This window comes from Diadema antillarum, unplaced genomic scaffold (genome assembly GCF_040938485.1).
Source record: "Diadema antillarum isolate AM-2024a unplaced genomic scaffold, OU_Dant_1.0 seq00001197_RagTag, whole genome shotgun sequence".
Taxonomy (NCBI): Eukaryota; Metazoa; Echinodermata; class Echinoidea; order Diadematoida; family Diadematidae; genus Diadema; species Diadema antillarum.
The window spans coordinates 415,218-476,944 of NW_027271992.1; the positions used below are offsets into that span (position 1 = coordinate 415,218).

Consider the following 61,727-nt stretch of genomic DNA (forward strand, 5'->3'; position numbering starts at 1 on the left):
AAGACAAGATTCATCATCAGTGTACCTTGAAATACAATAAATTGATCTTCAGTGTCTGAATTAAACCCTGCGTTCAAAGCGAATAGACTTTTTTCATGAATGTCACACGTGTATTCTGAAAAATTCTGTGATTCAAAATGTTGACGATTTTTGTTTCACTTCGAAAGTATTGCACATTATTTGGGAGATATTTTAATCCAAACTAAAGTCGGAGAACTGTTTCTCTGTTGTTAAAGAATAGGTTTTATTTACCTAAGAATTACCTTAGAATAAATGTGGATTGATAGAATGCATCAATATCAGTTGAACATATCAGTGAAAGTTTGAGGGATATCGGACAATCCGTTCAAAAGTTATGAATTTTAACAGTTTCTGTGCAGTCACTGCTTGATGAGAAGACTTCAGATTGTGATGCTTATGTGTAGAACGATATAAAGAAAATATAAAGAAAACTTACCATATTTTCCCTTTCTATAGCATAGCGAAAGAGCATTTGACTTGCCTCTTTCAGAAGGCAAGGAGAGTAATATTACCCTTAACATACGCCAGTTAAAAGGGAATGTCTACTCCCCCCCCCCCCCCAAAAAGAGACATTTTGTGGATTTCTCTATATGTTTTCCTTCGTTATACGCAAGTGACATCATAAACTGTTAGTCTTTTCATCCAGCAATGACTGCGCGGAACTTATATAAATAAAATTATTACGAACTTTTAAATGGATTATCTCATTTTCCTTAAACTTTCACTGATGTATTTTACTGATTTTGCTGCATTTTTCTCAATCCACATGTATCTTAAGGTGAACTTGTCCTTTGATTGGTTTGAAGATAAAGCATGGTATGCAGATAATTTTCTCACTAAGATCATCATGAATGACATTATGATTGTTACTTCGATGTCATGTTGGTTTGTTTTGGTGTTTTTTAACGAAAACCACCCGTATGTAAAAGATGTCAGGATATTCTATTTCTCATGTATGTGCAATATCACGAATATCATACTGACTTCTCTCTCAGTCGTCTCTGAATCTAAAGCAGTCGATAAAACAATCCTTGTGAGAGATGAAGAGTAGAATGAAGTAGATAAATTTGTGCAACTGAAATGCAGAATGAATCAAGAGAAAGCCGCTGGTAGCCGAACATTCTTGAATTTTAATAAGTTGTAAGTTTGATGATATTTGAAAAATAAAAAAGAGAATATTTAAAAAATGAAATATTGATGATTATAAATTGGAAAAAAAATTATGATAGACTGTATGCGTATTGTATGATCATGTTGTGATACTGAGTCTGTGCACGTGAAATGAAAGGAAAGTATATCCTGAAATATGTGGTGACAGTATGTTTATTGCTCGACGAGAAAATACAGAAGCGTTAAAATAAATGACCCAAAAAAGATATACGTTTGTGTCATACCGAAAGTCGCTGTAGCGTAAGCACAAATCAAATCATAACACAGAGCAGCTTTTTGCAATCACAAAATCTTGCAAATCTGGTTTTTATCCCCTGCTAAAGGAATGGCACAGTTTGGTTCGAGATGGGGCTTGAGATTTCCAACGTCTTTTGACTATCAGGATGATGATGATTTTTTCTCTTTTTTTTTGAGATAATGAGAAACCTTGTGTGAAACATGAAAGAGCGTATAACTCTAAAAGGAAGTCAAAGTTTATTTGATGAAAATAGATTTTGAAAAGGCTGAGATAAACAAAACTAAAACGTGGGACCCATTCACCTTTTATTTGGATCGCTTTGATTTACTTTGTTTTGGATATATAACACCAATATATATATATATATATATATATATATATATATATATAACCAATTTTCACATATAAACATCACATATAAGTAAACGTTGAAGTCCTCTTGAATTATATGGTTTTTAAATTTCATAAAGTTGCTTCTAAGTACATAAATCTCACAAGAAAAAATAATAAAAGCTGAATTCTAAGCTCAACCAGTACCATACTATCCCTTTCATTCCTTCGCATCACAAACCATCACCATTGCTTTCTTTTGTTCTTCATCAATCGATAAGTTGGTACCATTCTATTTTGCTTTTTTGGTTTGCTGTTAACGTGACCAAAGAATTCCTTTATAAGAATAGTGTTTGTTGTGAACTGGAGGGCTTGAAGTGAACAACGAAATGTGGAATTGGCTGGAATAATAGGGCTGTGCATGAGGTAGAAAACATGCTACAGATTTAACCCGTTAGGTACCAGATATAACACGTTTTCTGTAGTCTGGCTTCCAGACCACCATGCCTGTATATTTTCTTTTTACAATATTAACGCCCTCTGACGACGAAGGAAGTATTAGGGTTGCGCTTCCACTAAAATAACTTGCTACAGATTTGAAGAAAACACACACACACACGCACATACACACACACAAACAAACAAACATACAAACAAAGGAGCAAAAGCCAAGTTTGTCAAAGTTGGCTCGGTAAGCCCCTAATGATGATACATGAGGAAGGTTTAAAAAAATTAGTCATTTGAGTCCGTTTTGTTCATATGAAATTACTTGCTTGTGTTGCAAAAATTTTCAAAAGTCTCTCAACTACCAAGTATTACACTCTGTAATCTCAGATGATAAAAGTTCTTGTTTCACTCTTAAATGGGCAAATTTCTTACATTTCTTCTAATATTTCAGATGTAATGAATATTTGTAAGCACTGCATCAGTTTCATGATTGCTTTGCTTTTTAGCACGAATACATCTCTTTCGCAGAAAAATAGATTTTAATTCCATAGATAGTAACAATAAAAGCAAAATCTTTTCAATGGAGACAATAGAAGACCGAAAAAGCTGTTAGAATATCATCTACGTCGCGCCGATTAGAATGTGCAGTAACAATGTCGACAACCCAGAAAAAGTAGTCGTCAGTTCGCTTCTTTGGTCACTAGTGGTTAGGTTTTTAGTATTTTCTGAGCAGAATCATATAAAATCTGATTTTGATTTTAAAGAACAATCTCCGATTCGTTCTGCCATGCATAAGACACGACATGAATCGTACGCATATATATTTTTTCAAACTCATACCTCTGAAACAGCTCTCATTGTGGTGACTTTGGGCAAAGTTTTATTTTCCACCGTACATCAATGTTTCGTCCACACTGGTCCATGTTATCAGTTCCCATCTGTCCCTGTCTTGTATCATTCATAATGTAGATCGGTCTCTCCGGTGACTTTTTTTTTTACCCGTAAAGAACACCAAGCTATCATTAATCATCCTCCACGCATCCTTCTACTCCTATCATGCCGCCATTTTCATGCAATTTCCAGGTAACCCATGCATAGAGTGCTTCAAAAGGAACTGCTCAAGAGGCGCCATATACTTCATACAATATTTGGTTTCGATCATCAAAGGTGACGTTTGCCATTGAGAGAGGGGATTTTAACATGTTCGAGTTATTATATTTTATGCAGTTGTGTAGGTCAGCTGTGTCACAAAACATCCTACAAAGTTTCGCAATTATTATTTAGAATAAAATGTAAGGAGATATAACTATTTTTGTCAATAAACAATAACTGTAGACGGTTTAGTCTAGAAATAATGTTTAAACATATTGTTTACATTTGTATATTAAACGATACTTAAAGGGACTGTAAAATACTGGTTGAGGTGAGGATTCAGATTTATGACATTTTGGGGGGTGAAATAATGTGAAACATCTTATGAAATATTAAAGAGCATGTAATTTCATGTAATTTGATGAAATTTGATGAAAATTGGCGTTGAAATGACTGAGATAGCAAAATAAGCGATCCTAATAAAATTGACAGGCCACGACTTTATTAGGATCTCTTTGTTTTTCCTTGTTTTTAGATATCTCAGTCATTTCAAAACCGATTTTCATCAGACAAACTTTTGATTCCCCTTAGAATGGTATGATCTTTAACATTTCATAGAGTGGTTTCTAAATATCTCCCCGAACGTTACAAGCTGAATTCTCCCCACAACCAGTACTGTACAGTCCCTTTAACATTGATTATAATGATCAAAATTTTTACATTGGTTATTGCTATCCCTAACTCATATTTTAGAACTATTTTGAAGCACTGAAGCTGGGTATTTGTTTCATCAGCAAGTAATTAATAATGCCTTTATGTCACTCTTCCTGGTTATTCAAATACCTCTCATATAGTTGATAGTTGTCACAACACTCACAAACACAATAACTACTCTTATAGGCAGAAACCAGTTAACGAAAAGTAAGTTGTGTCAATAGCTCGCTTTCATAGGTACTTTTGGTTGCTGTACAGTTGTTGTCCACGGGAAGTATACAAACCGAAGATTAATCATCCTTCACGCATCCTTCTATACTCTTTTCCCGACATTTCCGTGAAGTTTCCAGATAACCCATGCGTAGAGTACTACAAGAGGAGCTGCTCAAGGGGCACATATTATCCTTCATACAATATTTGGTTTCGATAATTAAGGCACTCTACTTGGTTATTCTAGTATCTCTCTCAGCTGCTATCAACACAACACTGATAAAATATTGCTTATTCTAATGGGTAGAAACCAGTAAGGACGCATAAAATGCCAAGTATAAGGCGTGGTGTTTCCAAGACAACCCTCAACACTTGAATCTCCTGTACAGTATCGAAGATTTCTGAAAATGCCTACGAATATGATTAATTGGAAAACAAGGGCATATTGTATACTTCACGGAATAATAGAGCCTACCATGGTTTGAACATTCAAAGCGAAATAAAAAAGTGACACTGTTATACAAGACTCTATTCTGGGTACACTGTTTTCGGGCTATGGAAGAGAAAGACTCCTAGGAATAAAAAAAAAAGAAAATCCTGTAATGACAGCGGTCTACGGTATGACCACGCCAGACGTCCAAATGTTGTTTACATAACACTAATTTCTACTCAGTACGTGATCGTGCTTTCATTGCCACGTTTGTTTTTCGGTAGCACGTTTGGTGAATTCATTACAGTCGATGGTTTCTTATCAATAATGTGAAAGGTTCACTGCATACCGGTAATCGCATACGTGGGTATTCAATACTTGCATGGTCGTCACTATATACACATCCACTGAGAAACGTTTCCAACTCGTTCTTGTTTCTTCAGCCATAGTGCCACAATTTTTCATTGACTGTAGGTGGTAGCAGGCTAAAGTGGTTCTTTCAACTATCATTATCATATGAATTTCAGACGGCACGAAAAATATGTTACTGGTTGATAGCGAAGATGAATAACCGCTCTGAAACAAGTAGTCGCTGGGATGTGCTAAGCATTTTCAATTCATTCGCGGTTTACTTTATCGTAAATCTAGTTTTGACTGTAATTTTCAGTACATTTGCTCTGGTGGTTATTCGCGCCCAACGCAGCTTGAATGACCCCACTCGACTACTTTATCAAATTCTCATGCGGCATACACTGTTTCTTGGTCTCATCTGGAATATATGGTCACCGTTGTGGTTCACCCTGAAAGACACAAAGTTCTGCAAAATCCAAAGCTATATATTTCCATTCCCTTACCGATCATCGATTGTTTCAGTCACGATATATCATTGTTTAGTGTCCTACAACAAATACTGTCTCATTTCTAAACCCCTGCGGTACCACTCCTTACCCCATGTCAGACATACCAAACGCACCCTTTGCATTCTCTACGCCTTTATCTATACCTACTCTGCCGTGTTTGTCCCAATCCCGGGGAATCCGTTCGTGCAGATTTTCGAAGAAAACTGCTACACTGGAAATCAGCCCTTCTTGCAGTCGTGGATCACGATCATACAGTCGTTATACGTAGCTATCCCAGTGTCCCTCGTCCTCGTAGTCACCACGGTCATCGACATCGCGCTGGTCGTTACTGCCCGAAGGCAATCGAGGCGAATCGCCAACGAAAAGATGCTACTCTGTTATAGATCATCGAATAAGCTGCTAGTGCAAGGCACTCTGAAGACTATTGCCCCTTGTAGCATGATCAGTGTTCTTGGCCATACAAATATATCTCACTTCGAAGGACGTGTTGCTGTTAAACAAGTGACACCTAAGTGTAATAAAACCTCGTCTGCGACAAGCAATAGAACATACGAGAAAACTGGAGTGTTTTCTCTGTCTACCGAAGACGAGAAAGGGCCGGGTAAAGTTACTGTCTGTACAAAGCTGCACCCGCAGGTTGCATTGACCAAAAGTGCAAGTCAAGTTTCGAGTGATATATACAAGAAGGAGGCCCGTGGAAGAAGTCAGTCTTTGGTGGTCGGATGTACTGAGACGGATCTAAACCTGGCAAGAAAAGACATCAGTCTATTTGGACATGATCAAAGAAAAAACATGAAAAAACGCCAAAAACCACTGAAACGTACTGGAAACGACACCACGACTGGATCTAAGGGGGTTGCATCCGTTATCATCCTGACGGGTTCCTTCTACATTTGCTGGATTCCTTTGCTTTTCTTCTATGTTATCGGAGACGTTGTTTCGGTTCCTTTCTTCGATGTCATCAGCTCTTCGTATTGCTGGCTACAGCCTCTGCTCTATCTCGTCACTTTTAGAGAAGCAAGACAGATGAGCATTTCCATGTTGAAGCGGGGATTTAGGAACAAGGCTGTGTCATCGCGTTTGGGTGGCTAAAGTATACAAGGTCACCTAAGAGAAGGGATTGTGATAACTATGAAGACCTACTTTAGTTAGTTTATTGTCTTGTGTATAAGGACAAAATCTGTAATATCAATGTACCCCCCTCCCCCCCAAAAAAAAAAAAAAATGTTAGCAAATTTCCATCAACATTTTTAATATTTGAAGGTGGCAGAGACCTACTAAGTGAAAAAAAAATGCTATAATAAGTGTCACAATGCTGATACACTGTCACTAAACTGCTGATCACCGCACCAAAATAGGCTCATTTTGTTTCCGGACATGCGCCTGGTAATCATAAAAGTACGATAGGAATGGTATCCCGTGTTTATAGAACAATCTCGTCGTGGCTCATATTAAAAGCAGTTTCAAACAATCTGATGAAAAGTTTTGCTTATTTGCATATTTTTGGGCCTTTTGTTGTGAATTGTCTTGTTGCTTGTTTGTTTGTTTTTTGGCACGAGCATTTTCGAAACTAATTTTACTTCACGCATTTTTCATCCCGTGAATTGAACACAATCTCAACTGATTTATGAACGTCACAGAACTTGCAACGGCAGTGTCGCAAGACATGGCCCGGCCCGCAATCATATTGGTTTGTGGTACATACATCGCTTGAAGACGGTTGAAGCCAGTATAGAAAAAAACACAAAATTGTATATTGTATTGATAATACATTGCACGATTACGTGTGCTTATGAAGGTTTGATCACGTGTCTTCGCGGGTCGAGTTCTAGCAGAAATCGTTTGACAGGCTCTCGATCTATATCGAGACGACACCGTATTCAGTGAAAATTGCAAAGATTCTCTTCATGTCTCTCTCGACCCACAGATGAGTAAATGTGTACCTAGCAACCATAGGATACTAGTAATAATGGCAGGGCCCTCTGGTAGAGCAGTGTCAACATTCAAGAGGCTACCCTGGATAAAGAAGACCTTATCATTGTTACATGTATGATTACTCTGTCGGCAATATATCTTACCATTATTTACCGCTGTTGTCTTGGGTACCATAGTCATTCATTTTCAAAACATGAAAGCAGTAGTTAAGTCAATCGTAGTGTCATAAGTAAAAAATTTATCATTCATATCTAAAATTTGTGTTGACATTCTAAATACTGTTGCATGGTAAACCTAAACAACTTTTGGGGTTTTTTTAGTTGTTGTCTATGCATTGACATTGTAGACCATTACATTCGGAGACACTAACGTTGGAGAAATGAGCTACAAAAGGCAGAAGACAAGATTTCACCTGAGCCAGCGCACTTAATACAATAAATATTGAATATATAAATTTAACTCATGCGCTCAAAGCGGATAGTCATTATGTTAAATGTTACAAGTGTATTGTGAGAAAATCTGCAATTGAAAGTATAGTATGGATGCAAAAAGTTCACTTCGAAAGCATTACATATAGCATGGAATACTGAATTCAAATCCAAGATTCTCTGCTGTTAAGCGTCTTAAAGAGGCTGCATGGTAAGAATATTGTATCATTTTCCCCGATTAGATTATCATCGGTAAAATATGTAACTTTGATGTCTTGTTGGACAGGGGTCAATGTGTGCTAATGTAGAGAACAAAGAAGAATAGAATTTAAAAATTTGAAGATATTCCCGTTCTCATTTATTTCCCATATCATATTGACTTCTCTCTTAGTCCGCTGTAAAGCTATGCAGTGGACAGAACACGCTTGAGAGGTAGAACAAATTTTAATGAAGCATTTCATTTTTGTATTTATCAAATTAAGATTAAGTGAAAAGATGGCCGCGGTCATCAAATGAATTTTACCGAATTGTATGAAGTAGGTGTGATAAAATTTGCTTGAAAAAAAAATATTTATATAATATAAGCGCATTGTGTGATCCTATAGTGATACTGAGTTTGTACAAATCGATGTGAAATCAGAAAATAGTAAGATCGTGACAATCTTATGTACAGACAGCAAGAAAATACATAGGCATTACCATAAAGAACCAATGTATAATACATTGTGTCATAGATAGATAAAGATGAAATAGAAATATAAATATCATGATGAAAAGAAGGATTTATAATCAAATAGACATTAAGTGTGGAGCAATAGAATTATGTTCAGATCGTGAAAAAAATGATGATCTCGTTTATTGAAATAAAGAGAAAGTGTGAAAGTCTCATTCAATGATTTAACGCACAAAATGCCTCTTCCTTATATATTATGTATGCATAGAAATATGAACATGAATAGTCAGTAATGAAATCGATCTCTCAAAAACGAAATTGAAATGGCTTTGAAATACTTTCCAAGCTCATCGCACTTGTTTGAATGAAAATATTTGAATATTCATACACAAACACGAAACTGTTAAAAGCACATCGAATAACTTCTTTTTGTTCAACCCCTTCGATTTCGACCAGTTATCATTTCAATTGACGTGATATCACCACAAGGAAGGATATTTGGAAAATTTTCAATCGAAAGTAAAGTTAATAAATATTCAAGGCAATTAAACAAGGTTATGTGATATTTGTCACATATTGTGTTTGTGTGGGTGTGTGTGTGTGTGTGTGTGTGCGTGTGTGTGTGTGTGTGTGTGTGTGTGTGCTTCTTCAGTGTGATAATACTAAGTCTATCGAGATGGTCAGATTAAGAGGGAGGATGTGGGAGTTGGGTATCTCCCTCCCAAACGATGAAGCTTATGCAGTTTTAGAAGTGAGATATAATTATTTGGTGCACAATTTTATGTTACTATCAACATTAGATATCTCCGCAAAAATTTGACCATATTGTAAGTTAACAGCCAGTCCTCTTGGACATATCATGTGCACCTCAGTTCATCGGGAAAGCATGGTAACACTAAAATGATAGATTCGGTAATCTCATTCATTGGTAACTAGTTCCCAGACGCATGGCTCTAATGAATGAAGAGAGCACAGTAAGGGTTGAAGTAAGCTTAGACGAGGAGTGAATTTTTCATTTTAAACCCTTTTCTGTGAAAAGACTTATAAAAAGACTTATAAAAGACTTATAAAAGGGATTGTATATACTTTTGGTCGAGGTGAGGATTCAGGTTTTTACTTTCTGCGAGGTGATTAGAAACCACTTATATTATGAAATACTATATAAAGAGCATACACCCACCTCTCATTACATAGGACCACTTTGCTTTGCATTGTTTTGGACCTGTCAGCTATTTCCAAACAGATCTCTTCAAACAAACTTTTTATTCCTTTGAGAATTTTATGCTCTTTATCATTTGTGGTTTCTTATTCCGATTTTCTGGGTTCTTCAAGAAGAAAAATGGATTTTGTCGTTGTTACTGTATCTTCTTTTTTGACAAAAATTGTTCCTTAGTTGGTCGCACACACAGTATACTATAGTTAAAGCAGGGGCAGAATTTGGAGTTGAGTAAATAGAAAGTAATTGAATTGATTTTCAAATCATCACTTGTATGCAATATAAATGTAGAAGCGTTTGCTTTGTAAGGAAAAGTGAAAGTTGTAGTCATAGAATATTGAATGCTATTCGTACTGATAAAAATGATATTAATACAGAATGTGGTCAATAGTCTTGGCAATATTATGCGGAACTTCTCAAACTCTGGACACTCTGGAAGAAGATCAAATACTTTTCCCGCAAGGATGTTTCATCATGCATTTCTCACTTAAGTGAAAGGTCGCTAAACAAAAACTAAACAAAATAAATTGGGGTGAAATACTATGCGTGTCGACGTAATGTGCATGACATTGTACTGGCATATTACGTTCTGTAATACAAGGACATTCTGCAGGGACATTCTTTAACAATGTATTGCAAAGATGACCTCGTAACTGTTGCATCTGTAAAGAAATTCAGACTCGAGATGAAAGTGAAAGTCTTTTGATACCGTTGGATCTCCTGCTCGAGAACAGACAACTTATATTCTCGAATGATTAAGTACTTCAGACCACCTCATAAAAGATCTATGCCAGGCACGTCGCTGACATCACTTTCGTTCAACCGAGACACATCCCCTAACGTATACTAGTATCATACAATCACATAAAAAGGTGGAGTGTACAGAACATTTGGCCGCGATCCTCCAAGACGAGTACACGTAATGAATACCAACAATTTATTTGTGATATTATCGAAATCTGTTCTCCGGTTCCATTCTTCTGTGCAGGAATTTTGAATAGTCTTATAAATGATTAGTTATTGCTATTTTCACCAAGGATGAATAGCTGAGTTATTTTTTTCTGCCATGCGCAGGAGAAAAACGGAAACTTGAGATACATTTTTCGTCGCACTCAAACAGAGCATTTATTCGCTTCTCTACATCAGAAAAATAGAGTACAATTGTGCTGGTTATCTGTTTTCTCATCTGCAGCATCGAAAAAGAAATGAGTAAGTATAATTTCCAATGCCTTTATTTCTATATGCGATATAATATTCAATATACAATAAATGCATTCATCTGAGTTTGTTCGTTAGATGTGTGTCGTTCCTTATGTGTACTTAGACAATTAGTTTTCACGCCATTCCTCGCTCTCCAGAAGAGTTATTAATGTAAACATAGATTTTGAATCATCCATGCTTTCACTCAACAGTTTAGATGCCGCACATGCAAATGCAAGGTTCCCTGATTTATGCAGGTCCCTAATTGATTTTATCTTTGTTGTATGCGGAAAGTTGTTGAGTAATGAACCTTGGGAGCGAACCTATATACCAACCCGAATACGACGATTTTCGGTATAATGTTTGAGAGAGTAGGACGTTATAAAAGTTATTTGATGTAATCTGGGGCTGTAACTCACAGAGCTTTGTCTGCTTGTTTGTTTTTAAATCACAGATGAGAATGTTCTTCTCAGTCTGTTTTCAATAAATTTTACTCTTTTATATTCAGAGATCAGGGCCCCGTCTTATAAAGCCTTCAAATCAATCACAAGTCCCCAAATCAATCGCAACTTGCATTGAAGCTCACATGAAACTTGTGATTGATTTCTATCACAAGTCTTTATAAGACAGGCAGCAGAAGAATCGTAGTTCTCCTCACTTGGCAATAAGTAGGACAACAAAATATTCATAATCATACTCACATATTCTTTTGAGTTATTTCTTAACTAATCCTATATATTATCATGATAAAATTCTTAAGTCTCTGTCTGAAATTATGGTTGAGATCCTTTCAAATACTGCCGGAGTAAATAACGCTGGCATGGAACTTCCTCAATCACGTTGAAACGAATTTCAAAAAATAGAATAAAAATGAAAAAGAGTATGCGTCAAGGAATTTGCAGCCTGTTGACGTGAAATTCTACACACAATAAAAGTAAAGGTATATTCGGGGAAACAAAGAGACTCAAATATGTGAATAGAGAAATACGTTGTAGCATTTCCTTCTTATAGAAAAACAAATGAATCCTTCTTTTTGCCTATAGTTGTTACTTCGTGATTGGTCAATTTTTGACCTTCCGTAATTATCATTTCGGTGTTGGTGGTGAGGCTCATTTTATAGTATTTCTTTTCATTAAAGCCATCACTGCTACTTTTATGTGTTTTTATGTCTCACCCTTGCACATATTTTCGATTTCAATGAAACAAAGAATTTATTTCATTTTTTTTTTCTTCAATCCCGACACATTTTGACATGACTCGATCTCAGAATGATGACGCCCGGCTGAAATGATGACACTTTGAATATGGCGTCAGTGTTTAGACATTCATAGAAAGCGTATACTACTCGCTTTCCGTCAAATCATGAAAGGATGGAATGACTTTTTTCTTTGCCATCAATTTGTACATGTCTTGATGAATGATTAGTAAAATGACAGAAATTCTCATTTTGAAAAATGAACTATTTCACTCATGCAGATATACAGTAGAGAAAACGAGGAAAAGGATAAAGCCCTTGAAATTGTAGGGAATGATATCATGGATATGGCATAAATTCTCGCTAACTTAAAGGGGCATTCCAGACGATTTTCATAATTTCATATCATGTAGTACATAAATCGACAACTCCATGTATAGATTTGTGGAATTTATTGTGGTTCTTGAGCAGAGAAACAATACTTTGAAATCCTTAAACATATCACACTGAACAAGGATAATGATATAGGAGGTTCACATATTTCAGAAATGTAGCAGTGTAATTCCATTACAATACCGCTTGCTTGCGAGTTCACTTGTGTATAATCTATGCATGCCTTCTTCTTTTGTTCTGCTTCCTTGAGCCCCAACTCATGCATTCTTATGACGACTCTGCCATGTCATCATCCTTGTTCTTTGCAATTTGTTCTAAATTTTGAAAATATTCTTATTATTCATCCCAATTATCACTAATTCTGAAACTCTGTCCTCAGTATGAATGATTTATAGTTGTTCAAATGTAAAAATCTGAAATTCATCCGGAGGTCTCCTTTAAGACCGCAGTACAAAATTCCCCCCTCCAAAAAAAGTGGATATTTCGTCATAAATGGCTAAAGAGAACTTTTAGAGAGTCACAAAAAGTCACCGGCTGCATGGCTAATTACAGATCCAATCCCAGAGCATGTACTAAATCTAAGCCTTCGCAAGGATTGATAGGTCATATCAAAATACGAAACTGATTTTACATTCATGAGGCAAAATTTTATGGTTTGGATGATAAATGTTTCGAAGTGTACAGATGTCAATCTTCAACAATGGGATTTTTAAATCCTTCACCATCTTCTGTTTAACGTAGTATATAGTATATTCAGAGAATTTAGGTTCAGAGAATGTGGACGTTTCATGAATAATATCATCAATTTTGAAAGTTCCGAAATTTTTAAATCACACATTTTCACAGAATGGTGACATTAAAGTTTTTCCCGGCCAATTTCCTCAAGTTGTTGCTCATTTTCATCTTTTGTGTATTTAAATTCGTATGTTTGAAGCGGTGCAGTGAGTTCGGTCCAACGATTTCACGTTGAATGGTTTCAAATTCGTTTTCAGGTACCCAAACCAGTGGTGACAACTACACAGTCGGATGTAAGTATTCGACTTCGTGTTTTGGCATGAATTTCCAAGTTAGTGCATTCAAATTAGTGTGATGGCACGTAAAAGCACTTTCGGTTTCGTTTTTTGAGCTAGTAATTTTCACAATGATCGTTCAATTTCGTAATGCACGTATACTTACGTTGATATACTAAGCAAGAGAGATTGTGACCAGCTATCATTGCGTTTTTTCTTAGATTTCATTGTCATGACAAGCATTTTTTTTTTTAATCCAGATTTTTTTTTCTATTTTGCTAAAAATGTTATGTGAACTTCAATATAAAATCCTCATTTCGTTATGTCATCACATGGTCTTCTTTATCTCTATTACATCTTTTTTTCATCCAGATCATCGTAATTGTGTTTTTATTCTTCATTTGACATCTTTATTCTAATCATGACAATCATACTGCTTTGTGATCTTCATTTTGCGTATTTATTTGCCTCATCATGACTTGTGACACACGTTTTAACATTAAATTTCAAACAGAGTGCAAGTAATATACTTTCAAGTAGAAATCGTACAGGTTTAATTTGAATGCTTCTTTTATGAAATTGTTTGCCCATATGCGAATTTGAATATTAGGCACGAGCTAGCGACAGGTTGAGACGAAGTAAGATAACCATTGTCGAAAATGTATGCACATTCAATGAATTAGGATGCGCAAATGCGAGATCGGTTGACAAATTAGTCAATTTGAACGACGAAAACGATTTTGAATGACGGTACTTCAATGCCTAAGTAAATTTGACGGAAATTAATGCTTCTAATATGAAATTGAATGACAAAGCAAGGAAATTGGCTGGGAAAACCTTTATCATAGTCGCATTCAGAAACCTACAACACGACCTGCAAGACCAACAAGAAGCTATAGGAACGCCGATAATGCATCACCTCTCAAATCTTCCAATAATTTATGCACACAGATATATATATATATATATATATATATATATATATATATATATATATACAATATGAAAGTAATGTTTTGGTTGATACAATTATGTATTTAGCAACTACAACCCCTTTATATATACGGTGATTTTTATCAAGATTACGAAAATACTGCATAAAAATTCGAAAAAATGGAACAAATCTATATTCTTTGTTATTGTATGCAAAACCCACAAGATGAAATTTCGTGAAGGCTTCCGTAGAGATGAATGGGATAATCAAAAGGCAAGTTTACCTTAGTATGAACGTGGATTGAGTGATTGCAGCAATACCAGTAGAACATATCAGTGAAAGCTTGAGGAAAATTGGGCAATCCGTTCAAAAATTACGATTTTTTATAGTTTCTATGCGGTCACTGCTGGATGAGAAGTCTACTACTGTTTGTGACCTCACATTCGTAGAACGATATAACAAAAATACAAAGAGAATTCCACATTTTTTTTTTGGAAGTACACATCCCCGCGATATTTTACTGATGCACGTTAAGGGTATAGCATAATATCATTCACCCTGCCTTCTGAAAGAGGCAAGTCACGTGCTCTTACCTTAGGCGAGAAAAGGTAAAATTATTATGTTGAATTTTCATTTATTTATTTTCTTTATATCGTTCTACGCATGTGATATCATAAGCTGTTGTAGTCTTCTCATCCAGCAATGGCGACAGTAAAATTTGAAGAAAAAAAAATCATAACTTTTGAACGGATTGTCCGATTTTCCTCAAACTTTCAATGATGCGTTCTATTAAAATTGTTGCATTTACTCAATCCACAAGTATATCAAGAGTTTGTCCTGAAATTTGCCGCGTGTCATTCACCTTCAACATGCAAGTTACTATATAGTAATAGTTCTTCCTGAAACAGAATCCTGAAAGGATGTTCGGTGTCATTTTACAGCCTCAAGCGTGATGTATACGACAACATCGCCTACCGCTACCACTGTAAGCCGTACACGTCCAGGGACGAAAGGACCTCCGATCGGGGTGGAGGAGTTGTCGATGATCGTTTCGTTAGTGACCATTGTCATCATGATTACGATATGCTGTTGGATCTACAAGTACATCAGCAAAAGGTACCAATATATCCGTCTATAACTTTGTGACTTCCTGATTTAACTGGGTTTTTTTTAGTCAAATTGAAGCTAATTGATCAATGTAGATGCATTTACGCTCCACTTGCGTTATATTTCAGATTTAGGTTTCAGATGCTATATAGTGAGAGGTTTGCATGTTTGAGCATCTAGAATCATTGCACTCATCAGTTAATCTAATAGACGATCGACTACTCAGTATGTATATTGGCAATAGCTTTAGATTTAGCTTTTCACTTCTTTTCGTGGACATTTCTACACAATGGATATAAGAAATCACTCAGGACTCTTAGGGAAAAGAAAAGAAAAACTTAATGCGCACACATAAAACGGATCCGACATTCGATCCCTCGATGAGCATTCCTTCACGGTGTGTGTGTGTGTGTGTGTGTGTGTGTGTGTTTGTTTGTGCAGGGCCAGCGGAAGCACTTTTTTGCACCATAGAAAGGAATACATAAGGTGTCACCACTTTGGACCCCCCCCCCTACTTTTTAACCCCGGAAGTGCGTAAGTGGCAATGGAAAGAAACAGATAGAAACCTTGAAGTGTGAGCGCGGTAAGGCCTTTGTTTTTGCGCTGGAGACTTTGTTTTGTTTTGTTTTGTTTTGCTTGTCAGCTCAAGAAACCCAGAAGTGGCACCCTACAGAACTACAGAAGTTGCACTTTTTTGCTTGTTAGCTGATGAAACCCGGAAGTGGCACCAGAAGTTTGAAGTGCCCCCCCCCCCCCATTTTGAAAACGTGGCGCCGACCATGGTGTGTGTGTATATTATATATTTATATACATATATATATATATATATATATATATATGTATATGTATATACATATATATCATTTATATACACATATAAGATTGTAATAATTATTATCTATTTATTTGTTGGTACCATGGTTTCCTTTCCTTATTTCATTGTCCGTCATTTTCGTTGGGCCCGTCCTTTCGCATAACTTTTATGATTAAATTTTAACCATTGTTATTCAGGAGCAGAGAAGGTCTGTGGACACCACCTCCTATTACGCTTCACCTGCACAAACCACGCTCTGACAGTCAAACAGGTTCTCTTGCTAGTCCTCACACCAGTTCTAGGTCCAGGATGCACTCGGCAGGCAGCGGATGCAGGGATCGTTCGCTCCATCACTCTCGCCATGACGATTCCTACTTGGACACCCTCACACCCAGCGAAGTACACACCTACACGACGGTCGGTGACAACTTGACGGATTCCTTCGACAATCTAAGGGTCTCAGCTGTTGTTGACAGCGAACAGCAATTCGATATGGTTCATAATCCACTGTACCGCACCCGCTCTTGCCACATTCCCCGACAGCGAGAATACTTCCCGCGTCCAGGTGGTACTCCGCACACGGGGCTGCGGCAAATATCCTTTCACGAACCGACTTCGAGACATGGGTACGGACTCAGATCAGTCGATAATCTCGATTCAGTCTTCAGAGAAGAGCGCGGGGGACATCCCAGTGACCGATTCGAAATGTTTCCTAACCTTTTGCGCCACCAGAAGTACTTGAAGCAGGGACGCTATGAAGAAAGTTTCTCCGGCCAAACGCCAAAAGGAAACCGCGACTTACGACTTACAACTTCCGACAGGAGCGAGTCATTCGACGCGGCACAAAACGGACCTCCATCGGCTACAAACTCATCGACACGCGTGGGAAACTCACACCAACCACCCATCGATGGTAAACCCCTCTGCAGCTCACGCTCCCTGAGTGCTTTGCAGAGACCGGGCCATGCAACTGGTGTCGCTGTCCAAAGACCTTCGCAGTCGCCTTATCCAAGAGACGACAAGGACTCTCGTTGGCCCGTGTGTGATTATGTCCCTGGCAGGTCTCCCGGAGACGCGACGGACCTGTCCACTGACGTCCAGCACGCCACGGTCGTCGAGCAAAGACGTCGCGCGCATACCTACCACGTTTCGGCTTACACGCAACACTTGTATCATACTCTCGAAAACACAGAACGCCCTGAGTCTTCATAGGACAAATTGATATGCACCACATAAAGATGTTGAAAATGAGGGCAGGTACCGCCATATAAACAGTATTTTGGTACTACAATGTACTGTGAATTACCAATGCATCATTTTAAGCGGTTAACGATGAACATATTTATACAGGAGAAAATCGGTGTGTCGGACATTCAGAATGATGAGTCTGGCATCAAGTTAGTTTTATTGCAACTCCAAACGCCCTTCCCACGCACCGACGTGAATTTACATCGATTAGCCTATTTAGTGTTTTGATTAACAGCCTTGATAAAAATCATGATGGGCGTAAATTATACTCAGATGGGATTCGAACCAACAACATTATCCTGGTTGCTACACGTACGACGATCCACCATACTACAGAGTTTCCACCTGATAACCATAACAGTGATGATTCTGATCCATGATTGTTATTGCTGTTGGCGTGTACAAAGCAATGCTCTAAAAAAAAACTCTATGACCAGCTATATATGGCGACTGATGATGTGCATCCGCTATATCGAGTTATTCCCCAATAGGTCTACAGTACATCTTGTCAACAAGTGTGAGACGACAGTTCTACATCATTGGCTAATCAATAATACTTTTAACCATTTTTAAACATCGAAAAAGATAGATGATTTAGCATATTTGACTTATGACGCCTTGGGCATCATGGTGCGGTACCAATAAATGCATGAAACAAGTTTACACTGTAAGTATGAATTATATGCTATCTTGTATTGTTTATTCTTGGCATAGTTGTGGAAATAAAATGAAATTAACTGAAATGAAGTGCATTTATTCAGTAATTCCGAAGGTATGGTGAAAGTAGTGTAATAACTTATTTCAGCATTGAAGACCTCTAACCCCACGGCCGAAAACATTCCCTATCTACAGAATCCTATCTGGGAACGCATGATAAACCCAAGTTTGAAGAAATTCCTTCATACATTTCTGGGATATGGGGAAATAGTCAAATATTAGAATTTCACTTAGATATAATGACATTTGACCTTTAATTGAGCATGTCGGTCCACTCATACAAACATATGCAAAGTTTTGTTTGGACACTTCAAACGGCATCCCCGCAAAATCGACTACGGACGGACGGACAGACAGACGAACCGAAAACATGCCTCCGGCATCACTCTAAAAAAGCTTTCAGGCCTTAAGGAAATAACAACATGGACTTAGGAACTACGCTTCATCGGTGCAAACATTTTTCCCCCTTGACATTGAAGAGGTTATACTTGGCTGTTTCAGTGCTTATATCATTGATGTACAAAGTAACACACAAACATTTTAGATTAGATCTATTTTTAGTAAAGCGATTTGAATGCTTTCTGGTATTATCAGTTGCCGGCTACAACACGGAAAATGACTTGGTCCACAACTTCTTTTGAATCGGATTTCCACTGTATTCGAATTACCAGTCGTATACAGTGGACTCAAGTTCGAACGGAGTCCTGCGGTTTTCTTTCGTTATATCGAAATTTCGAACAAATAAACAATACAAATACATAGACTGGATAAAGCTGCGGCCTGAATTTTTACTTCTTTGCAACCGGAATTTCGTTATTCCCGTGATTATTGTTATAACGGCAGTGCACTGTAATGATTCAAAGAACGGTCAGAACATCTGTCGAGTCCAGTTGTAAAGAAAATCATAACACGTATAGACGTATCATAGGCCGACTCAGTTAGCACAATGACACTTTGCGTTATGGATCTCACTTGTATGAAATTTATGAAGATAACAAAAGTTCGTAAAAACGGGTCAGACACACAAAGCACAAATAAAGTAATATCACACAAATTGAAATCTGTCGAGAGTTGAGCTATATATAAAAGCATTTATTTGTCCATTGTCCATTGTCACTTTGTCACTGTATAAAGTCGGACGGAGAAATATCACACAATCTTTGAATACACTTTGTTCAACGGAATGATTGATATGAATATGAAACGTACGAATATACTGTGATGAAAATATCCAATAAGTGCAAGAACATCGGAAGATTCTTGAATGGTCCAATCAGTGAATTAATAATCTCCTGGTGGTCTACATAGGCCTAATTATGAGCTCCATACGCTTTGCAGCTATACTAGACGACCCATTCGTCTTCTCCATAAAAAGAAACATGTGAATAAACGCGTACACCATTGTATCCGAAACAATATCTGGAAATAGACATAGGACGGTTTTCAATGATTACGTGAAAGTGCATATCAGTCACGCGAGTAACTCATTTAAGGGCGTCCCCTGATAATCAATACTTGGTACGTACAGCCTCTGGAATTGAATTCATTCTCACGAAACATTTTGATCGAAAGCTTCTTTAAGCACTTCACATTGGCATAACGAGCCACTAAATATCACACGTCATACTTTTGATTCATGGAAGTGCATGAGAAACCGCGAACCCGTCTTCCCTGACACGAAACTCTCTGATCAGTTTTTGGTTGGCAGTGTAGTTTCCTCTTAGGGTAATAATAGTTCCGACTTGTATTGTTCAAATAGAATCATTGTCGCCACGAGTTCAACATGCATGCTAATCTCTTTAGCAGGGAGCCGGTTATAAAAACATTGCTGATACATGTACTAGCTGTATATAGTGTGCAGTTGACATACTTCCTATGCAATAACTATAGTATAATAATTTGTTCGTCTGTCATTACTACTCTACTTCTAATAGCATGGAATAAAAGTACAGTATCATATCATTTTTATTCAAATTGATAAACATAGTGTTCAGTATTGCGTGTCCTTGTTCAACTGATTTTGTGGAAATGTGTGTAAAAAAGGAGGGATAGAATACAATTTTGAGATACTGTCCAACATGTACCTCGATGACAGCGAAACTGAAAACGCTTTGGTCTGCGCACCGGTATGAGATCTGTAACTGGACGGAATCTTCGAGTCACGGAAACACATTTTTATATATCATTCATATAATGACATCATTCAAAGTATTTTGTACAGTTTAGAATTGATATTTAGAAATCACACAAATAAGCGTTTTTCCTACATTTTCTATGTAATCTAAGAGAACTAATTTGTTTTCCCCTGTTCAGCAACTGAACTCCATTAAGCACACCATAAACTTTTACATACGCCGTTAACGTAATTAGTCTGCAAAATACCATGCATTTTGTGCTCAGGTGCAAACGTCACAAAACATTGTTATATACAGTCATCATTCGATCGAATGCGTGATCAAGTACAGTTATCTAAGATCTATAGACGATATTCTCACTGATTTTCACTATACAATTTGTACAAATCTTTCTGAAAGCTTTACACACTTATCTGAATTCTATACATATTTCTGTTCTTCCATAGTGATGAAGTGTTTGATCGCTCAACGGGTTAAGTACCATCTTTAAACATTTTAAAGTAAGTCCACAATAGCAGATAAGACAGAATAAAAACTTTGATATCTCACCTGTTGCATAACATGAAATGTTCCCGAAGTATTGACTATAAATAACATATTTTTTATTACTATCTTTGCTTTTTAGCTTAATCGCAAACACCTCGAATTGACAAGAATGGATTTGAATCGCTTTGCGATTTAACTCTTCAAATAAACATGCACATTGATGTAAATGAAGATGGAAGAGAGGCGTACAGGAATCATGAAAAAACACTTGCACTAAATATGACAGCATACATCTTTTTCTTGACCAGCAATACCATGAACGTCTTAAAAACAATATCATGCACATGTCCGTGTACCTTGCTTTCCTTTGGATTTCTACAATCTTTACTCATCTCTTATTTATGGTTCCCTGTGGTATTGAGCATAATTTTTCTGAGGTAAGTTCACCTTTAACAAAGCTTCAAGAAATCTCATCATCACTGTGAAATTAATAAAAATGAACAAAATTTATAAAAAAATAAACCCGAAAACATAATGCCTCCGGCACCACTTCGTGGCGGAGACATAGAAATAAATAACATGGTACAGTGAACAAGAAGGTTCTAAGCCATTTTGTTTGTTTGTTTTTTGTTTTAACAATACTGTTCCAATAGGTAAAAATAAGAAGAAAATGTTCTAGCATCTTCTTCTCCAGTTTAGTAATGACCATCAGACAAGATTTTATTTTTCACAGAGGTTCCAGCTTATACGAATATTATTTTCATATTAAACTGTTATTCAGTGGAATAAATTATGGAAAAAAAGCAAACACCACCCTGCTTGAGTTTCATTTCAATCTATGACCTACAGTATGACATTGTTTAAATCAGAAAATACCACACACTTTCAGACATTTTGAAAGTAGTATCCTTAATAAACACAGGAAAACCACTCTATATAACAACTTATTCTATTGATATGACCTTTGGGACTAAACATATGCAATTTATTTTCTGCATATTTTTCGTATCCGGGTTTCGAGGCTTAGATTTTCAGTGACAGAATCAAAAACAGCACTCGAGTTGCGGTATCCACTTGATTTCTATTCAAGCATAATTGTCCGCAGAAGTAGTGCATTCTGGTCTAGATCTTTCTGTCGCATACAGATCACTCTTATGAAATTCACACCACATGTGCATCTCAGATAAAGTTTATCAGGACATACTGTACACTTGTATGTCTTAACTCTGTTCCTGCGTCACTTCTATTTTATCATAGTGGTGAACACTTCTCCAATTCTAGCAAAACACAACTTCCTACACAATAACATAACGCACATGATCTCTTTGTTAATGATACAAATAAGATATAGGATACAAATGTTTTAACATAATGGGAGCACATGTATTGATGGGACGACATGATAGAGATATCAGATCCGATAAACACTGGCAAGTTAACTTTTTGGTCATTTGGATTAATGGTCAAATAATGGGTTAAGTGATGTCCTGTCCAAATCCCAACTGTCTTACTCCAAAAATGAAGCCACCACGGCATGTCAAAGGAAAGGCTATCCCATTCGCCACAGTGCTTTGGCCGCCATGTTTTTTGGCTCTCCTGAACATTTGACATTTTGTAGATACGAGGTCTTATCGCCCCAGCGACAATATATTACTGTACATATAATCATATATATATATATATGACTATGGGTTAAAGTTAATACTGTAAGCATAACTGCCTTCCAGGAAGATGCGCTGTCACCTTGTATTGTCCACAGTACATTATATTCGCTCCACTGTAAGTGAGCTTTTTAGAAAATTAAGCTTTTAACTTTCTTCTGGATATACAACATTAATTGTATGACATGTATAACATATTCAGATAAACGGCATGTATAAGTAAATAGCCCATTAGGAATGACAAACAACAAAATAAATAAATAAACAAAAGCCAGCATGCACAGCAATGCACTACTGATAGACCCCATGGCCTAATCAGTGGTTCAGAGCAAACAAGAAGAGTGCAGGGACACAGCCTCAGACAGATATGACAATAGGTGCCTCTGCACTCTGTACTGTACCTGAAAAATAATATATACATGCTTTGTGAGTGCATGGAGAGAAAGATCCTGCATGGATGTTAGTTCCAAAACATGGAACACAATAAGGCAATAAAATTACATGAGAACATAATACAATAGTATGAAATGTGGCTCAGAATTCATTCAAGTTCCTGCTTTTGATTTTAAATCTCTTCTCCAAGACTTAGGTATGTTTTTTTTAAACACTTCTCAGCCAAAGATATGCAAACATGCATAAATGTGCACTTTAGATGTCCACAAATATATCACTGTGCAATATGTTACTGCTGTATTGTATGTCACATAATTTTCACTGTGCGAACACACAACATAGCCAGCTGTTGTTCCTTTAATCTGGAAAACATACCCAGGAGCATTCTTCATGATTAAGAAAGTGAAGGTATTGAAACCACTTTCAAAACATTTTGCCCTAATGACAGTTCTCACTCTCATGAACACAAAACAACCCACGCAGAGCAAAAAGAAAAGGTATGAAAGATAAATTAGGTCCATGATTAAAACCTTACCACTTTCTATGTCCAAGGATGTTGTTGCCTAGAACAGCATGTCAGCTTATAACACTTAGTTTTGTCTTGATTCCCACGATGACAAGAAGTTCATTTTATCTAGATGAGGTTACTCCACTGCCTGTCTGAGTAATTTGGGTGCAAATCCCCACTGCTAGGGCAATTGACAATGTAACTATATGATCATATGTTCTTAATGAAAGGTACACCATGTAAGATTATCAAAGCTGATTATACATGACATGTAAAATATGTTCTTCAATATGTTGTGCGACTCATGTCGAGACGTTCAGTGAGACTATTATTGCGGACACTTGGGGCAACATACATAATATGTAGGGGATTTGAGAGTGTAATTCAATATTATGTTGTATGTTCAAAATGGCCTTGATAGATAAAGCATGAACCAAAATACAGACTGAGACAGGCTTGATCAAAATTGGACACAAAATCAGAAAATTGCAGGATTTCCACTTCCAAATATCTTCACAAAACAGTTAAGACTAATTGCAATCCATTGTAAAAGAGAATAGATGTTGATGATATCAGCACGTAATCACTATTTTGATATTTTGAATCCATTTTTTGCTATCATTAGTACCAAAATCATCATTCCTTTATTAAACTCCTCAGTCACTATAATTACCATTATGACCATTATTCTGAATGAAAACATCACCTTTCTTGTCAATAACACAAGATGCTTCATTAATATTACTACAAAGGGATAGAATACAATTGTTGTCTTAGTTTTGGCTTTGCCTTGTTTTTGTTTTTTATACATCTGATTGTCTCTGCATACAATTACAACTTGTTATTTATCTTTTTAGTATTGAATTGATTTACAAAGTACACACCAGCTGCAATTGGAAAAGCTTTACACTTTTTGTTTCTTTTCACTCTCATGCTATAAAATGTATCACGGATTTGTGCTGTGCTTTGCTTTGATTTATTTAATTTGATTGTCATTGCAACTGTTTCCTTGTTTGTTTGTTTTTACAATCGTGAATTAGGGGTTTGTGCTGTGCTTTGTTCTGATTTATTCAATTTGATTGTCACTGCAAATATTTCCTTGTTTGTTTGTTTGTTTTTTACATGCCATTCACCAGGTGAATTCTGATTCATTTTGATCTCACACAAGTCATTTACCACTGGTAAAGGCGTATTTTTTTTTTTTTTTGGAAAAGAGTTTGTCTACTCTCTCTGTTAAAAATCACTCCAAGATGCTACTTTACTCAAGACAAAGCAGCGCAATGAATACTTAACAACCGTTACAAGTAAGAACGCATCATCACAAAAGTCTGTACTACAGTCACAAACAGTTTATATCCTTGTTTTGGTTTCTAAAACTTGTCAGATTCTAAGCTTTTAAGATATGAATACATCACCCAAACCTATTTTCTTATAAGGAAATGAAAGGCGGAGAAATGATAGGTGAGCAAGTCACCATAAAAAGAAGAAAAACAGCGTTTAAACAATCTATTTTGCACTTTAAAAATGCAGCTAACATGCAGGAAACTAAGAAGTTTAAAAATGATTAAGTTCATCCTTAGCACTCAAGGACACAAGATGCAAAAAAAAGAGCTAAAAAAGTTTTCAACCTCAAAACATTTCAAAAGACCTTGAAGGTCAAGTAGGAGGTAGTTAAAAAGTCCAACTTCTGATTCAATAAATGTAAAATGTTGCTTTAAAAAAACAATACCAAATCTTGCTATTTCTCAGCTTTATTTATTCATATACGCTCCTACATATATTTTTGGTGACTTTAGCAGGATATCATTGTGACAAGTCCAATATAAGAACTTATCTCAGTATGGAAGGAATCTACATGTATGAGTATGAGGGGACTGCATTCTACAAGCTCTGCTTTTTTGCAGTCCCCTCCATTTCCAGCAATATTGTGTATGCATTCACCACAGTGACGTAACAGTTATTTGTATCTCTGTTGATAATTTACCTATATTTTTCTTACAATGTTATTCTGTTCATCGCATTGTGGTACTGATTTCATGACGTCTGTGTATATGAGCGTTTCTTTGTATTTCTTATTTGTTTGTTGGAAGTGAAATAAATCAACTTGAACTTGAACTTGAATGAGTTTGAGGTATGGAATTTCAACTTGGTGAATCAGAGCATGGTGTGTTACAAGCAACAGATTGGGAAGAGTCTGCTTTCTCTGCAACCCCAGAATTGACAGCCTGATGCACGCAATACTCTGTGTGTTGAGGGCACCCCTGTAGTGCACAGCCCACTCCCTGAAGCATGCATGCATGACAGTTGCTTCTAAGAATATGATGTAAAGCTCTTTCTATCAGGTCCAAGCTGTGTGGAGAAATATTGTAACAGTGTTTATTTTCATTCAGCACAGTTCATTGAATTTGCACACAAACTCTACTCATCAGTCAGAGCTACGTGTAAATGAGTGTGCTCAGGGGAAATTTCACAAGGATGTACATGATAGCATACACTGATGGAGTGAAATTAGAGATGAATATTTTCTCATCTTCCATTTCAGCTGTATGTCATGAAAGACTGTTGTTCATCAGCTAAACAGAAACACACAGTATGAGTGAGGAAGCGATTCTTTGGCTACAGACCCATGTTTGTGCCATCCTTTTCTCCGCTGATGCAAAATGTCAGCAGACGATTCACAGCTCCCCGCTCAGCGGGACGTCAAGTCGAAAAATTCTTGAGATCGCTACGAGATTGGCTTCGACGCTCCTCGTACCTCAGAGCCGGTGAATTTGAGAGTCCACGCGCATGCCCTTCAGTCTGCTGGCTACCACCGGCATGTCGATCAACCGCACGTAGCGAATCAGCTCGTCTGGTGACGCCTTCCTGCCTCTCTCCTCTCGCCAGCGCTTCAGCACAGACATTGTCAGGGCATCCGGAGGGCTCCCTCTGTGTTGTCTCTCCATCTTGGTCATGTCGTCGCGCGGAAAGCGAAAGACCCGCATCAGGTCATGTGCCTCCCTCTCACGGATATTGGCAGCGACGCAGTCAAACATCTTTCCAAGTAGTGCCTCTGTTGGAACAAACAGTAAAATGATACATATTGTATCATCAAGGTTTTAACTTCATTGTTGTCAACAGGTCCATCTTCGCAATTCACATTTATCCCTTAAACTTGATTGGATTATGATTATAGATACATCTACATGCCGACTACACTATATTTCTCTCCTTATCAACATAATTATTCTGTTTGGTGTCACACAAGACATAAAAATTGCAAAATGAAAGAAGTAGCACCATCAAAAGTTATACTTTTATAAATTTATTGGACTGTTTAACACCAAGGCTGTACGTAATGATAACCTAGTATGCTTCTACAATGCACTTCATACTTTAAGAAAAAAATAAATGTGCCTGTCAATAATAAAGCACTGAAGTTATACCGTAAAATATTGATTTATATGAACCAAACAAATGTCATGATACAAGAACATGATTAACCATAGCACAAATCAGCATCCATCACTTATAGAGAAATGAAAGTAAGTTTTGATTAAGTACAGATAATAATGTGGCTTTAATCATGATGAAGAACCATTTAATGGAGTTTCAATGACATCAGAGAGCACTTCTGAACATGCAAGAGCTCAATTATGATTTAAAGGTACAATTGTACGTAGTTAGGCTTGCAATAGTCTAATAGTTCTGATAGTATTGGGAGGAAATTCCAAAGTTGCACAGTTGTATAATTATATAACAATCCTTCAGATCCAGGCTTACTTTAATATCATGTACAATGTAATTTGTGATTTGAATGAGGTGTTAAAGGTGAATGGACAACACATGGTTTGAGTGACTGCAGAAGTACTAGTGGAACACATCCGCAAAAATTCGAGGAAAATTGGTCAATCACTTGAAAAGTTTTAATTTTGAACATTTTGATGCTGCCATTGCTGGATGAGAATACTATACATTTTGTGACATACTGTTTATTGTGAAATTATAGAGAGAATTCCACAAAATTTCAATCTTATGAAAAGTACACATTCCCTTGACTTGTTACTGACATACATGCATGTTAAGGGTAACATCATTGCCCATGTTTTCTGAAATACAAATAGGTATTATAGTCAAGTGCTCTTTTACTATGCTAGAAAAGTGAAAATATGTTGGCTTTTCTTTATATTTTCTTCATATTGTTTTTCATAGCAGATGTGATGTCACAATGTTATAGTCTTCTCATCCAGTGATTACAGCATCAAACTGTGAAAATTCATAGCTTTTCAACAGATTGTCAGATTTTCCAAAACTTTCACTGATGTATTCCACTTCATTGCTACATTAAATCCACACATACACTGTACATTGGGTTTCATTGCCCTAAAGTTTTATAGCAATGCAAGGCATTAAAAAGGCTATTACCCCACACTGCAACCTACATTGTAACTCTTTGCTTAGAACAAGAAGGGAGTTTAAATTGGCAAAGGTCATGGAGTGACTCCCTTTTCAGTTTGCCATTGACTATACCCTGTCTGCCCAGGAAAAACACAAGGTGTGGCACCATATTTCACGCCATATATGAAAACCCATGCACAAAAATATCCAGACAGAAACTTTGCTCATAACGTATGTGCACGGACCACTCCCTGGCTGTGATGGTGTATTCAAATAACACTTGTGTGCTATATTCAACAATGATGCATCTCTGCAGTACGTATACATGTTGTACTTTCACTTTTAATTGCATTCTTCATCACTCTTGCCAAAAGCATTGAAACACAGGGTAAATTACAACACTGCATGCAGTCATTAGTCACTATTATCATCACAGAAGAAGCTCACAAGCATGAACCATTCCATTAAGAAATTGACAAACAATACAAAAGTTAGCATTACTTTGAAGTTTCTTATAACTTCTGAGAAATGTGAAACCAACCAAAGTCACATGTAGGAAAATTAGAAGGATTTTATAGCCTCACAAGCCTCCCACTTTTTGCCATAAAAACTTTTCGAATTGATGCAGACATAAACTCAAGAAGATGTATCCTGCACAACAAATTGCCTCAAGTGGTTTCAATTGAACAATTAGCGGAGATAATATTTGTTACTGAATCAAACAGCAAGCACTAATCCTGCAACATCTTTACTTCCTAACAATTCAACTTCTGTATCATTGTCCTGTCTTATTGCATCATAGTGTGATTATGACAGATATGTAAGATCTTTCTAAAAACATGACCAAATCATTCTTTATGAAGGATAAAATCATTTGTCTCCCTCTGTACAAATGTAAATTGTAAGATTGCAACTGCTGATCTACAATTTAACAAACATGTCAGAAAAATATTGGAACCAGCGGAATTCGACCATGTCATGTACTGTTTTCTAGGCAGCAACACTACGTGTACCACCAGGCCATCCCTGGTTGCCAGCAGTGACACGATGAACTTTATATCTAGAACAAATACCCAAGCTCTGAAATTTCGATATTGTACATTTGTACAGAGAAAAACAAGGATAAAGTCTCCACCCCCCCCCCCCCCACGATTTGATAATCTTTGCTTTCATTGACTGTATCATTCATTCTACTGTAGCTTTTATTGTTGTTGACTCTTTTTTTGACAGTAAATCACAAATGAATACAGTGCATGGATTTTATCTTCATGGGTAAAATGAGCCAGTCCCAACTCTGCTGTTTAACCCTTTCTGTAGCAAGGACTTTGGACAATGTGTACAATGCTATAGGGTTTTCTGTGCCAATCAATACTAAAAGCACAGACAGGGTTAAGAAAGAAATGGGCAATCCCCTCATAGTCAACTTACCCTCACGTTCTGCAGCCTTCTGCAAGAAGCTAGTGATGGGGTCCATGGCGCCACCCTCACAGACTTCACAGGGTGGGTAGGCCAGGGGGTTCTCATCCAGGCATAGTTCCTTCAAGCTCTGCAGCTGCTCAAAGTGCAGCGGGAGGGACTTGAGGTGGTTCCCGTCCAGCTTCAGCACCTCCAGCCGCCGCAGCTCACAGAAGACCTCCGGAAGGCTCTCGAGGCGGTTGTCGAAGGCAGAGAACACCCGGAGGTTGCTGAGGGCCTGGATGGTGACCGGCAGCTCAGACAAGAGGTTGTGCTGGATGTAGAGCTCTTCCAGATCTGAGCAATAGTGGAGGGCCGGTTGCAGGAAAGTGGCCTTGATGCCTTTCTCCTGGATGTAGTGCAGCACTTTCAAGCGGGGTATCGTCCAGACCTCCGGAGGAAAGACTTGGAATTGGTTGTTGGAGAGGTCCAGCGCCGCCAGCCGCTTCAGTTTGCAGACTTCTTCACAGATCTCCGTCAGCTGGTTGTCGGACATGCTCAGCGAGCGCAAGTTCACGAGAGAGCACAGCTCGGGGGCAATGGAGGGAAAAGCATTGTCATTCAGAATCAACTTCTGAAGGTTGTTAAGCCTTCGTATGGCTGTGGGGACGGATGTGATCTTGTTTCGGCTGAGATCCAGGAACTGAAGTGTGCGGAGATCGCAAATTTCTTTCGGGAAATGATCCAGCCTGTATTGAAAAGATGCATTGATAGAGAAAATAACCTCACAGAGAAAGTGGTCTTAAATAAAACAGAGATACCACCGCAGTACACAAGTCATCTTAGCCAAAGTGGAGACATTATACGCAGAGAAAGTCATGAGCAAGTACAGTGTTAGTGTCCCATCAAAGAAGAGTTAAGGACAGGAGAAATGACAATTAGTTCAATAACATGCATTTTTTTTTTGTAATACATAGGACCTTTTGTTTACTTTGAATCGGTATCAATAACAAACATGTGTTAATAGAAATAAAATTTCATTTGAATTGAACTGAAGTGAATAGACAGTCACCACAATCATCACATGGCTTTTAGATACCAGGGTATGTTACAATGTGGTACTTAAAGAAGTAAACACATCATGATCACTAAGGGTCATGGTAAACCAGTGCTTAATGTGTTTGCATTCCACTCTATGCAGCCCATTTCTTGCCCTGGTATGCTTGTTTGCTTATTTGCCAAAACAGCCTCATAGATTCCTAATCAACAGTTACCATCCTACCACACACTCATTTGCATATTCCTAAGTGGGAAGCTGCCATATCGAGTTTTATGTCTTGCTGAGTGGCAGATGAAAAGTAAATGGTCTTTAATGAGCATTTGATGATGCGCCATCTTTTTGTGAACGTGTGTAGTCATGCACGCAAGCCCATACCACTGAACCCTTGCTGTACTTTGTTCAGCCATTGGCACTCGAGAGGAGTGCTTTCTCAACTGACTCTGGCTCAGATGTCTGAAAAGTAACTGTCAAGGAGTAGAGATTATCTTTATCCCTCTGATCCCTATTGTGTAATCATGGGTTTCACTCCTTTTGGACATACATGTAGCTCTACCCTGGTGGGCTTCATTATAGTACAGTACTTGATAATCCACAACTAGGTTAAGTTTGCATGACTTAAAGAATCTTAATGAGAAGGCTTGTCAAGCTATCAATTAAAGCTACACTGTCGGTGCCTGGGCACTTATACATCCAGTTGCCATTTACACTTCTGTGTGTTTTAGGTTACAACACAAACGGCTCTTGCAGATCTTTGCAATTCATATCGTACTTTCATTTTACCTTACTTAACTTGCTAATCCACAACGTTGCATGGCTTAAAGATTACTAATGAACATTGTGGTACTTAAAGAACTGTGCACATCATGATCACGGAGGATCATGGTAATAAGCCAGTGCCTAATGAGTCTGCATTCCATTCTATGCAGCCCATTTCTAGCCCTAATGCTTGCTTGCCAAGACGGGCTCACAAAGTTTATACATTCGTAATCAACAGTTACCATCCTACGTACCACACACTAATTTGCATATAATTCCTAAGTGGGAAGCTGCCATATTAGTTTTACCATCATGCTGACAGGCGGATGAAAAGTACCAAATTGCCTTTAACGAGCATTTAATGAGGCGCCATCTTTTCATACACGCAAGTAGTTATGCATGTAAGTCCATACCATTGAACCCTTGCTGTACTTTGTTCAGCCATTGCCACTCAAGACAGTGCTTTCTTCACAGACTGGCTCAGATGTCTGGAAAGTAACTGTGACTGAGTAGAGATTATCTTTATCCCTCTAATCCCTATTGTGTGGTATGGTCATGGCCTTCCCTCCTTTTGGACACAGCTCTACCCTGGTGGGCTTTATAATAGTACTTGCTAAATACACAACTAGGTCAAGTTTGCATGGCTCGAAGAATGCTATTAAAAAGATAAAAAGGCTTGGCAAGCTAGCAAAGCTACATTGTCAGTGCCTGGGCACTTTTAAGGGTCTGAACAATATCCATCCAGTTGCCATTTACGCTTCTGTGTGTTTTAGGTTACAACACAAACGGCTCTTGCAGATAGATTTGCAATTCATAATCGTACTTTCATTTTACTCTACTTAACATCATGGTCACTGAGGATCATGGTAATAAGCCAGTGCTTAATGAGTTTGCATTCCATTTCCATTTCTAGCCCTAATGCTTGCTTGCCAAGACGAGCTCACAAAGTTTATACATTCATATATCAACAGTTACCATCCTACCACACACTAATTTGAATATTCCAAAGTGGGAAGGTGCCATATTAGTTTTACCATCATGCTGACAGGCGGATGAAAAGTACCAAATTGCCTTTAATGAGCATTTAATGAGGCACCATCTTTTCATACACGCAAGTAGTTATGCATGCAAGTCCATACCATTGAACCCTTGCCGTACTTTGTTCAGTCATTGGCACTCAAGACTGAGTGCTTTCTCCACCAACTGGCTCAGATGTCTGGAAAGTAACTGTCAATGAGTAGAGATTATCTTTATCCCTTTAATCCCTATTGTGTGATCATGGCCTTCACTCCTTTTGACACCACTACCCTGGTGGACTTATACTTGCTAATCCACAATTAGGTCAAGTTTGCATGGTTTACAGAATGCTAATGAAAAGGTTTGGCAAGCTAGCTAAGCTACATTGTCAGTGCCTGGTTTTAACAATATCCTTCTAGTTGCTATTTACGCTTCTGTGTGTTTTAGGTTACAACACAAACGGCTCTTGCAGATCTTTGCAATTCATACCCATACTTTTATTTTACTTTACTTTACTTGCTAATTCCACAACTAGGTCAAATTTGCATGGCTTAAAGGTGCATAGCCCCGGTAGTAAAGAGGGCGCTGTTGATGATACTGCCGATCACCGTTAGCATTGATACGAAGATTACCGAAGTTGAGCTGTCATCAAGAGTAAAGTACGTAGGTGTTGCTCAGTAACTTTGTCTTCGTTGTCTTCTCTGCGCATCGCGCAGTCTGTAGTAATGCCGCCAGGGTGCGTGCGGGATGCGCTTGTTATTATGACATCACAAAAAAAGTTTGCTAGTCATCCCCCTCAGCCGAATCATGAGCCGAACTGTGATCCGACCACTGACTACAGTGAATCAGACTTCTTCGGACTCGGGGAAGTGGGCCATAGCGCAAACACTAAAGATGAGTCGATAGCGTAGGTCTCTATAGGAAACTTGCGCCGTGCGCCCGCGTACGCATTTGACTATTACACCGGGACCATGCACCTTTACAGATTACTAATGAACATTGTGGAACTTGGCACATCATGATCACTGAAGATCATACGGTTATAAGCCAATGCTTAATGTGTTTGCATTCCACTCTATGCAGCCCATTTCTTGCCCTAATGCTCGCTTGCCAAGACAGTCTCACAAAGTTTATACATTAGCAATCAATAGTTACCATCCTACCACACACTCATTTGCATATTCCTGAGTGGGAAGCTGCCATATTGGTTTAACCATTGTGCTGACAAGCAGATAAAAACTAAATTGCCTTTAATGAGCATTTAATGAAGCACCATCTATTCATAAAGGCATGTAGTCATGCATGCAAGCTCATACCACTGAACCCTTGCTGTGCTTTGTTCAAAGACAGAGTGCTTTCTCCACAGACTGGCTCAGATGTCTGGAAAGTAACTGTGACTAAGTAGAGATTATCTTTATCCCTCTAATCCCTATTGTGTGATCATGGTCATCACTCCTTTTGGACACCACTATACCCTGGTGGGCTTAGTACTTGCTAATCCACAACTAGGTCAAGTTTGCATGGCTTTCAGAATGCTAATGAAAAGGCTTGGCAAGCTAGCTAAGCTACATTGTCGGTGCCTGGTTTTAACAATATCAATCCAGTTACCGTTTACACCTCTGAGTGTGTTTTATATTAACAAACAAATGGCTCTCGCAGATCTCCATAATTAATGCTTTCACTTTACTTTGCTGTACTTGCTAATCCACAACTAGGTCAAGTTTGCATGGCTTAAAGATACATCTGTAACTAATGAACAGGCTTGGCAAGCTAGCTAAGCTACATTGTCCGTGCCTTGCACTTAAAGGGTTTTAACAATATTCATCCAGTTCCCATTTACACTTCTTTGGCTTTTAGATTAAAACACATACAGTTCTTGCAGATCTTTATGATTCATACTTTCACTTTATGAGTTTGACACACAATACATCACAGAGTATAAAGAGAAGCAATGTTACCTGTTGTTGGTGAGTGTCAAGCTCTGGAGATTTACAAGATGCTTGATCTCCGTTGGCAGTCGGCTCAGGAGGTTGTCATCGCAGGACAGCTCCTGGCAGTTGCTAAGGAGGCAGGCTCCGGGTGGGAACTTGGCAATCTGGTTGCCATGGAGAGACAGCGATGCAACCTGAAGGAGAATGTCAATTGTTTGAGATATCGGGCTAGACATCTGATGAGCTTTAATATGTTACAAATTACCAAGCATGACAATGATAAGAGATTCTGATACATTTTCATGAATGCACATACATGTAATACCTAGATATTATATACTATATGACATATTATATACTATATATTATATATCATATATCATATATTATATATCATATATTATACAGTGTATATTATATATCACATATTATATATGTGTATCATATATCAAATATTATACATTATATTATATACCATATATGAATGCATATATAATACTCAAGAAAATCATGAAAATATGAGAATTCAACTGTCTGTGAGGTATACACTAAAGTACACATGAAAATCTAGAATCTATAGGTTCATTTGGATAACTGCAAAAGAACCAGCTTAGTCATTGGAGTGTGATACATATATCATTAGACTCCTTTTATCTTTTCCATGCTAGAATATCAGTGACTGAACACTAATTCAAAAGGAACGGTATCTCCACGATGAGCATCACAACATTATCTACCATATATATACAAATGATTTAGCACAATATTCAGAACAGACCAAATCAAATCTCTTTTTATAGGTAATACAAGAAAGATAAAACATACAACTTGTATATCTTATTCCTCTTCTTTCCATGGACATAGCAGATAAGAAGTGTATAAATCAAAGAGATGGCTGTAGTTGTTACATGCCTATGGGACATCATTCTGGATTTATTTCTGACATTCACTCTCACATTATCTCTTATTACAGGTCTTATTCCCTATCTTTTTGTCCCCCACTTAATCTCAAGTGCCGTTCTACGTGTCACTGCCTTTAGTCAAGACAACTTCTGTAGAATTGGTGCTGTCAGAAGTCCACATTAGCCACAAATTTGATTTCTGGGAAAAGGCTGTGTTGCTGAAGAAATTAAAGATAGTCTTCACATGAATCCTGGAGGAAATTACTCTACATGTACATGTAGGATAGTCAACTTCATGGAAAATTTTGGTGTATAAAAGTGGGAGTACTCGTAAACAAGGAGAACTTTCACCATCTGGATCTCACCTGTTTAAGGCTGGCAATTTCGACGGGAAGCTCAGAGATATGGTTGCAGGAGAGGTCGCACACCTGGAGCTCCGGTAGCAGCGACATATCATCTGACACCGTCATAAGCTGATTATTGGCTGAAATTATTCACAAACAAAAGAAGTCACCCAATATGGACTTGGCACTGATAACAGAAGCTATCACATACATTTTGCTACCTCCATGTCAAGCAAATTCAGACAGCACGAAGCAACTGGTACAGTATATGCAGCCTAATAAAGTGGAAGGTGGCATGGTTTTAGACTCCAGGAAAAAAAAGCAGGAAAAAAAGGAGTTTGTGGGTTTTAACTCGCACAGAGCATACATATATGTACAATCATACACTCAAGCGTAGGCAAGTTTGACTACGAATATATGCGACTTGAATATGAGGAAAACATGATTTCCAGTTCCATCTTAAAGCAAGCAGAAAAAGCTTGCTAGTTCTAAAAATGTAAGGGTAAAATGTGATTATGCGATTCCTCAATGACTGAACAGGTACATACATAATGGTCTACTAATATTTTCCTTCTACTCTGCTCTCTGCAGCGTCCATTTTATTTCTTGGCCTGTTGGTATAGTTTGTTTGTTTTTGTGACAGAATGAGACATGTACAATTGTACACGTAGAAATCACACACAATTTCTGTGTTGATTCATACCTGCATAAAACTCCACCAGCTGGAAAAGTCTGTTCATGTTTTCCGGCAGGTAGCTCAGATTATTGGAGCTGACGCTGAGGAACACCAAGTTGGAGAGTGAGGAGACCTCTTGCGGCAAAGAGTCCAGCTGGTTGTGGTTCAGATCAAGCACGCGCAGCTTTTCCAGCTTCTGAATCTCCGGGGAAATCTCCTGGATGGGATTCTGGCCCAGGTACAGCTCTTCTAGCTCTGGCAGCCAGTAGATCTGGATGGGGAGGAAGTGGAAGCTGTTGCGTTCCAAGTGCAGCTCTCTGAGATTGAACAGGTATTCAATGTCTGGAGGCAACGTCTGCAGGTAGTTCCCAGAGAGGCTCAGTTTCACTAGCTGGTCGAGGAGGCAGACCTGCTTGGGCAGCCACTTCATCAGGTTGTTCTCCATCTCCAGCACCTGAATGTTGCGCAGCTGGGACACATTGGTGGGCAGCGTGGCAAGTTTGTTCTGCGACAAGAAGACACACACAAGTTCACGCAGGTAGCAGAATTCGCTCGGTATCACCATCAACTGATTGTCGGAGAGGTCGATCTGTTGGAGAGAGGAGAGTGTTCTTATTTCCGTGGGGATTTCTTGGATGTCATTACCACTCAGGTCCAGGATCTCCAGCAAAGGAAGTGAACAGATGCTCCTGGGGAATTCCTCGAGGGCACATTCTCTCAGAATGAGGGTATCTAGCTGCTGCAGATAGCTGAGTTCTGCTGGAATGCTATACAATGGGATGCTGCTCACAGCAAAGTGGTTCAAGAAGTCTAAATCAAACGTGTCCGGTGGCACCTCCACAATGCGTTCTTCTGACAAATCGAGGCAGAATTTACCTCTTGTGTCGCGATACACAAGAGTACTGACATCAAGAACCACCGTTTCCTCCACTTGACACTGGCCCGCATCGCCTGCCTCCTCTGGTGCTGTGTCATTGTCAAATGAGACTGTCTGCATCTCTGTAGTACTGGTGCCATTGTTAACGGGAGGCTCTTCCGCACCACCGACATGATGATCTTCTTTGCCATCTTCATCTTCGTCTCTGATGGTAGAATCTTCATTCTCTCTCGTCCCATCTTCAACAATATGTTGTTTTTTCTCACGACATTCTTCTCCCTTCAGCTCTTCTTCATTGTTGTTGTCATGGCTGAACTCCCCCAGTCCTGTATCATCTATCTCCTCTATGGTTTCCAAATCCATTCCTAGCTGTTGGGTTTACTCCTTGTTTCCTATTTTGTAGAATTAAGACAGATAGAGATTTAAAAGGAAAAAAAATGTTGCAGTTTAGTTTCTGTTTTTTTTTAATTGTCAGCTGATTCTCATTCCCATGAAAACCATTATTTCCATTAAGGCCTAACGTTACTATATATTTCAGTTCGGGAAACCCACTCACAAGGGGGGCCCCTCCTTATAAGTAACCCGTCCCCTTATAAGTAACCCCGTCCCCCTTATAAGTAACCCCCGAGGCACCCCTTATAAGGAGTCTCCACGCTTTTTTGCAATGCAACGCGAAAATGAAAGGACTGCGGAAATTCGCTTGATTATGTCCATAAAGCTTCACAAGTTTCCTAGTTACTCACGAAATTTGAGCAAAATCGGTTTAAGGCATCATATCTAAAATCGTGGATTTAAATGCGATGTCAAACGACCCATGCGAATGCTGAAATGTGAGCGATTACTGGCGTGAGTGTCGCCAGGCGCGGCGGCGCGGCAATGCTTGAGTGCAGACGTGGCGACTGAGTACGGAGACTTTCGTACTCAGTCGCCACGTCTGCACTCAAGCATTGCCGCGCCGCCGCGCCTGGCGACACTCACGCCAGTAATCGCTCGCGTTTCAGCATTCGCATGGGTCGTTTGACATCGCATTTAAATCCATGATTTTAGATATGATGCCTCAAACCGATTTTGCTCAAATTTCGTGAGTAACTAGGAAACTTGTGAAGCTTTATGGACATAATCAAGCGAATTGCCGCAGTCCTTTCATTTTCCCGTTGCATTGCAAAAAAGCGTGGAGACTCCTTATAAGGGGTGCCCCGGGGGTTACTTATAAGGGGGACGGGGTTACTTATAAGGGGGACGGGTTACTTATAAGGAGGGGCCCCCCTTGTGAGTGGGTTTCCCGAACTGATTTAGCTCAGTGAGTAACGTACAGATTTAGTGTGTACATCACTATTTTTATTGCAGGCCCTAAATATTCAATGTTACAACTGCACCATCATACTACTGACACGTACTGTCACTCACACTCAGCACAGTCTGGTGTTTAGTTCGGAAAGAGCTGCTACATCTTGTAAGTGCTAGAATAGTATTTACGTGCTAGTAAAATTTCAGGAGACTAACGTTAGACCTAGTCAAAGCTGCTTCAGGGTCAGGGATTATCTCACTTCTCAGCTCACCAACAAGGTTCAAGATCTATTCTAACGTTAGCATGGTTAGTGTTTAACAAAGGAACCAGGTAATCCCTTAAGTCTTATTCTTGTGTCCGGGCAAACACATTTGCAGCAAACGTATCGTTCAAGGTTCACAGGTCACGGTACACGTACGTTACGTCAGTAGACCTTATCCGGGAAGTCCGGACTTACAGGAAAAGTAAGATGCGGGACTATTATTTGCCCAACCCAAAATTGCCATCGCGATGCAGCCAGTTGTCGCACCACACACTACTCGTAGAAAACCAAGGACCAAAAACGCTTACATCAATATATTTCATGAATGTGGTGGTTCATTGGGGTAATTAAGATGGACTCGACGGATGGCTAGAGTTTCTCATGGCATCCACGAGATAAAATAAGTAATTTTGACATACCATATTTGCAGTAAAACAGCGACAGCTCGACAAGCGGCGTCGTCGTAACTGGGCAACTGTGAAGAAAATAGGTCGAAGGTCAAACCTGAATTGGTTAGTCTGTCCTCCAGACGCTTTATTATTCTAAACTTCTCAACCTCGTTTTGTTTCGTTGCACGTGCATGGAAGACGACTCGAAAGGGAGTGGGGTAAGGGTTGGTGATGTATCCCCACTCCCCCTTACCCAGCCCATCCCTCCTAGGCTCCTACACATTCATGCTATCGTCTCTGTGTTGTTGGTGTGTTGTTGTTGTTGTGGGGTTTTTTCCAGTATAATTACAGTAATAGGTGGTACGCTTTGATTTTTTTTTTTTTTTTTTGGGGGGGGGTGTTGGTTTGGTTTGGTTTGGTTTGGTTTGGTTTGGTTTGGTTTGGTTTGGTTTGTTGCTTTTTTTCTACTAGGAGAGGGGATTCATCTATTTAAATAATGGGTTACAACCACAGAAGAGTAAGTGAATATTTTTATTATTATTATGAGTGTTCACAAGTCTTTAGTTGTATGTGAACACTCTAATTAAAATTTAAAAAAAAAAATTTAAAAATCTGATAAATCTATGTCCATTGTTCCCGTACAGAAATCAACTACTCAGTAGGCCCTATACTGGTTAGAACAAATGAATATGCAATTCATCAAAACGATATATCAAATGAAAAAAAAAATAGAACCACCACTAACATTTCCCTCTGTATGGTTCCCTCATCCGCCCCGATCTTATAGGAGCATATCTCCATGCATGCAGAAAATATTAAATGATGAAGTATATTGAAAGTTTTTATGTACATTATTTTGTTGCGGACAAGTAATATAGATTTGGCGTGTAGTGATAAGAATGTTATAGGACCTATAACAAACAGAGAGTGCTCGATTCACTCCACGTGATCGAGTGTTTGACTTATATAGCCTACACATGAAATGTAAGTGAATCTAGTGAAGATCATGGGTTTAACGTTTGCTTAGACAATGCGATAAGCCAGTTCACAGTTACAATCTGAGCATGTGCAGATAAAGGTCATTGCAGACCCTCTCTTGAAGTGGATTTGCAACTGAGGTATTCAAAACCTAGATAGGGCTTCTTGACAACTGTGTTGTTAATAAACCAGGTGCAGATTGGTATTTACAGGTGAATGTGCATTTCATGCAGCACTGACATGTAAATTAACACTTCCTGCATTGCTGTTTTCAACTGCTCTTCTTGAGGACTATTCCATGTTTTGCAAAGTCTGTGGTTGGAGAGGTCATAGCAGACTAGTGCTAACCGTGAACTGGCTTATTGGAGAATGATAAATAGGCAGTAATCAGGGGATCACAACTATAGGAAAAAATGGTGCATCATGCAGCATGGGGTCTGTCGGACGGGAAACAAGCAGTGAAGAGCCCTCTATAGGCAAACTGGCGAAATGTGTTTGTTTGTTTGTTTGTTTGTTTGTTTGTTTTTGAGGGAGTGTTAAAAGGAGAGGCAGAAACTGAAGCCGCTGGACTTTTTATATGTCTTTGTATAATAAATTGCAGAACAGAGAAGAAAAGGAATAAAAGCACATTGTGAATTTGGGTTGTTGTAAATATAGGAAGTAGGCCTATCAGATCAGATGAATCGAATAAGGTTGCACAATTTATGTATCATGTTTTACGTTCGCGGGATGTATAAAGGGCCTATAAACATGTCAAGGAATCTTAGAATAAAACTGAAGAACAATCTGAATTTTAAAAAAAGAATATAGATTATATCAATTTGAGTGTCCTAAATGTAACTCGATTAATCATCGCAAAGAAATATTATTATTGTATAATTAAGGATCTGTCAAAAATTTTTGGTATGCCATAATAATGGGTCTATTACATAAAACATCAAAATATCGTACAATCCATCCTCTGAGTCATCATTATTCCTTTTGGAGGGGTTGGTTGAACTTTTTTATTGTTGCGACCAGTCGTGGTGCAGTCATTCAAAGTTTATTAGATGAAAATCGGGTTTTGAATCGCTGAGACATCCAAAAACAAAGTAAAACAAAGCGATCCTAATCAAAGGTGGGTCCCACCTTTTACTAAGAATGCTCCGTTTTGGATATTTCATCAAATTTTAAAAAGATTTTCATCAAAAAATGTTGAATCCCTCTTTGAATACATGTTCCTTCATATTTCACGAGAGGTTATTCATTATCTCACACACAAAAAAAAAATAGAAACGTGAAGTGAGGTCTCAACCACAAGGGCGGTGAGTTGGCTCAGTCGGTAGCGCGTCTGCCTCACGACCACGCGGCCCGGGTTCGAACCCGAGTCTGGACTGAGCAATGTTGTGTGTAAACATACCGTCCCCTCTAGCAAGAGGCAAAACACTCTGTCCCTCGGATAGGACATAAAATGGAGGTCCCGTGTATGAGAGAGTCACAGCTCATGCACGTAAAAGATCCCGCTTCATTCATTCATCGAAAAGAGCAGGGTGTCTAACCCGGTGAAGTGGTCCCACCCCACATCCAACTGGACCCCATGGAAGACCAGCTTATTGTAGCTGAATATGGGCTATCCAGCCATCTTCACAGATGGAAAATGAACAACAACAACAACAACAACTATACATTCCGTTGTGAAAGTTGCTGAAAGAAAATTTGTCACGTAGCCTACGTTGCATCATTAAAATAATAGTTATTCATCTTTGGACCTCGTGGGTTTGAATGGAGGAAAAGTGAAAAAAGAAAAGTGAATTCAAAACGTTTTGCTCGCCCAATGAATTTAGGAAAGCATAATTTCTCATTATTCCAGAACACTTGCCGGACTTCAATTTCACTTGTCCAGTGCAATCTGGCTAGCGCCTTTAGCACCTTGGTATATAGAATTCATTTGTAAATATTTTGCAAGATCTTATGTGAAATGGTTATTAGCTGTTTTCTGTTGGTCTATATCTTGGCATTGATTAACTTTGAAAATCCATCAACATCATCAATTTGAACAACAAAACAACTATGACCAAGCAACATTATTCCACCCGCTAGGCTCTGGCAATGTTCTCGCACGGTTTATAAATCTTCATATTGCATATGGTTACCCCCCCCCCCCCCCCCCCCCCACGGTACTGCAGAATACGGCCCTAAAATACTGAGTACGATATGTGATGCAAGTAGTGTAAACTAGTATCGGATTCTCATTGGTCTGAAGTATGAACACACTCACTCGTAGACGTAGCGGGCAAAATATTGTTGTTGTTGTTGTTGTTTTGTGTTTAGTGGCGTTTTCCGTTCTCTTTGGAAAATTTACACCAAACGCCGCTCTATAAATTTCCTTTCCTTTCCCTTTTTTTCTCTTTTTTATTTCACACACACACAAAAAAAGGTAAATATAATAGGAGTCCTTGTTCAGCTGTCAGTCCCATATTATCAGCACACGCACACACAGCGCGCGACGACCGGCGAGCTGCGAGAGTTAGCGAGCTCGCTCCGATCCGATCGCTGTGGACGTGTGCGTGCGAGTCCTACTGCCTTTGCAAAAGGATACGATCCATCCCGATTCATATGCAACGCATCATCGCACGGTAAGCGGTCGGGTACAGTATCGATCCCACGCGTACCATGTGTGATATGATGAAAGTGCATTGTAACAACGTGGTTAGTGTTGCAATCAGATAGACCTCTTCAGCTCTCTTCGCTTCGCCGAGGTGATCCATTTCACGTGTTTGCATAAAGGTTGTGACAACTTGTGGTGAGTGCACTATTTTTAGCATTCTTCTTCATCTTAAATAGAGTAATTAACAAAGTTAATTCAAAGAATTTAATAGATATTTACCGATATATCGTTCCTCGTTGTTTAGGTGAGGTCCCACATATAGAGATCCACGTTAGTTGTCCTGTAGCCATGTAATTAAACGGTGTGCGTCTGCTGTAGCATGATGGTGTTCTCACTATACCAACTTAAAGCCTTACAATCGTGGCCAGTGGTTTGTGCGGCACGGAGATGAACGCAACACCCTGCCTCCCCCATTCGTATTCTGTATCAAATGTAGCCTGACCAGACCGCTGTGCAAAGCACAGGCCACAACAGTCGACATCTAACCGGGGGGTAAGTTATACTACTATTAGTACGCTTAAATTTTACTACTTTACTAGCTAGGATCTAGTCATACTCATGGCCTAGCCTGACCAGACCGCTGTGCAAAACACAGCAGTCTGACATGTGCCAGTGTTTAAACGTTGTAAACAACCGTCGCTTTTGACGGCAAGACCACAAAAAATGTCTTTTATTTTGTTTGATTTTAACAGTATACCACCCACCTAACTACACGCAGCGCTGTCGCAAATCGCGACAGCGCTGCACCCCTTTTCCTTCGCGGACGTTGTTATCGCGCTTATATCGTTCACTGTTTCCTTCATGAATATCTTTATTAATCGTGGAAAACTAAAATATAAGGAACTATCGTAATCTATGATCATCATTCAATAACCGGTATGCGATTTTTTGTTTAATTACGTCTAAGACTTACCGAAATCTATGGCTGAAATCAGGTCTGTAAACGTCCTTACTGCTTCACTCCTCATCTGCGTGTTGTATGAATAGCATTCACTCTTGTATACTACAACGTAGGTAGTCGCAGATAGTCGGATGACCCCGACTAAAAAAGTTCAAATCATTGCCGGTGCAGCACGCGCGGATCTACTACAAGCTTTACGTAACACATGAAACGCACGGGCGTACGTAAAAAGCAACCACTTCTGAATGCGCATGCGTGGTAGTTTGTTGCTTTTGTGAAGCTCTCGAAGGAAAAGATGCCACGGCACGATCTACTCCGAAAAATTCAACAATAAGGTCTGGATACCAACAAAACGCCGAATTTAACTCAACCATCAGGAAAATACGCTGTAGGTAAGTGTTGACAATTATTTTACTCTTAAAATCATACCAAATAAAAGGTATTTTATGTGATTTTGCTGTCAACAGTGACGGTCGTTGACAACGTTGAAACACTAACTCATGTCAGACCCTGTTCACAGTGTCTGGTCAGGCTACCACCCACCTAGAGTCTGGAGGTCTAGATCTATATCGTATTTTGCTTATGGTTGAGTTGAATTTGGTGTTTTGTTGGTATCCGAACTAGCGATGCCAAACCGGCCGCGCATTTTCCGATGTAGAGTAAGAACCCCAATTTTCAGCCGGCCTCCAATATCCGGACACTTGCCACTTATCACAAGGCAGCAAAGTGGACTGTCACAACACAAGCATATCACATCATTTCACATACTAGCACACTCATTCACCACAGGAAAGTGCCTGAGTCACCTCCAAAAATCCATCTAAAATCCCAAATTTTGCCGTCAAAAACGTGGAATCGCCGCAACTTTTCCAAAGCGCGCGCAAATTGGGTCCTGTGTAAAGAATCGGGTCGCCGAAAAAGCGCTAAAAATGGAAAAATTACGCCATTCTATTGCGAGATTTTTCGTTTATCGCAAGCTCAGAGTGTGATGGTATCCTCAAAAATACAAAATACAAACAAAATCTCCGTACGTGCCGATGCAGTGAATAAATGTACAGGGGCTGAATGCAAGTGCAGAGTCCCCAAAATTCGGACACGAACGGGCGGCGCAACATCCCCGATGCAACCTTGCACCAACAAGGTATGGCACACGCGGATTTTTCAGCGGCCTTGTATGCGTATTGACATTGCGCGCGTGTCCGAATTTTGGAGACGCTGTCCGAATTTTGGGGAATTGACAAGGTCATAATATTTGGGGATTTTGTGAAATTTTATGATCTGTTTAGCAAAATCAATGTTGGGAAAAATTAGGTTGATATATTTAACATACATTATTATAGATAATTTTGTGGAGTATTATTTGAGTTGAATAAATATTGCAAAAAAGCTTAAGTGTCCGGAAATTGGGGCTTTTACTCTATACTCTGTTTACGTGTTAAACATGGTTGCAAATTTCGTTAATTTTTGTTATCAATTTACCTTCAATCTCACTTGAAACTTCATATATTCACACTCTGATGTTTGTAAATGGTCAAAATATATGTTGCGATAATATTGAACAATAAATTGTTTACGGATTTTGCACTTGAAATGCGCCGTGAAAACGGTGCGATCGAGTCATGGAGGCCGCCATTTTGAATCGCGTCACTGCAAATTGAGCTAGGCATCACATTAGAAAGTAACGTGATACACGAGATTTTGGTATCTGTACGTGAGCACACTTGTGTGAATCGATCAGTGAACACTGCTGCTACGAATTTATGAAAAAAACCCGAATAATTTTGAGTATGAGTATCAAATTCAACAGGATTTGTTCGATCTTACCTGAATTGGGTGTTGAAAAAGCAACTTTGAAGGCTGTTTTCATACCCCTAGACTAGAGTTTTCAGCAGTTTTCATACATACATTTGTATTCTGACCGAGTGAAATGTCAGCTTTACAATGATACCAAACTTGCTGCCTACCATCGTATCGCAAAAAACCGCCGACGGGAAATCTCAGGGCATGTCCACTGCCTGAACCAGCGATATGGGAGGAAAGTGCATTAGTCAATGGTTGTGAGATGGTCGCGAGAGTGTGTGAACTGATTGGAGAGGGGTGCTGTTTATCTTTTCCTGGTTTATTTAGTTCTTGAAATGCAATAATAAATCATCCATCATTTAGATTAAACTACAACATGTTGTAGATTTTAAATTATTTATGAATTAATATTTTTTTTAAAGGAATATCATGTCTTTCATTTTGGTTCCTGTAGTAACGTTGGCTAGGTGTAGGATTAACTTTTAGATTTCAATGAACAATTCAACTGATACAAAATTATTTTATAAAATAATTGCAGACCTACCTTCTTGTTACTGTTTATGTTTTCCCTGATGTTTTAGGGAAATTGTAGGTAAGGTTTGAAGAAGGGGGAGAAGTTGAGTGTGCCCCACTGTCTTATTTTGTTTTATTTTACCCAATAAGATGATTTTTACGACTCACCTACCTCGTATTTTGCTGATGGTTGAGTTAAATTTGGTGTTTTGTTGGTATCCAGACCTTCGGTTCCGTTAGTTGAATTTTTCGGAGTAGATTGTGCGATGATTTACAAAATCAACGAACTACCACGAATGCTCAACCGGAAGTACCGTGGTAGCATTTTACGTACGCCCTTGTGTTTTGTGTGTTACATAAATCTTGTCGTCTGCAACGCAAATGTATTTCCGCACGTGCTGCTCTCCTGATTTGACCTTTTAGCTTTTCATGGGTCACTTCCGCTCCGACAAGTTCATGAACTTTTCCGACTCGCTACGTTGTAGCGAGAGTGATTGCCATTCAAATAACACGCAGAAGATGAGGAGTGAAGCAATACTGACGCTTACAGACCTGATTTTAATCACGAATTGTGGTGGGTTTTTGACATAATTTTAAAAAAAAATCACATACCGATTATTGAATGAATATCGTAGACTATGGGGATTCCTTATGTTTTAGTTTTCTACAATTAATAAAGATATTCATGAAGGAAACGTACACCCACCGCTGAAAATGACAACGTATGCGAATAGGGTAGATGTGCAGCCCGGGCTGCGTGTAATTGTAGTGACATCGAATGAGAATAGCGCTTGCTCAATGGGTCAGCGAACAACACTTTAGACTATAAATATCCAGACCCAAAATGGCTGCCCGAGCCACATTCTCAGTGCGCATGCGCATGAAGAGGCCAAAAGAGCCACGCGTCTTCTGGTCTCTCTCCAATCACCGCAGCTTGTGGTCACAATGTTTGTGTATGATGCGTACACACACGCACGTACACGTGTCTCAGTGGCACACTACGGTTTGACCGCCGTATGCCATGTACACAAGTTTAAGCAGCAACTCAGTCAACTCAGCGCAAGGGCAGATCCCCGACATGCATAATTCATGTCGCCCCAGAACCCACTGAGAATGCCTGCCACTCCACCACTCAACTCCCGATTGCGTACAGAATATCGTTATCTCGACTATCGACTGTGCGATCGCTGCGAGGAAGAGCTAAAAATATCTTGGCCTCTTCTTTCTCGGGCTCTCTCCGCTCCGCAATGCGCTTGACAGGTCTTACCTTGTTGCTGATTGGCTGAGCCACAACTGCATTGGCCATGTGTATTGTGAGCACCATGTCTCGCTTGCTGCACCGCTAGCATGGACAGCGCGTCTAGTCACTGCACACTATCCCGCTCTTGTAACCCATTTGTATACGTACTCTAAAACAGCCTCGCACCGCTGGTTGCTCGCTACGGAAATCTAACATTTTCAGCATTGATCTATGCACTTCAAATATCCCCGCACATACATTGTACATACTCGCACACGGTAAAAGTAGTATCAAAACGTAGATAAATCGCTCAAAAATTCATTCAAGAATATCACAAGAATGAAAAAAAAATTACATGTATGACCAAAACTACTCCTTCGATGACACATTCCTTGCACAAATTGCCGGAAAATTTGATAATATAGGGCGAAATTATACGGAAAATTTACATTGTTTTCCAATAAGCCACGGAGGTGTACATGGTATCAACGTAAAGCGATGATGTCATTTTCAGAAGGTATTGTGGGAGAGCAAGCCGACCAATGAGGGAAAACCTTTCATAGTTGAAAGCGATAGTGAACCGATCATCAACCGATACTAGCTTGCCGTCGTCTGCTATGGTAGGAATCGACGGCATGGTGCATGCAGTGCGCTGAGCGAGACATGACATCATCGCTCATGAACAGTGGAAGTGCAAACCGTAGTGTCCCACATGTTTATGGATGTAGCACCGAGTCTGGCATTGCGCAGTTGCATGCACAAACTTTGGTCGTTCGGGAGATTACGAAATAACGCACCATTAGGGGCGACAATCGTCCGACTTTAACACCAACTGCACTTTCAGTTCAGTGAATTAAATCAGGGTTAGGGAGGTAAACAATCATGTTCACGTGTATAACACCTCCTTGGTTAAAGCTAGTAAATATGTAATGTAAATTGAGTAGAATTATAGGACTTGGGGGGTGTTTCATAAAGCTGTTTGTAATGTTACGAATGACTAACGAGCGACTGGTGATCATGCTCTTGTGCTGAATTATTGAAATTCTGATAAATATAGCCCATCAGAAGAACTGATCACCAGTCGCTCGTAAAGTTGTTCGTAACTTTGCGAACAGCTTTATGAAACAGTGCCCAGGGTTGTATTGAAAATTACGACAACTCAACTGTTTGTGTTATGTTTTTGACTGAGTGTTGTTGACTATTGAATTTAAATCAACTTCGATGTTATCACTGACATTGGTCATCATATGTATTTCTTCTAGGACTGTTCAGTATCTGCTAAATGCACAAATCATTCCTTCAGTGCTGAGGAGACAACAAAAAATAAGAGCTGGAAATGGCAGAGACAGGCTCTCAAGGTCAAGGAGATGACGTTTTGGCAAAGAAGATCTCCAGGCAGATTGAGGTGAGACTATTAGACGTTGAAATACATGTAGGCCTACACGTGTATATCTTGAAATTCTTAGCAATAGGAACATTGAATTATCGCCCAATTAGAGCTGTTCATTCACATGTTTTGAGCTGCTTTAAATGTAAAATAAGAAATAATTTCCTGTTTGTTTGAGTTTTCTCTGATGCAGTTTGAATGTAGAAACATCGTAAAGTGGTAGGCACATGTTTCTAAACTTTCATTATATGTAAATTTTTACCCTCACATGTGTAGAACTTAAGAAGACATCTACAAGATGTATCTTTTTTTTTGTCACATGATGTATTTTTTTTGTTCTTGCCACGTTCTTCATGCATTTTTTTTTTTTTGCTTCTTTTAGGACAAGATGATTAGTTTGATGTATGCAGATGAATATAACTACTTATATTTGTATCATGGCTCATTGTATTAATTTGAATGTAAATCCACTTGGTGCCTACAAAAGTTGAAGGTAAAGATTTACTTCAGTGGCTGTATGCATCGTAAGTCAAACTAATTGTCAGTCAAAATACATAAAGTCAACATTTTTACTGTAGAATGTAAAACTAGGGCAAAACATGCCAACATGCTGTGTCCATGCATTTCAATTCAAGGCTTTCTCAATATACAAATTCAAAACAAAGACTGTAGGGCATTTTAATGCTGTGACTAGTGAGAGTGTTGGAGGAGCAGCATTGTGCACATACTGGTATTGATCATGAACAGAACTTTTAACCATAGTTCTAGATGTGTCTCTGCAGATCTGTAAAAAGTCTGAGCCATCTTTGCATGAAAATTTGGTAAACTATTTTGAGGATTTGTTATAACAATCTGCAAATCATCAGGAGCCCTGCTATTGAAATATATGTAAGGATCCAATATTTGTTTGTTTGTTTTTTTCATTATATGTTTTGTTTGTTACCTTGCAGTATTACTTTGGTGATTCAAACCTGAAGAGGGACAGGTTCCTGCAACTGAAGATCAGAGAAGACAATGGATGTATCCTTTCAAAGCTTCATTGTAACCTCCACCAAGGAGGATTTGTTTTATGATTTGTTTCTGTTCGTTTGTTTGTCTATCTGTTTGTCTCTTTGCAGAATAACCCGAAGAGTTGTGAACAGATTCGGATGAAACTTACAGGAAAAGTTGGCAAAGACACAAAGAACAGATGATTGAATTGTGATAGTGATCTGGATAACTTTCTCTACCTAGTATACTTATTTTATGGAAGATTATGATTGGCAAATAGGGCCAACACACAAGGGAGTTTAAGCTGCTTGTTTTGTTTTGTTTTTTTAGGTTTGCATACGCACACTGGGAGTGCACTCAAGGCGCAGTATGCATGAAGCTGCTGATGAGGTAGACTCTTGTACATGACAGAAAGGTTTCCTTTACTACCATTTGGAAATTAGAGCCATTCTCAGCATGAATGTATGGGTGGAAATGAGCTGCTTGGCAGAGGTCTGTGCTCTCCAAGTGCCTTTCTAGTTGTATTTAACATGAAACTATTACATTTGAATATTTATTATGAATCTTCTGAAAGTGAGCAGTGATCAAATGCATGCTATTGTCTGTTTGTTTGAAGTACGCAACCTTGAATGGGTCACTTTGAAAAAAGTAAGTAATTCAGAAACAAACTCCATCATTGGCATGCTTGTTTGTTTGTTTTGTTTTTTGTTTGTTTGTTTGTTTATTTCAAAATCCTGTGTTATTCTAACAATAGGTTTTTAACTTGTAAGGTCTTACAAAGAAGAATTAGCATCCTACATAAGCAAACATGTATTGCATTTGTATGGTCTCTTTATGCAACAAATTGAGTTTGTTCCAAATTAATTTCCTTGACCTAAGTGATCATTAACAAGGGGTTCCACTGGAAATTATGATCAAGTTCAACCGCTTGAAGGCTCTTACTGAAGACTTCAGTGTCATCATTGCAGCCCTGGAAAAGTCGCCAACAGGTCTCATGGAGGTTAGATCCTTATGTCCTAATTTGCATTTTGCATAATTTTCAATTGCCCTGCAGGGTAGTCTGCAATGTAGAACAAAACAAGTTATTTTGGAAAAGCTGTTACACTGTTCAAAATACCAGATGCCTTGATGAGAAAAGAGCCGTTTGTCAGTAACGCTTAAAAGCATGACTTACCATTTGCAGATGAAACAAAAACTCAGCATTAGTGCTTCAAACTAGTTCTAAAATGTGAGTTAGGGATAGAAACAACTTATGTAAAAATTTGAATCAGTATTTAATCAATGTTACGTATAGTTAAATATACAAATTGTGAACAATAGTTATAATAAAGATGTTTCCAGACTAAACCGTCAACAGTTATGGTTTATCGAGAAATATAGTGATATCTCCATATATTTTAGGCTTTATTGCAAAAACTTTTTTTGTGATACAACTGACACATATGCATCAAATGTGATATCTTGAACATTTTTTAAATCACTTCTCCCAAAGGTAAACAGGACTTTTAAGGATATTGATAATACATTATGACAAAGTGGAAGCTAAATCATTTAAAGAAAACATTGTAGCAGCTTTTGTTGGAGAACAGCTATCAGTGATGTAGATCTGCAATGGCTTCACTGTAACTGGGAGGGGTTGTAACCTAACCCTAACCCACCCCCCCCCAAAAAAAAAAAAAAAAAAACATACACACACACACACACATTTTCATTTCTTCTTAGCCTTTTTTTTTTTATTTTGATAGAAATTCTAACATTCTCTTGGTCTAATAGCATTGTACTTTTAACTGAAATTCAATGAGGAATCTGATGTTTGATTGCATAAAAAATGTATCAATTCAAATATTTCCTTTGTATGTAAAATTTGTCACTGTGAGTTTGTCTTGAATGTGAATAATGTTACCGATTGTTTTGATTTAAAATCCATCATTTAATTCAATAACGTTCCAATAGATTAGTGAAGACAAACTAAAGATTCGAAGGGCGCCCTCTAAGCCACTGCCGGAGGAGACTGCAAACTACTGGAAGTCCATTAGGGCCAGAAGCGTATACTGCGTAAGTTGCTTACCTCTCCCTGCATCAATCTCTCACATTTCCTCATACAATGTGCTTTATTCCTGCGTGAGGAAACAGATTCTTGTTTCATAAACATTGATGTTTATGATAATGATAATGATAATGATAACGATGAATTCATATCGGTTGAATTCCCAATACAACACAAGTTTCAGTCAGAGAAACACTGCGTGGACGGCTGAAACAGTCAATCAAGTTTCATTAAATCAATTTACATCTGACAGTTCAGACAGTCTCATACATTTTGGATTCAGTTAATGTCATTGCCATTATGGTACCATCACTTTGATTTTACATTATGGAATGCACTGTTAGGGCACATGGGATGTAGAGCATAGCTGAAATAGTTGCAATACTGTGGAACTCCGCAACTTATTCAGTGAAACTTTAACTAATAAAATTGTAAGTGAGAGTAGACGAACAAAATGGTAGAGGTTTCATCGAAAGCAGACATTGAATATGAAAGCTGTGTAATTCTTAAGTCTTGCACATTGTTGCAGAATAGTGAAATTGGCTGCAACCACATGCACTAGTTAGAATAGGCAATGACATCAGCTCACACCTTCCCATTGCTTGAACAACAACAACAACAACTAAAAAATGTTTTTAAAAACAGTAATATTTTTGGTTGCTACTATAGCAACTACAAATTCTGTCCCCTGATTGTCTTTGTCAGGTTATAGCCAGACTGCAATGGCTTGATGCAATTGATGTGCGACTGAATCTCGTGGATTTCATGTCAAAACAAAAATTAAAGTTTGAAACTATTTTTGTACAGCTCTAGGAAGGTGAGGCATGCATCTTCTCCAATGTGTACATGTGGTTGCAACTGCTATCACTGGCAAAAAATGTTCACAAATCTCATAATCTTATTATTTTATTTCCAGTTATAATTAAACCTTTACATTCTGTTCATTTAATTATAAGTCATTGAAAGCAACTAGAACGTGGTGTGAAATGGCACTTTCAGGATGTCAGACTCTGTTCGATGTTCTTAACCCTAACCAGGCCGGGCTTTTTTGGGTGTTCTGTGGCCGGGGAGGGGTTGATTCAACCCCCCCCCCCCCTGAGATCTCGGCCGTCGATCGCGCAATCGCCATGAAATTTGGCATGCGCATTACCTGCGGCGTAATCCACCAAGCTATACAAAAAGAAATGGAAATTTTCGTCCAAATAATTAATTATGCTAATATATGCATAAAATCATACATTTTGCTCTAAATCAGAAATTAAAGCTCCTAGAATCCTAATTTTTGGTGAAAACATTCTTTGTAGCATTCCTAACAATGTGCTTGAAAAAAAAATTTGGTATCAAAATCAATTTCATATGTATTTTATTGTTTTATGAATTTCTTATGTATTTCTTTGTTTTTTCGACCTTTTGTTTTATCATTTTTTTTCCGCAAAATTTATGACAGAACCTATATCAAGCATAATTATGCTAAAATTAATTAGTTTCAGCCTATAAAAGTGAAAATAATCAGATCTTTATGAATATGAAGAGAAAACTCCATTTGCATAGACTTTATACACAAAATCACGTTTTTGAGCCATTTTCGATCTGACAGGCATGTATAAAACTTTATGCAGCGTCGTAACGGTATGCACGATTTTCGCGAAAATGGTGTCAAAAGATGCGCGAGACTTGAAAGTAAAAAGTCGGCGAACGGTGCGGTCAAAAAATCTGGCGCGGCGGAGAAGTCGCGAAAAATGTCGAGGGGGGGGTTGATTCAACCCCCCCCCCCCCCCCCCCCGGCCTTTTTAGGGTTAAAGGTCAATTTATGGAGACACATTTCTTCTTTAAATTGTTATGCATAAGCTCTGTTTTATGTTAATTAATGGTGGTAATTGACTAATTGATTTACTTGATTGAGCATGTATGCAACCACTTTATGGTGTGTTGTAAATTTTGATACAACAGATAAAGGTTTTTTTTTGGGGGGGGGGGTAGGGGATGACACTCTTGTATAACTGTCACATTTATATCCTTCCTTTACAGAAAGGGTTTGCTCTGGATGAGAGCCTTGACGCCATCCAAGATTTCATGGACCAGTTTGGCACCTGCATCCACATCCAAATGAGGAGGGACAAGGAAAGGAAGTTCAAGGTCTGTTCCTCTCCTCCCCCCCCCCCCCCCCATGAACATTCCTTAGTATCTGGATGGATTATTTTGAGATGGGTGAAACAAAAGTCTAAGCTTGATTCCCAAATGAATGAAATTTGACGCATGTGACTCCTTTACTAGATGCAGATGTGCAAACTTCAACTTTCGTCAATGTTGAACAATGTGTTGGCCATGGTAACAACATATTTTAAAATGAAAACTTTACAAATTACCAGTGGATTTTGGTCACTCCCTTAGGTTTTGAGCATTTGACTTGAAATTTGGCACATGTGACTAATTTTTAAGTGAGCAAAACAAGCCTGTAATCAATGGTGAGCAATGCATTACCATGGTAACATCATACATTTCAATCAAACCATACATAAATATTGTAGAATAAGCTAAATCCGTCAGTTTTAGGATGTGGATATTAATAACATTCAGTGAGAAGTTCTATTTTTTTTATTTCACCATATGTTTATTCAGACTAGAAAATTTTGTATGAAAATTGTTTTGGGGTTTTCGGGGAAAAAATGCATACAGATACAAAGGTATGAGCTTGAGTATATCAAGTGTGGTAAGTACTGTAAAACCAGATATGTTAACATGCACTTTGATTTTAAGAGAGCCAAAGATTTGTGAAAATTGAAATGCATTCAAAAATTCTTGTCTGCACTAAATGCGTTGAATGCCAGCAGCAAGTCGAGCAAATTTCATGCCGCAAAAAGACTGTCCACCCGAATTTGCAAAAATTTCATGCCACAAAAATATCTTGATTTACAGTATATGATATGTTGGGCCCATCACATTCAACTCAATGTACTGTTGGATGAATCAATGTCTAATCTCTTTTAATCAGGGAGCATGTCAAATCAGAATGGAGATCTTACCTCTGAGTCACTTTGATTAAGCAGTAACAACTGCATTAGCCCGATCATCTCTCAGTATACTTAACAAATTTGTTAATGTATGTTTTCCAGGTCATTGCCTGTTTACATCATTGGTACATTCACTCTCTTACTTGCAAAGAGGATTGACTGACTGTGCTAATTTGGTACAGAGACACCTATATATATTGATGTTTGAAGGCAATTTGTTGTCTCATGTGTATATTGATTTTAGGGGTCCATCTTTGCCGTTTATGAATCACAAGAAGCGGCCGAGAAGTTCATCTCCGCAGAGGATGTCAAGCTTAATGACACCGAGATGATTAAAATGGCAAAGTAAGTCTACCTGAGAAATTTCTTTCAGATTAACACTTCTAGTGCCATGGTGTAAACTTCCTGTGTGCCACGTTATTCTGATACAGCAACATAGTAATGTAGTGATGTAGTGATAAAAACATTCTATTTTTAAATCAATTTAACACTTACAGATTAATGTTACCCTGGACATGTCATGAGCAACACTGTAGAGAAAATGCCATGCTGTTCCTTGACGTAAAATCAATGATTGTTTTTCTGTCAAATAAATGTTAGCTACATTATTGTGTGCTATAGATGCATGAGTTTTGCACAGAAAAACTTGACAGGAACTTCAAATTTACCGTCAAATCTAGTCGGGAACATCACTTGATAGTCAATCACTACATAAGATGCAAGCTACATGTGACTGGAAGGAATCAGAGAAGCGCTTTCCTTGTACTGTGGCATTTGGCGGTTTATTGATTAGATTTGAGTGGGTTTGTGCGTTTTGAGCAGAATATGCGAACCTGGCACACCGTCGACTGAGTCAGGCGTGGCACGTAAAAAGTTAATGTCTGATAGATATGTTGTGAGCATTGAGACATTAATTACATAGTTATAGCATTCCACCTGGCATGGTGACTTATCATCACTTGTGTAAAATCAGTACTGATAATCACAAGTGCACTCGCGAGTAGTTTATTAGTGCTGATGAGACAGGTGGTTTCTGTCTGAGAGGAAATGAAAAAGTGAAATGACTTGCATGTATGGCCTCCTTGAGTGAAGCAGACAGCTATGGTGTGACAGGTACCAAGCAGTGGATACAGAACGTTGTTAGTGTGGTGGTGGTGGTGGTGGTGGTGGTGGGGATTGTGGGCGGAGGAGGAGTCAAGGGTAGTGCTCATGGCTGGGTCAAGGGTCAGCAGTACCAACTCAAGTAGCCAGCTGGGTTTGTCACTTGGCATGGTGAACTGACCAAATAGACACTTAGTCAAATAAACTGCTGAAAATATGCCCGTAAAGTGCTACAAAGGGGATAAACGCAAAACTCCCAGAAAAAGTTGTTGCACAGAGCTGAGTAACAGGACTAGCAACATTGATCACAGCTGCACTGGCAGTCTGGAATACTATTGAATGTATATATATTAACATTAATTTGGTTCCAAACACAAGTACTCTTACAAGAATGAGTACAGTGATCTTGAATTTCTGTGGTTGGAAAAATACATTGTTTTTAAGATAATGTATTTATGGGACTTTTCTAACACAGATTCTAACCAATGGGTGATGGTTTAGAAAGTTGTTAGCAGTTATCATGACAGATATATGAAGGAAACCACAGACAATGTACAGTTTAGCGACAGAGAATGGAAAAAAGTAAAGGGTAAGTCCCAGTATTTTTGAAGTGAAAATATGACAGAGTCATTCTGATTGGCAGGGAGTGAAGTGTAATCATGATTTGAACTTTCCTTTGAACATTTTTTTATTTCCAATGTCCTTCTGCACAGGGATGACTACTTCAAGAAGAAAACAGAGGAGAGGAGGGTCAAGAGAGATGATGAGAAAAAGAAGAAACTTGAGTAAGTTCTTCTAATTTTATCCTTCTCTTCTCACCCCATGATACTACAAAACACTAATATCAATGCCAGACATATTCACACAGAAGAGGTGTCACTCGTGTTTGGTCACCTGCTATGTTATTGTAAATAAAAAATGGTTATTTCACCTTTTGCTAGAAATGTTTTTCATGATTTCACTGGAGATAAATCTGGAACTTTCTGTTTGTAGCATCCTGGATGGATTTAAATCCTTTGTGTAATTTCCAAAAAAAAAAGAAAAGTTACAATGTATAAAGTGTAAAGCAAAAGAGGAGCACAGCTCCAAGGGATTGCTGAGGAATATAGCATGACGTGATTAAAGTCACATGCTGGTTTAAATACAATATGCCATCATGTGCATACCTTCACACAGTTTGAATAATTTTGTTGTTGTTGTTGTTGTTGTTGTTGTTGTTGTTGTTTTCCTGTTGGCAAGAGGCCATAGAGATATACATATGGATGATCAGCAGTTTGTCTGTGCATAATTGAAAATGACAAAGTCTAGTTTAGCTTTCAGTTTGACAGAAGAGTGTTAATGTACATGTAACACTAAAACCATCAATGCTTGATGTTCACAATATTTGAGGTCCCCAATCTAGGCGACAAAGAACCTACTTTCTGTTTCAGATTCAAGCAGTAAGGTTCACCCTCCATATTTTCTGTATGATACGTTCCCAAAAGAAGTGAAATTACCCACTAAAGAGGAAATGTCTTGATGAAACAGTATTCCCAGCTTGTAAATGTATTTCTCCTATTGTGGAGGCTGTCTCATTTTCGGGTGGACAAAGTTGCATAGTACGTACTGGAACAACTTCTCAGTGTTAAGGCCGGCACCTAATTGGTAAACTTGATTTATTTTAATTTTTGTGCATCATTTTTATTGACAGAGTGAAAGAACAGAAGGAGAAGGACCAAGTTGAAGCCATGCAGGTACAAGTCACCTTTGTTGTTGTTGTTGTTGTTGTTGTTGTTGTTGTTGTTGTTGTTGTTGTTGTTGTTGTTGTTGTTGTTGTTGTTGTTGTTCCTAATGAATTTGTATTGTAAAGCAGTAAGATGTGAGATGGTCGAACTCTAAGGTTGTTCCACTCAGTTATGAAATAGTCAACATTCAAGGCATACTAAAAGGGTGGTGAGGTGGGTCGTGTGCTGCCCTACAATCATGTGGCTCATGCCAGAGTCCAGCTGAGTGTTGTTGCCCGTTGCCATGCCATCCTTTCTGGTAAGAGACCAATACACAGGGGCGGATCCAGGGAGGACTGCAACCGGCGCACGCCCCCCTTTTTTTTGTTGAAACAAAAGAAATAAAAAGAAAAAAATGGGGGGAGAGGTGCGTGCGCCCCCCCCCCCCTTAATTTTGTAAACGCGCCCCCTCTTTACGGAATTCCTGGATCCGCCCCTGATACACTCTGTCTGACATACAAAAGGAAGCAGTGTGTTTCAGGCCTAATTCTCTTGCAGGGAGGGAGATGCAAAATCCTGTATCAGGTGATCTGCCACAAACTCACACACGTTGAACACATGCACACATTCTCGCAAGACGCTTCAGCCAGGGATATCATAGTTTGCTCAAGGTGTAACTGGGCATATTCCTTTATTTGTTTTCTTTTAATTTAAAAAAAATATATATTTTTTTTTCTGATGATTTGACTAATTGAAAAAGAAAACCATTAAAAAAAATACTTCAATTCAGTTGAGAAAGTGATACTGACTGCGTGTGGTTCCTACTTGGTGACCAACAGTTATTTTAATCAATCTCATGCTTCATTAAGCTAATTCAAACTTAAGAACACACAAATATTACTAGGAGATATCAATATATGACTAGAAATATTCTCATGTGTAAATATTGTACTGAAGTGAAGTTTGCTTAAGTTAACCCTCTACAAAACACTGATCATGCAAAAGTTTTGACTCCTGCAGTACAGTACATACATTGTTGTGATAAGTGCAACAGTGATACATGCTGTTGCAAGTTTGATTCTGGAGAAAGCATTTATTACATCACTCTTTCTCACACGACTACAAAGCATGGTCTTCTTTCCCATTTAACTTGGTATCGATAGTCCCTCAACTTTGCTCGTAATTACTATTCGGTGAATCATCAGTATCGTATGAATATCCACCAGAGCGAATTTGACGACTACGAGAAGGGCTGCGTCCTGCACTTCAGCGGGGTCAACGACCAGACGTCGAGGGAGGACCTCAAGGAACTGTTTGGTGACCATGGCGACATCCAGTGGGTGGACTTCACCAGAGGTCAGACAGAGGTTGGTATATTGACCGATGGACATTTATCTGCCCCCGACACCTTTGTGCTAACATAATGGCAAAACATAACAGGACCTGACTTAACTTTTTTTGTTAAGTGGCTGGTTCAGGCCACTGAAATCTTCAAACCTGAAGATTGATGGATACTGCAATGTCCCAATTTGTCGATTATCTATTATCTATTATCAATTATAAAACATTACAATCGTATATGTTCTGAGATTGCAATGCTGTTGGCCCACCTGGTTTGCTAATATTTCGCACTTTTGTCGATACCCAACTGAAATCATGTTCTCACAGCATTTCTTTACACATTTCGTATGTATGTGTGTCTATTCTAGAACAAAAATTGACATTGATGATTACCTTCAGATCATTTTTTAAAGCAACTCATCAAGTTTTGTATAGATTCATTTTTCTCGCTAGTCTTACATGACTCCAAGTAGCACTCCTATGATGCCTTGTTAACAGCAACAGCTCCCTCATTGTTTGTGACAGGTACAGTTTTAGACCCAGCTGATGCAAATGTAGTCTTGAAATAACTGATATCAGCGATACCAGTTAGAATGACAGAGAGGACCTTAAGTACACTACATCTACAAGAATCTGCTTAAAACACAGAAGGGGCCCGAACTTTGGTGCTATCAGGGCCTGAATTTATGCTTTTACAAAAAAAAAAAAAAAAATGGTATCCCGGTGATATGTAGCCTTTGTCTTTACTTACCCCCCGAATTCCAGGGCACCATTCGTTTCAGTGGGGAAACCAAAGCTCAGGAGGTGCTGGATAAGGCCAAGGCTGCTAATGAGGGCGCCCTAAAGATCCGGGACTGTGAGCTGACACTGAGAGTCTTGGAGGGGGAGGAGGAAGAGGAGCACTGGAAGAAGGTCTTTGAGGACAAGTCACGAGCCAGAATCAAAAAGATGCAAGGTAAGCGAGGGCAGTGTGGTGCAGAGAAACTTTCAAAAGACTGAAATACAGACTAGTGCCGCAGATTATGCAAATATCTTTCATGTTGGTGTAGTGGTTTTAAGCTGACGGTCTGTTGATTGCAGATATTAAACTGTATACGCCATATATCTAGCGAGTCTAAATTTTCGCGAATCGGGACTTCCCGAGGTACTGAGAAATGCATACATGTGTGTCACATTCACATCAGGATCAGAGTCAATATTTTCGCGTGTCTTTGATTTTGCTAAAAGCACCTGACTCATGAAATGCGCGAAAATAAAATCCTCCCGAAATGTTCGGCGTATACAGTATTACCCTTTCCGTGGTGGCCCGCTTGTGTGCACGAAAACAGTGTGTTACATAGTTTTGTATAATTTTGTCTGACTTTATCTTTGATGGGGTACATTAAAAAAAATGTTGCAATGATAAGGAAATAATGAGGAGGAGGTGGAATGAAGAAGTAGAACAATATGAAGAAAAAGAAAAATGAGAAGATGAAGGGGGAGAGGAAGAAAAGAGGAGGAGGGAAGGACAGAGATGATTCATCGTATGTATCAGTCTTTATAATAACTGGAAGAAATGGTAAGAACTATTCAAAAGCATCAAATATTACTTAGCCATTTCAAAAAGAAAGTAAATAATCTCACTTAATTGTCTATGACCTGCCAGAAAATGTCAGTTCCAATTTTTCATTGAAATGCCCAAAAATTACTTTGGCTCCATGTAGAAAGAGAGGAGATGCCAAGATAGCTGTGTAGATACAGTGTAGATGAATAGTCCAAGAGATTGATTTGAGACTTTGTTGCACGCAAGTTCCTTTTTCCGAAATCATTTGTGTTCATTTCATCGGTTTTTGTGATGTTTTTGGTTGAAACTTTGCATGTTTGCTAGGGAGGAGAGGTAAAAAGCAGAAAGGATTCAACAGACGCGAGAGAGGAGGAGGCGACAGGGGCAACCGCAGAGATCAACCCCAGAACAAGAAGATCAAGTTTGACAGCGACGATGAAGGTGATGGCGATGATGCTTCCAATGGCAACACAGAAGGTACATGTATGCAGAACACCTTGAATGGAGAATTTCCCCCATGGCTGTGTTTTGATGTTTCGTATAGAAACAGAGGAAGATAGAGAACGTGTCCGTTTCAGTGTAAACTTAGACAAACAAGCTGAAAAGTTATGGAGAGGCATAGATTTATTCTATATTGAGGTCACAGAGGAGTTTTCCTTTTTGTGAAATCTATTCTTTAAGATCTGTGAAGAAAGTGATTCAATGGAGACAGTTGAATTGGAAGAGAACAACAATTTTGGACAGAACAAGGAAAGAGTTGTATCAGTGTGACATCATAAGTCATATGATGTCAGTGCCTGTGTTAAAAGCTATTTTTGCATTGTAACCCTAAAAAGGCTAGGGTATCTTGAGGCTGAAAAAAAAACCTGGAAGAGGGGGAGGGGCAAAGCCCCCCCCCCCCCCCCCCCCCCCCCCCCCGATCTCAATGGTTGATTGTGGGATTGCAACAAAATTTAGTGTACACATAGTTCATTATGTTTTGTGCATGAATGGATAGTTAGATTAATACTATCACTCTCATTCTTACAGATATTCTAAATTACCGAGTGTAGTTATGCGATCATGCAATTTTTTTGAAAAATTGTGTTTTTTTTTAAATATTTGAGTGTCCATTATAGTCTAGAAATCCATGTTCAAGGTTGTTATATAAAATAAAAAAAAGGTGTTCATTGTCAAATTAGATTATTTCATGTTTCAATGATGTGATACACTTATGTAAATCAGTAATCATGCATATTACTAATTAAGAACACGTTATGTAGGCATGTGTAATGTTTCCACACTTTTTATGTAGATCTTGTCATGGAATGATCCAAAGCAAGGGTTGAAAGACAAAAAGTAAAGGGACACCAAGGCTGCTGAATTGTGTATTTCATACATCGTTCCTTGTCGCAGATAAAGTCATTTACACAACAGGCAGGTTTTACTGTGTTTGGATACTGTTGGAAGTGAAAAGGTTTGGTAACATGTTGACAAGATGTCAAGTTACAGTTACGATGCAATTACGTAATAAAAGAGCGCGGTCACCTTCATGCATGCAGATTGAGTGAATGCAGCAATATCAAAACACATCGTGAAAGTTTGAGAAAAACTGGACAATCCATTCATAAGTTATGACCTTATAAGGTTTCGGGGCAGCCACTCCTGGATGAGAAGACAATTAGGGGATAGTTTATGCTGTCACAT

General features: G+C 38.5%; 2 protein-coding genes across 2 annotated transcripts; one reads left to right on the forward strand and one right to left on the reverse strand.

Annotated features, from left to right (window-relative positions):
• Positions 1 to 25,521: 25,521 nt before the first annotated feature.
• On the reverse strand, positions 25,522 to 37,263 carry LOC139744620 (uncharacterized). The gene is made up of 5 exons (XM_071655049.1): positions 36,051 to 37,263; positions 35,369 to 35,487; positions 34,129 to 34,295; positions 29,371 to 30,086; positions 25,522 to 26,617 (listed from the first exon to the last, which is right to left on the reverse strand). Exons 1-5 carry the CDS (start codon positions 37,261 to 37,263, stop codon positions 26,322 to 26,324), a joined length of 2,511 nt encoding a protein of 836 aa, XP_071511150.1. The 3' UTR covers positions 25,522 to 26,321.
• A 5,236-nt stretch (positions 37,264 to 42,499) lies between these two features.
• Positions 42,500 to 60,518, forward strand: LOC139744622 (lupus La protein homolog; the record flags this gene model as incomplete). Its single annotated transcript, XM_071655050.1, has 12 exons — positions 42,500 to 42,599; positions 48,181 to 48,323; positions 49,256 to 49,325; positions 50,189 to 50,295; positions 51,249 to 51,350; positions 53,371 to 53,478; positions 54,598 to 54,698; positions 56,168 to 56,239; positions 57,145 to 57,187; positions 58,384 to 58,524; positions 59,264 to 59,453; positions 60,366 to 60,518. Coding segments are annotated over exons 2-12 (1,156 nt in total), but the record flags the coding sequence as incomplete, so codon positions are not given.
• Positions 60,519 to 61,727: the final 1,209 nt, after the last annotated feature.

What these genes read in the sequence shown, in the direction of transcription:
- LOC139744620 (XM_071655049.1), bottom strand. Translation starts at nt 37,263, where the DNA reads ATGGATTTGGAAACCATAGAGGAGATAGATGATACAGGACTGGGGGAG. An exon ending in GCTGGTGGAGTTTTATGCAG is followed by an intron (nt 35,488 to 36,050) that starts GTATGAATCAAC and finishes GAATAATTTCAG; the next exon opens with CCAATAATCAGCTTATGACG. An exon ending in TTGACACTCACCAACAACAG is followed by an intron (nt 30,087 to 34,128) that starts GTAACATTGCTT and finishes TTTTCAATACAG; the next exon opens with GCTGGATCATTTCCCGAAAG.